At 48.5% G+C, this 65,923-nt stretch overlaps 2 protein-coding genes and 1 pseudogene across 2 annotated transcripts; 2 read left to right on the top strand and 1 right to left on the bottom strand.

The window, feature by feature from the left end:
- Nucleotides 1–17,384: 17,384 nt before the first annotated feature.
- Nucleotides 17,385–17,493, top strand: LOC123806241 (annotated as a pseudogene).
- A 5,725-nt stretch (nt 17,494–23,218) lies between these two features.
- LOC123806008 lies at nt 23,219–31,100 on the bottom strand. The gene is made up of 5 exons (XM_045818964.1): nt 30,962–31,100; nt 29,724–29,797; nt 25,166–25,333; nt 24,368–24,499; nt 23,219–23,476 (listed from the first exon to the last, which is right to left on the bottom strand). The coding sequence occupies exons 2-5, from the start codon at nt 29,794–29,796 to the stop codon at nt 23,340–23,342; spliced, it is 510 nt and encodes a 169-aa protein (XP_045674920.1). The 5' UTR covers nt 29,797; nt 30,962–31,100; the 3' UTR covers nt 23,219–23,339.
- Nucleotides 31,101–31,179: 79 nt separating this feature from the next.
- On the top strand, nt 31,180–48,030 carry EMC8 (ER membrane protein complex subunit 8). Its single transcript, XM_045818963.1, has 5 exons — nt 31,180–31,674; nt 39,364–39,440; nt 45,791–45,860; nt 46,927–47,021; nt 47,564–48,030. The coding sequence occupies exons 1-5, from the start codon at nt 31,444–31,446 to the stop codon at nt 47,721–47,723; spliced, it is 633 nt and encodes a 210-aa protein (XP_045674919.1). The 5' UTR covers nt 31,180–31,443; the 3' UTR covers nt 47,724–48,030.
- Nucleotides 48,031–65,923: the final 17,893 nt, after the last annotated feature.

Here is a 65,923-nt window from a genome sequence, read left to right on the forward strand (position 1 = left end):
AGGAAAACACCATCAGTCAGAGGAGCCAGCCCCTTCCAGACAAGCCGGTGCTGAGGCGGAGCAGAGACCAGCACCCAGGGAGGAGACATTCCCCAGTCGGGTCTGGAGGACAGTCCAGGACCATTGGCTTCGTGCCTGCTTCTCTGGCACTCACTCACTAGGGGACGGGGGGTCGGGGGTCACACGAGGAAGTTGGAGTGGAGGGGATTAGCCTGCCATGCGTAGAGCTGTGTGCCTGTGATTTTAAAAGAGCGAGTGGTTGGAGGAAGAGAGGAAAGAGAGAGAGAAAACTATCTGAGAACCCTTGTCTAGAATCCATCATTGGACAGCCCCCACCCCCAGTTCCATCTCAGACTTTGGAAAATTCACTAAACCTCTGTCTCGGAATCTTCCATCTGCCCGCCACCCACATCTACTTTCCACCCTTTCCTTCCTACACCCTGGAAGGCTGACTGTGAGGCCCACAGCAGGGCTCCCCGGCTCCCAAGGTTGGCCAGTGGGGAGTCCAGGGGTAGTCTAGAGGGAGGAAGGAGCGGGCTGTTGGGCATCTACCTCCAGCCCCTCCTTACGTGTCTGTGTCCCTTCATGGAAAATCACTGTTCCCCTCAGCACGACCTGCTTAAAATAACTCTCCAGTTCCAGAAATTTCTTTTTTCCCTCATCCCTTCTGGCCTGGGGTAGGGACAGCTCCTCTGCTCCCAGCCCAGGGTTCTAAACTCTTCCTCTAGGTGCTGCTCCCCTGCACATCTTTGAAATGGTCTCTTGTGCACAAAGGACCCTTGCACGGTCCTACTTGGAGAGCACCATCGTTGCATGGGGCCTCCGAAATAAACTCACAGAGTTTGGTGTCCTCCTCTGTAAATATGGGTGGTCGTGGTCAGAATTAAGTAGATAAAAGACATGAAAAAGCTTCAGCTGCTATATGTGCTGCAGACACAGGTTCACCAAAACAGGTGGGAGAAAAGGCATTTTGTTGCCTGTAAATTCAGCTGAGTCGAAGGCAGCTGGCAGCACCTGGCAGTAGGACCTGCCACCCCAAAGGAAGGAGAGGAGAGGAGAGGCCTCCTGATCACCCCTGGTCAGGCCGCAGGGAGACCCGTGTCCACCTCCGGCATCACACCGCACAGCAGACTGAGCTCTGAGCCAGGGAGCTGGCGAGGGGCCCAGAGGCAGGGAGGCGAGTTGGGAGAACCACGGCCTGTACCCAGACAAGGGAAGCTCCACGGGGACCTGAGGGCGTTGTCTGGGTTCTCCGACCTGCTTGGGTGGTGGGGTCAGGGCTCCACGGCTGCTTTGGCAGCACCGGGACCCTTGGATGGGTGGGTGGAGGCGGCAAGGAGGCGGATTTGGGTTCCAAAGGAGGAAGAAATAGCCAGTGATCCGTGGTGCTAAAACAGAACGCCCCCCACAAGGGGAGAGGGCTTCTGCACAAGGGCATTCACTGCGGCGTTGTTGGGGGACGGCGAGCGAAGAACCACTGACGGAACTGTCACGTCACAGGACCACAGGCTCTGCTTCGGAAGAGCACGGTGTCCTGGGCCTGCCGTGGGACAAGCTCTGTCACAGATGGCTGAGGGGCACAATCAACGCACAAAAAGGAGTGTGTAGCTGAGGATAAAAATAAATAATATCAGAAGAGTTTGGCTTTGAATAAAATAGAAACCCATGAGTGCACATTGATATCAGCAAATGCATACATGAGGAGAAAAGAAAGCTCTTCTAGCAGAATGGCCACTACTGTATGGAACATTGGAATTTTAAAAAATCACCATTTGATCTCCTAATTGCAATCATTAATTAAAACAAGAAATGTTCATGGATGCTAAAATTAGTGAAAGAGGAATGAAAAACAGGGTTTTATGTAGTCTCAGAGTATGTCTCCCCCAGAAACATTAACTACGAAAGGGGAAAGTGACGACAAACGGAGTAGACAATGTCTTGATCCCGTGATCACAGTTTAGGCCACTGGGTTGGGCCCAGCTCCATCACGCACCTCCCTGCCCCCACCCCAGTGGGACGCACGGAGACCTCAGCATCATTTCTGTGACGTTCCAGCCAAAATGCACAATTTGCCTCCTATCGTGAGGCAACATCAGACTAATTCAGACTGAGAGGCATCGGACCAAAGATTCGTCTGTCTGCAGTACTCAAACAGGTCAAGGCTGTGGACGCCCAGAAGAGACTGCAGAGCTGACCCGGGCTGAACCTGCTCACTGCCCCTTTGCAACGTGCCCTAGAGAACACGTGACTGAGACATCCGGGCCCAATCCACCTGGCATCTTAAATGGGGTCTCTGCGTGAATGGGGTGCATGGGAATTCTTTGAAGTATTCAGAAGTTCCTGTACATTGGAAATGATTTAAAATGAACAGTATAATCAATGTAAGGGAGACAAACCACAAAGAAGCAAAACCAGGAGCTCTGGAGCGGACTTCAGTGCCTCCTGCTGTGAAACCATAGGGAGGACACAGCACCATCTGAAGTGTTCCTGCCGATGGTCCCCAGTAGGGCCCAGCCCCGGGCACAGAGAACGCATTGGAAAACATGTGGAGTCAGCATGTGAGACACTGGGTAGGACCACGGTGAAGTTTCTTCAACAAATAAATGGCAAGAAAGAAAGAAGAGGGCAGAGGAGATGGAAGAGACAGATCGATCTCTTTCGGATCCTGACTCCAGCAAGCCTTGAAGAGGAGTTCACGAGAAAACCAGAGAAACCTGAACACTGTCTGGACATGGACGGCATACAGGAATACTGCCCAGTTGTCGGGATGGCTTCACGATGTTGCCATGATACATTTTTCAAGTCCTCATCTGTAAGTGTATTTATGGATAAAACCAGATGATCTCGAACTTGCTTAACAATGCCAGGGTCCAACAACCTAAATGTCCATCAAAAAATGAATAGATAAACAAAATGTGTCCCACACATACAATGGAATATTACTTAGCCATAAAAAAAAGAAATTCTAACATGTGCTACACCGTGGATGTATCTTGGAGACATCGTGATAAGCAAAAGAAGCCAGACACAAAAGGTTGAGTATCTCATTTATGTGAGGCACCTCGGTAGTCACATCCAATGAGACACAAAGTAGCAGAGAAGTGTCCAGTGTCTGGGAAGGGAGGACGGGCAGTGCGTGTTTAATGGGTATGGAGTTTAGGTTTGGAATGACGAAAAATTTCTGGACATGATGGTGGTGATGATTGCAGAATAATATGAATGCACCGAGTGCCACTGAATGGAACACTTAAAAATGGCTACAGTGATAATGTTTATGTTATGTATATTCAACGGCAATTTAAATAGCCAAAACTAAAGTCCAGGGCAGGTGAGCCACATGCCTATAATTGTTGAAACTGAATGATGAGAACATGGATTCTTTATACTACTCACTCTACTGTTATGTATATATGAATTTTTTCCATACTAAAGTGTTTTCTTAAAAACTTACAACTACCCTGGCTGATGTAGCTCAGTGGATTGAGCGCAGGCCTGCAAAGCAGAGTCCCAGGTTCGATTCCCAGTCAGGGCCCATGCCTGGGTTGCAGGCCAGTCCCCAGTAGGGGGCATATGAGAAGCACCCACACATTGATGTTTCTTTCCCTCTCTTTCTCTCTCTCTTCCCTTCTCTCTAAAAATAAATAAAACCTTAAAAAAAAACGAAAAACTTACAACTAAAACAACAGTCCTGACACCCAGAGCTGATGAGGACACATATGAAAACCACGGCAGCATGGAAAATGCTCATGAGGTTACTCTGGGTAAAGAGCTGGCTTCCCAATTAAGTCTATACTATGTTTATGCCACATGCAAATGTACGCATTAGGGAAAAGTGACTGGAAGGAAATATACCAAAATTACAATAGCTAGAGTTCGGATGGTGAAATAATGGGTAAGTTGTGTTTTCTGTTTTTAAAGTTTCCCTAATAGAGTTACTTATATAGTTTTTAGAAATAAATTTACATATATGCCAAGGCAATCATAGGAGAGTGGATGTTAAGAGCAAGATATGCTGAGTGATAAGAAAATATCCTTCTAGAGAGTTTCAGGGGCTTCCTGGGAGAGGATTTACAAGCAAGCTGCAAGCCCAGAGCAGGGAGGCAACGCCTTCTGCCCACCCATCTGACCATCGGGTTCAAAGGTGGACCTCCCAGCACGCGGGCTCCTCAGTGGTGGGCAAAGGTTGGGCTGCAGCCCCCAGCCAAGTGTGGGACTACAGCAGCCAACACCAGACTCCTAGGCGCCCACCTCGCATGAAGGGGCCTCGAGTCCAGGACAGGGGGCGCTTCCTGTGCCAACGCCCGTGGTTGTCCGGCCCCAATCTGGGCTAGGAGTTGTGCAACCCACCATACTTTTCCTGTTCCCCTTTTCCCCTGAGCTCGCGGCCTCTGCAGCATCGGCTGGAGCCCTGTGGGTTCACCACAGGGAAGAGTAAGCTCCCTGCACAGCTGACCTCCCCCCAGGGCTGTTTCCATGTCTCTGATTGTTTTTCCCTCCTGGGGTTGCTAAACAGCCTATGAAGAAACCCCTTTCTTTTGCTTTTTTATTTTGGGGAAGGAGTCTAGTGCTGTTTGTGAAGAGGCTTTGACAGTCCAGCCAAGGCAGTGGGACAAGCCCCAGTGCACCCCAAGAACAAGATGGACGCAGCTTCCCCAATCTCTCCAATCCCCACCAGAAATGGTGTCCGAATGAGTCTGGAGGTTACACCATAATGATGTTATTATTATATGTTATTATTATTATATTATTATATCATTATTACAATGTTATTATTCTTACCATCACTAATGTTTACCAAGGCTTCCTGTGCACCGGAGTGGGGAGCAAGCCCACCCTATGCTCCCACAGCCCTCCCAAGGTGCCCCCCCACCAAGCTGTGGCCTCGGGGGTTTAGATGAGGAAACAGCAGAGTCACAGGGAGCTGACACTGTTGACCCCCACTCAGGCAGGAGGGTGTCAACTAGAACAAGGGCTGGACCACTCCCTGCCCCAGTCACTCAGGGGTCTCAGAGGTCAATCTGAGGGCTGTAGGTCCAGGAGGCTCAGGAGTCCTTGGGAAAAGTCAAGAATCACTCCCAAAGTCACACCTTTTGGAAGGAAACTGTGAGGGGCTGGGAAGACATTTGTGGGTGAGAAAGTCACTTCTTTGGGGAATTGGGAATTGAGGGGGTGATTGAGAAGGAAGGGGTCCCAGTTAATATTTTGTCTCTCAAGTCAGATGACGGCTCTGTGGGATTCACTGTATCACCCTGTACACAATTTCTGTGTGCCTGAAATATTTCATAACCTTAATTAGAGCAAAACAAACACCCAGCCACACAGACCTCTTCCCTAACACTGAGTGAGTACTCTGAAAAATATTGGCCAATATTCTGGTGGTTGGTTTTTGCACTGAGGACACTGGGCTTCGCCGTGTAACCCAAGACACAACCTCAAGATTCAAGCTCCCAGAAGACAATGCAAAAGCAAAGCCAGGCTCTCCCCGACCAGGCAGCTGCAGCTCTGACGAGGGCCACTCCGCCGCCCCCTCGGCTCCCAGGCCACCTGACCTCCTTTGTAAGAAGACCCTGCGGAGCCTATCAGCAGCAATCCAGACTCAGAGGTATCAGCTGTGTTTCTCAAGCCCAAGGAAAGAAAACTGGAGGATGCTCAGACATCTGAAACAAACATTAGCTTTTCTGATTCCCAGACCTGCAGGGATCTTTACTATGTAAACATTTGAAAGATCTGTTCTCTGCGAATGGGCAAAATACATAATTCACTCACAACGTAAATAGCTCAGTGTTCAACTGCTCCAGACACTGGCTATATTTTATTATTTGAAAAATCTCGTGTGAAAGGTTTCATGGCCAGTGACCAATGCTCAGTCTCCACGGGCGTAAGTCTGGCAACAACAGGCTGTGTGCGGAGCAAGTGCAGGGACAGCCTGGACTCGGGGCAGGGACGCGGTGCCTGCAGGCCTGCCCCCTGGCTCCTTTCTGTGCCCGTGGCGCTGGGGCGGGGCTGCACTCAAGGTGTTGTTTTCTAGGACTGCTTCAAGTTGAAAACCTTTACGGGGTAGCAGGCTGTTGCTGACACCTGCACAGCTCCCCCCCAAACCTGAGCTTATCATCTGTGTCTTAGGGGGAGGACAGACAAGGTCCATGGTTAAAAGGTTCCCCAGGGGCCCTGGCCAGTGTGGTTTGGTTAATTGGAATATCGCCCTGTGCACCAAAAGGTTGTGGGTTCAGTCCCCCGGTCAGGGCACGCATGGAAGGCAGCCAGTCAATGTTCCTGTCTCACACTGATGCTTCCCTCTGTATATCCCTTCCTCTCTCTCTAAAAGCGATAAAAAATGTCCTTAAGTGAGGATTTGAAAAATAAATTTTACAACTTTTTTTTAATTTTTAAAAAGTTTCCTCCAGGGTCCTAGGCCTGAAGTGTTTTGAAGTCAGGGGTCTTCAGCCACCAGTAACAGGAACCCACCTGTGCTAACCAAGCACAGGGAAGAGGAGTTTGTGGACCCATGTAACCGGGAAGTCCTCGGGGGGTCCAGCATGCGGGGGTCCGGGGGCTTGAATAAAACTGTCAGTGTTCAGTGAATGTGTACCTGTGTGTACACACCTGTGCATGTGTTTGCATGTGCACATGCATGGCCCTGTGTGTGTGCACATGCATTGTGTTGGTGCACACGTGTGCATGTGTCTGACCTTTGCGTGCACATTGTACATGCATGTGTGCACGTGTGCCTCCAAGCCCAGGCTTCACAGAGAATTCGTGGGGATGCCTGGACCAGACGGTGGTGTGGAGTTTTTTGGGTCTGTTTCAGAGTCTGGTCAAGAACGAAAGGCCACGGAAACAGAGGGACCCTTGTGCTCTTCCAGATCCCCACCCGCCCAGCCCAGCGGCAGCCTCTTCCCCAGAGTGGCACGACCCCACGGGCCCAAGTTGTATCTGTTTCCACAGGTAAGGGCATCCGTGAGGACGGCACACTGCTGCCCGGTCTGACATCTATCCATCACAGTTTCATACTGGCCATGTCCTTAGCACCTTACTCCTCCCACTCGCCGGGCGGTCCCAAGATCTTCCCATTGGACCTGCTGTGTCCAGATTAACTGCTGTATGTGATTCCATGGTGTGACCACACTATAATCCATTTCTCCGTTCCTCTCTTGATAAACAGTTGCGTTGTTCACAGTTTTTTGCTTTATTTAATTTTTATTATATTTTTTCCCATTACCATTTAGTTCCCTTATGCCCCGCTCCCCATAGCAATCCCCACTGTTGCCCATGTCCGTTGAGTCCTTTTTCCTTTTTGCTGATCCCTCCACCCCCTCACCTCCACCCCCACTAGCTGTCATCTGCTCTCCATCTATGAGTCTGTCCCCATTTTCCTTGTTAGTTCAGTTTGTTCATTAGATTACACATATGAGTGAAATCATATGATATTTGTCTTTCTCTGGCTTATTTCACTTAGTATAATGTTCTCCCGGCCCATCCATGCTGTCACAAAGAGTAAAATTTTCTTCTTTTTTATGGCCAAGTAGAATTCCATTATGCAAATATCCATAGCTGTTTTATCCACTCATCTATTGATGGACACTCAGGCTGCCTCCATATCTTGGAGATTGTAAATAAGGCTGCAATGAATATAGGAGTGCTTATGTTCTTTCAAATTAGTGTTTTGGGTTCCTTCAGATATATTCCCAGAAGTGGAACCACTGGGTTAAAAGGCAGATCCATTTTTAATATTTTGAAGTATCTCCATACTGCTTTCCACAGTGGCTGCACCAGTCTGTATTCCCACCAACAGTGCAGAAGTGTTCCCCTCTCTCCACATCTTCGCCAGCACTTGTTGTTTTTTCTATTTCTAAACAATGTCATGGTGCATACCTTCAGATGCTGTAGGGACCCGCACACCCAGCTTTGCCCAGCATGGCAGATGGCTCCCCAGGGTGGCCCCACCAACCTAATCGCCCCTTGGCAGTGTCTGAGGGTATTTTCTCCCGCCCCAGCATGGCAGGAAGGGAACTTTGCCGCGACTGATGTGAGAGGAGAGGAAGGAGCCCTGATCAGAGCGGGAGACAAGGGCTCGGGATTCTGCGCTGCCACGTGCTCTGACGAGCCTGGGGAGAAGAGACACACACACACAGCTGTCTCATCCAATCTCAGGGCCTGGGAGGCTCCAGCGCGGACTTGCTAGAACAGTGCAGCCTGGGATTCTCGGTACCTAGCAGGTCCCTGAAGGAGGTCCATGAAGGAGGTCCCTGAGCCTATGAGCTCCATCGCCTGCCAAAGTCTGTGTGCTGGGTTCTCACAGAGGGTGGTGACTTCAAGCCTTTGAACTTGCGTTTTTCAGTTGGGCTCTTTCAGTTACTGTTTTTTTTTTAAAGTCCAACTTAAACTGACTCGAGCAGATAAAAGAGGAAAAGGATTTATTGGCTCACCTGGGCAAAAGCTCTAAGACTAGCTGGGCTCAAGTCAGGCTGAGTCCAGGTGCTCACGTCCCACCAGGGAGCACAAGTCTCTCCACACCTCTGGCAGCACTCTCCTTCGTTGGCTTCATTGTTGGGGGACTCACTCCACCCAGGTCCCCCTGTGAGTTCAGACTCACACCCTCACTGCTCCACGCACGTGCAGTGGAAAGGGGTACTCCCCCAGTCTCTGCCGGAGTCCTAGAATCCCGTAGACCAAGGCAGCTCATGTGCCCATCCTCTGGCAGAGGGCTGGGAGGGATGCCCCAAGAGGGCTCAGAGTCATGGGGGGAGGCAGCGGTGGCAGAGGCAAGAAACCTCCCCTGCACTCCGAACAAGGCTACCTCCTTAAGCAAGTTCAAGCTCAGGTGCTCTGGTCATTTATTGGAACCAGTCATGGCAAGGACCTGGCAAGCCTGGTGCCATATGTGGAGATAACCCGAGGGCAGCAGTGCCATCTGTTTGGGGTCAAACTGTGTCCCCCAGAGAGATATGTTGAAGTTACTGAAGTCTAACCCCTAGTACCTGTGGTGACCTTCTTTGGAAATAGGGTCTTTGCAGATATCATTAGTTAAAATGAGGGCATGCTGGAGTAGGGTGGGACTAAATCAAATGCCAAGTTCCTTAAGAGAAAGGAGAAGGAGCTTATACAGACACTGGAAAGGCCATGAGAAGACAGAGACCCAGGCTGTAGTGATGCAGTGACACAGCCGCAAGCCCAAGAATGCCTGGAGCCCCTGGGAAAAGCAGGGAAGGGTCCTCCCCTAGAGCCCCCAAAGGGAGAATGGCCTGCCCACACCTTGATTACATACCTCTGGTCTCCAGAACTGAAAGAGAAAAAATCCTTGTTGTTTTAAGCAGCCCCCCGCCCCCAGTTTGGGGTGATTTGCTGTGATAGCCACAGGACTCATACACCACCCAACCCTGAGAGCCGGCTGTGGCCTAACAGTGAACCCAGCCCACCTCCTCGCCTTCCCCAGAACAGTGGCTCCCCCAGACTCAAGGATCCCAACCTGGTGTTTTCCAACTTGGCCTCAGAGATGTTTGAGGAAGTGGTGGCCCTAATGGCTGGGAAAGTCCTCTCGGGCAGCCTTGTGACTCTGCTTTGCAGGTGACCCCAGCAGGCTACTGATCTAATGCAAAACCCCAGAAGCTCCCTCTCCCTCCCTGCACGGCCACAGCTTATGTGGCAACACCTGAGCAGCCCCAGGAGCGTAGGTGGCCACTGACCAGAAGTTCCAAACACGAAAGTGCTGCCTAAATCCCCTGCTGGTCACACCTCCGGGACACCTGTGGTCAACTCCAGCTGGCGTGCTTTGGTATCTGGATGCTGAATTGTCTCAGTACCCAAGAGAGAAGCTAAATCAAAGCCACCCCTGACCAAGCCGGCCTCAAGCGCTCGTGCCCACTGAGCTCAAGTCCTACCTGATGGCTATGCGAGGAGCCTCAGGCCACCACGGTTCCAAGTGGAATGCCCAGGCTCTGGAGTTGAACGGACAGGGGTTTAGACCCCGACTCTCGGTGTGCAGCCTTTGGAAGTTGTTGAACCTCTCTCAGTGTGCCCATCGGGAACAGGTAACTACACTTCCTACTGCCTAGGATTACAGTGAGCGGTGCCTGAGACGGTACACAACATAAACGCTGGCATGATTAAAAGGTGAGAGCACTCATTCAGTAAATAGTTATTAAGTACATAACATGTGCCAGGCAAGATCCTAGAAGCGAGGGTCACAGTTGGAAACAAAACAGACACAGGTGTTCCGGAGCTTATGAATGTGGAGAAGGTGAAGATGACAATAACGATGGTGACAGTGACAATAAAGATGAAGCCAAGGCTTTTCTCTAGACCACCAGATCCTCAGGAGTAGGAGACGTCGCTCCCATTTCCTGTCCCCAGTGTCTAGCACAGGGCTTTGCACATAGTAGGTACTCAAAAGATGTGTGTTGTTAATGGACTTATTCTTCCGTTGCTCTGAGCAGAGGAGAAGGACCCCTCCAAGAGTAGGTCAAGCTGGCCCCCATGCGACACTTTCTGAAGCCGTGTGTTTTATCTTTAAAATTGACTTGAGCTTTTCATTCCCTCCGATGGTACATCCATGTTTGTTTTATTCATAAACAACAAGAATTTTTTCCCAAAAGTTTGAGTGAAAATGATGCCCCACGAAAACATGCCGTTTATTCCTGTGGCTTTGGAGACGCTAACTACACACACCCACTCACACGCACACCAGCCCCCTACCCCTGGCCACCCCCACAGACTTCTGGGGGTCCACAGAACCCGGGGCCAGAAGCACAAACTCTGCCCTGGTGGTGCTGGGACTGGGGGAGCAGGAGGGGCCAGGGCCATGGAAGACAGCTCCAGCACCCTTTGTGGCCTGGAGGGCAGGGAGACAGAGCCCGTGCCCCGTGACTTTATGCTGGGAGCCAGGGGCAAACTGAAAAGACCCTGAAGAGGTCTCCGAAAACAGTTTTCCTCTTAAAACCAGGTGCTGCCAGCATGAGAGCCACATCATCGACCTGGGCAGACTTGGGATTACGAAGCGGCAGCATCAGTTCTGAGAGCCCACGAGCATAAAGTCATGCGTCCACTGGGCGTTTAGGGAACTGTGACTGTGTCTGGCCAGAGTCTTAGGGTTTGCTCAGGAATCCTGCCAGCTCCCCAGTGACAGACGGAGGAAACAGGCAGGAAGAGGGGAAGCACTAGCCAGGGTCCCTCCGACTTGATTCCAAGTCAGCTTCCCCCACTCATACCGCCCTGCCCTCTGAGCGGCCCTGGCTCCTGCACGTCTGTTTCCCATTTCCAAAGCGAGTCTCTGATGTTCTCTCTCAGAGGGTGTTCAGCTCTGTTACATAACATTCACCTTCAGAAAGCTCAGAAGCACAGAAGTGGAAAGCAGTTCATGGATAATTTGGTAATGACACACGTTTGTAAGTAAATTAGAGCTTACTGAGCAAATAAAAATGCTTCCCTCTTGATCCCTGAGGATAGATGGGGGTCCCGTCCTTCCCACAGCAGAAGTTTAGCGTCCATGAAGGAATGGACAAAGGGGGACAGGCAGCCTCATTCCCCGCCCCCCCGCCCCCACACATACCAGGAGGTAGATCTGCGGCCCAGTCATGTTGCTCTGAGCTTCCCAAGCCACAGAAGGTGCCTTTACCTCTGAGGCATACAGTGCTGAAATGCCTGCAAAAGCATCTTCCTGGGGGGTCAACTGTACCTGTAATTTGTGGAAATAATTACGTCTATATCCAAACAAACACAGCATTGTAATGGAATGAAGTACAGACACCCATGGGCTTTCACCATCACACACAAGGCTTTTAAAGGAATGTCACACGCAGGGAAGAGCCACTAATCCAGACTGCACAAAATCTCCTAATTCTTCAGTAGGCGAGTTTGATAAAAGGAAACAATTTTTTCTAGTGGGCCCAAGGACAAGCATGGGGCCTGAATGCCACCTCGTGTTCACTTGGGGTATGACAGCCTACTCCAGGCAGCCTTAGCGAAGATATCAGTTGCAAATACAGGCGGGTGGGGGCTTTCCTGCCTGGGAGGTGGAGGGGACCTCCCCACCTCTCCCAGCGGGCCTGTTTCAACAGCTGGGACCCCCCATTACTGAGCTTGTTTGCGTGAGCCGGAGCATCCCCCGCCTGGCCTCAAAAGCACCTGTTAGCTGGTTAACCCCAGATTCACTCCAAGGAGATTCTGACCCAGGAGTCTGTGATCAGAGCTGAGGTCTGTGTTTTCCCCAGTTCCCCACACACCCTGGGAATGAACGCGGTGGTTGTAACCTGCGCTTGAAACACCTGGGGCAGAGTTCAAACCTTACAGAGGCACCTGGAATAAGACCCAGGCCTCAGCACCTTTAAATAGTTGCCCAGGTGACCTTCATGTACAGGCTGAACTGAGAAACACTGGGATGGAGCCTTTCGTCGTCATGAATGTCCCACTACAGTGCCAGCTCCCTTGGCAGGGATGCGGGGCTCTTAATAAGGCTCCTCAGTCAGGTGACCAGCCCTTCCAGTCACTGGGGACCAAGGTGTTCCGGGATGTGTAGGTGGCTGCTTGGACTTGTCCTGTGCTTGGGGCTTTTTGTCTTGCTCTGCTGGGCTGTGTCGGGTCACCCTACATGCACTGAGTGAGAAAGGTGAAGGGATTAAGAAACACACATTGACGGTAACAAACAGTCACAGGGATGTGAAGTACACACAGGGGACACAGTCAGTACCACTGTGATGACCGTGTGGTGCCGGGTGGGCACTAGACGTGGGGGAGGACCCACCTACATCAGCTGTGTAGATGTCGAACCACCACGCAATGCACCTGAAACTAACATAATGTTAAATGTCAACTGTAATTAAATACTCCTGCTTTTTTAAATAAATTACAGAAATACTGCAGTTAGAGCTATTTTCTGCCACAGTAATGGGCAGAATCAGTCAGCTAAATTGCAACACTGGGAATGCAGGGCTTGAGTCCTAGAAACTGGGAATGTCCTGGGAAAACCAAGACAAATTGGTCGCCCTTGTCCTCGGACCTGCCTCAGACTAGAGATCATTGGGGCTGGGTCTCAGTTGGGTGCACTTTGACTGTAGCAGCCCAAACATCCACCAGATTCTTAAAGGTGTCTGTAATCCCCCGAGGACGACAGTGCTGCTTTACACGCTTCTCCACGGTGCAGGTCCTGGTGGTGCCCAGGACTGAGTCTGTCACTTGCACATACAGCCACTGTTAGGAGAGGACAGGGATGCCTAACACGCATCCCAGGACGAGGTGCTGCCTGCAGGGCACAGCCAGGCAAACAGTTCAGTGAATGACTGGTCAGTGGGAAAGCAGTGGGCATCTGAGTTTAGCTGGTTATGTTGTTGACTTTGGTTTGGTTTGGTGGGGGGAGGTCACTGTTAGGGCAAAAGATAAGGAAGTCCTTTGAAAAGCCCCTTAGGATTTGGGCATGTTTGTTTACTCAATAAACATTTACTGAGCACCTAACTACGTGCCAGGAGTTATACCAGGTATCCAAGCAAAAACCGCAACACAGCAGGCACTGACTGGGCCCTGGCACAGGCCAGCGGGGATTCAAACCCCAGCTCTGCCCTAATTGGCTAGTAGACCTTGGATAAGTCACTTAACCTCCCAGTGCCCCTTCCTTTAACCTGTAAATTGGGGAGAATGACCTCACAGCTCAAACAGGGAAATAATGCATATAGGGCAGTAAACCAGGACTGGGACCCAGGCAGCCTGAGTTGGTGACAGCCCACTTAACCCCTGGCCAGCCTACTTCAAAAATAAAGTCCTGCGCACTTTGACTTAAAGTGCTGTGGTGTCAGGAACTACCTGCAGCTGGCTCTCTGGAAAATCTCTCCAGACTTCTAAGCCTGCCTCACACCCTTGTGTACTGTTTTGTTTTCAGGACCTGTGCCCAGTCCAAGCCCATGCAAAGCATCCCTAGTGGAGAAATAAAGTTTCCAGCCGGCAGGCCTGGCACCTGCAGCAGGATGTCCCCAGGGGCCTGATGATCCTGCAGGGCAGAGAAAAGGCAGCCAGAGAGGAAATCGCAGGGAATGCCCAGTGAGTGACAGGTTTGACTAGAGCTGCCCTGGGAGTCCCTTGCCTGCATGTGGAACACTGCTATGAGTAGAGACCCATGAAGACAAGGGTATGGGAACAAATGTGCCATTCATGCCTCACCCTGTGGGCTGGAGGAAGCTCCAGGGGAAAGCTCGCTCTGCCCTGGTACCGTTTTCTGGATGCCCCTCTCTACACACAGGAAGGGTTGAGTCTCCGTGCACCCTCTGCTGTTCAGAACTGAGAACGTGGCCCACTGAAATACCAGGTCTAACGCTCCAGGATGCAGGTCCAGTGCACAATTTAAGATGCCTCCCAACTGAAGAGAACCCTTTGAAAGGCACCGAGCCCCTCCTCTGGGGCAGAAACTGTGGCTCATGGGTGATGAGGACAGGAGCACAAATGGGCAAAGGACCTGAATGGACACTTTTCCAAAGAAGATATACTAAAGGTCAACAGGTACCTGAAAAGATGTTTGACATTACTAGTTGTTGGGGAAATACAAGGTAATGCCACAGTGAGATACCACCTCACACCTGTGAGAGTGGCCATTATTAAAAAGACCAGGGGCGTGGAGAAAAGGGAACCCTTGGGCACTGTTGGTGGGAATGGAAATTGGTCCAGCCACAATAGCAAAGAGTATAGAGGATCCTCAAAAAATGAAAAATAGAACTACCATATTGCGGATCAAGTCAGTACTGACCATGTCAGTGTCTGAGAGTTGCAGAAAGAGCACTGGTGACCCCTCACACCTAGGGACCCAAGTGTTGAAGTGAAATCAGACACCATAAGATGTCTACTGGAATTCCTGTAAAGTCCTCTGTGTGCTTTCCTCTTAAAACAGACATTCAAAAGATAGCACCACCTACACCTCCTAACCTAAGAACAGCTTTTTCCCCTTCAATACCAATATCAAAGATAAATTCAAAATAAGTGTTTTATTTATTCAATTGTTCTTTTCAGAAAGAAATTAACCATGCCTTCCTTTCAGAGATCAAGCACTGTGTAACACCTCATGGGCCCAGGGATCCCTCGGGCTCCGAACAGCCCCACCGGGCAGCGTCTGAGCTGCACGGGGGTCCTGCAGACACTCCCCAACACCCCCAGCCTGCACTGCTCTCCGCCTGCACCCCACTCCTCACAGACACATGCTGAGGGTGATCCTGCATGCATGGAACCTACTGAAGACTGGATATGGCTGCTGTCACAGAAAGAACTGTCCCTGCTAGGGTGAGCACCAGCCAGACCCACAGGAAGTAAACAGGACACCGACAGGAAGCAGACAGGAAACAGAAACAGAGAGGACACAGGAAGCACACAGGAAGAGCTCTTTCCCTCCAGCCTTCCAGGCCACCTAAGGGCTCCTAGTGACAGAGGCCAAGCCAGCTGGCCAAGCTGAAATTTGGTTTGCAGCATCCCGGCACCAGCATCCGTCAGCCGCTATGGAAGGGTAGGTTTGAAGCTGAGAGACAACGGCTTATCTGGCACCTGGCTCAGGTGGTGAGCACACGGACCATCTCTCAGGCTACTCAAACCACACTCATTGCTCTACATGTTCGTGCACCTCCACATATCAAAAGAAGCCTACGTCCCCACCAAATGAGACACAAACACCCTTTGTGAGAAGGAAGATGTCCTCAACCACTCCCCACTATGAGGACTCAGCAACTCCCACTGTCACTGCAGATTTACCCCAGGCTGTGTGGGTCACTGCTCACATTCAGTCTCAGTCTCACCTGAACATCTGCTGCCTAAAGGCTGCAGTGTAAAACCAACCCCCAACAAGCTTGTGTAAAATAATAAGGGGAGGGAGCCCAAAATAAAAAACAGACAGTACATACATGGGTGCACACACACCGTAAGCAGGAAGAAGAGACACAGAGACTGCAAGTCCTCGTTTCTGAGACTGTTCGTGAAGCTGCAGTTAACACTCCTAACCTCCTCCCCCCCTGCCCACCCGCATTCTCTTTGCCTTTATCTGGGTCTCGGTGGGTTGAGGTCCTTCACCCCCTAGGGATGACCAGAATCTTTATTCACAGTATCTGAATCCTTGGTGGGCCTGCTTTTTCGTTGTTATTGTAAACTATTGTTTTACAATAGTAACTCTTACTGCTGCACTTGGAAGCTCTAAGAGGCGCCCAAGAGAGCCCCCGGGCTCTAGACCTAGCCTTCCTTGCCCCACTGTGTAGCACAGACCCGATTTCCCCCGGTGAGCAAGACCCCTCATGCAACAGAGCAGAGAAGCCCTCTCTGCCTGTGCACAGTCTCGGTTCCCCGTTCATTAGGCCCACTGCCGTGTCTCCTGGTGGAATAGATCAGTGACCCCTCGGGAGTCAGACCTGCAGACCTGCAGACCAGCAGAGAGAACGCTCAAACAGGGCAGCGAGAACCCTGCCAGTGCGCATTGGTCAGGTGTGATGGCAAAAGCAGCCGCTCCCATTCCCGCCCCTCGATCCCTGACCTGTGTGTTCAGCGTAAGGAAAAGAAAGAACCATATATTGGTCTCTTATCAAAAGCAGAGTTTTAATATAGAAGTTCCTCAAAAAATTAGAGCTGTCATATGATCCAGCAATCCCTCTTCTGGGTATATACCCAAAAAATCTGACAACACTTATTTGTAAAGACATATGTGTCCCTAGGTTCATTGCAGCATTACTCACAATGGCCAAGACAGTTGTTCCAATGGAAAGAAGGTCAGTGTCCTTCAACAAGTGATTGGATAAAGCAGATGTGATACATATGTACAATGGAACACCACTTGGTCATAAAAAATGATGAAATAAAACATTTGCAACAACATGGCTGGGTCTTGAGAGTGAAATAAGGCAGATGGGAAAGGACAAGAACTATATGATCTCACTCATCGATGGGATATAAAACAAAGCAACAAGCAAACGAACGAACAAACACACAAGAGACACAGACAACAGTGTGGTGGTCACCAGAGGGGAAGGGGTGGGGGACTAGAAAGGGGTGAAGGGGTCAAATATGCGGTGATGAAAGGAGATGAGACTCTGGGTGGTGAGCACACAGTACAATACACAGGTGATATATTATAGAATTTGTACACCTGGTACTTATATAATGTTATCAACCAATGTTGCCCTAATACATTTAACTTTTTTTAAAAAGCATACTTTTGGCCCTGGCCAGGTAGCCTGGTTCATTGGAGCATTATCCCGTACACCAAAAGATTGGGGGTTCGATTCCCAGTCTGGGCACACACCTAGGTGGTGGGTTTGATTCCCAAATGGAGTGTGTATGGGAAGCAACCAATTGATGTTTGTCTCTCACATCTTTCCCTCCCCACCCCCCTACTTCCACTCTTTCTAAAATCAATAAACATTTTGTTTTTAAAAAGCATGCTTTTGTATGAAAAAGAAGAAGGTTAGCACTCTCCTGGACAAGAACAGAAGAGGCCCATGGGCCTCACAACATGCAAACCATTAAGGCATTCCTACTTCACAGCTTTTTCCACTTCTACTTATAGCCCCAAAGAAGGGCAAGCCAGGGCTTACACGGACATCTGCCACGCCCTCTTCCAACCATGTTTTTTGACAAGGTCTGAACATGGAAAGAGGGCATTCAGGGAATCCATCTTCCTGGAAGAGAGCGTGGCATACAAAGGGGGGCGGTAATTTTTCTGGGGATTGCTTTTAATAATTTCCTTGCTAATATTAATCATGGTCTTACTTTGTACCCTGATTCCCATAAGAACAGGCCATGAAAAGAAAGAGGCTCGAAAAGAGTCAATGATTGATTTTGAGGGAAATTCTGAAGGGACAACTAGTTCTCCCTAGACTATTGAATTATGCCCAAATTGTTTTAAACAAGGAGTTTATAAACCTGAGTAAGAAACTATCCCCGATTGTTTCCATAAAAGAATTCATAAATCAGTTACAATAGGTTGAATTGTTGGCGGACTTTCCCACGCCTGTTCCTTACCCATAGATACAAAGTCTTTCAAGAAAATGTGAAAAAACTATATAGACCCTTACCCACAGCCCAGGGATACCCCTGGGTAGCATATCAGATTATTGGCAAATTATGGTATCCCCCAAAAGGAGCTAATGGTCTCCAGAGGGTTCCAGATCTCCCATTGCCTTATACAGGAGCATATAATGAGGGTGGCATTAGAATGATCAATAAGGATAAAGTTCAAGTGCCTTATAATAGTCTAAATTTCATGGAAAGGCTAGCTCGAAGCAGACCTCCCTGGTGTTTATTAACTAAGAAATAAAAAGAGTTTACTGTAGCTGAATTTCCTGTTTATCTCTCCTTACCTGTTTGTTTTGGAGATTAAAAGGTGGTGGGATTGTTAGATATCTGTATCTCAGGTTTATTGATTTGCATAATTCCAATGAAGTTGTACAAAATTTCTTGACCAAAGAATAAAATCCCCTCTAATGAAATAGCCCCTGGGTGTCTAAAAGTTGTTGGAGTAACAGCCCCACCTTTACCTTGAATAGGAATATATATCAAATAGAATTAGACAGGCAAAGAAATAAGAAAAGCTGGTTAACTATTATAAATTAAGTACGTAGAAACAGTTACCAGGGAGTTTGAGTCCATGGTACATAGAGAAATATTTTAGACAGAAAAGGTAAATAGGTAAGTTAGACATCACAAAGGCCTTATAATAAATTTCCTATAACCTCTATTCAATTTAGCATATCCTTTTGCCCCATGACAAATTCTGAAAACTTTAATAAACAATAAGACATTCAAACTCTGTACGTACAGCTATTTCTGATTGTCTGATTTATGGCTCTCCTGGTTAAAATAATCTTTGTTTAATATAACTGAATCTATGGGAATTTTTGTATTTTTCCTGGTTACCTTTGTATTAATTTTTTTCTGCTTTACCTAATCGCAAATGTCAATCACTGCTAAAAATGAAAGTATAAAAACCTGCTTGTACTTGCAATAAATGGAACAGAGCATCACTGTCCTCTGGGGCGTGTTGTCGTCTGTCTCCCATCGCCGACGCCTTACCCAGCTTTCAGGAACCCCTGGACCCAGCTGCGGTTGGACCGAGGCAGACATCTGTACACCCGTGTTCAGGGCAACATTATTCACAATAGCCAAAAGGTGGGACCACCCAGATGTCCATCAGCGGATGAACAGATACCCAAAATGGGGTATATACATTCAATGGAATGTTATTCAGCCTTAAAGGAGGAAAACTCTAACACATGGTACTGCATGAACGAACCTTCAGGTCATTATGCTGACAGCAATCAGCCATGCATGAAGGTCACGTATGGTACAATCCCACTGACATGAGGCAGGTAGAGCAGTCAGATTCACAGACACTGAGTAGAAGAGTAGTTACCAGAGGCTGGGGGCCGAGGGAGATGGGGAGTTGTTTTAGTCTGGGACGACGAGAAAGTTCTGGAGGTGGACAGCAGTGATGGCTGCACCACAGTGTGAACATGCTGAATCCCACCGGGCTATACAGGTAAAGTGGTTAAAATTGTAGATTGTAAGTCATGTATATTCTACCACAATAAAAAAAAAAAAACCTTATTTTTTTTAAAAAGCATCCCAGCTCTTGAGAGTGCTATGGTTCAACTGCCCATGAGTGTTCAGAGGGGCCCTCCAATGAGGCCCGATGCTTCCAGGTGAAGGGGTATGCGGTAAAACCAGTAAGGGCCATGGGTGTGCACCCTCTGCTGCGTGAACAAGCCCATGTGGTGCCGTGCTGGGGCTCAGCACTGGTCTCAGCTGTGGGTCAGCCTTTGGGAAAGGAAGTCCATGTTGTGGGGCCCGTGCATAACCTGCCACTGTGGCGGCCTCATCCACGGACCCACCGCACAAACGGCAAGGTGCCCTGGGGAGAGCCCAGCCGACCACCACAATTTCTGTTGACTGCCTTCCTGTTTCTCTGCATGTCTCATAACCTGAAGATTTAAACATGTTGGGTGGGTGATAATCCATTACAGTATCTTCACTGAAGCTCAAATTCTTTCCTGAACTTCTAGAAGGAGGTATAGTTCTTCAGTGTGGGTCCATCCCAGAGGTCAGCCCAGGAGGGTCAATGTCAAGACTAAGAGTGCCCCAGCCCCTCTAGACCTTACCGAGGGTCTGAGCATGCGCCTGCTGTTGGCTTGGGCAACCCCTCCCAGCTTCATCAGAGGTTCCTGCTGTGCTTTCCCCAGTGAAAACCTCAGCTGCCACGGGGTCTTATTCTCAGCTCCATCGGCTGACCCCTGCTTCTCTTTCTCTGGCACTGATGCAGCTACCGAGCCCAGCTTCTGGGCATGATCAATTTGTCTCCGCCCACTTGTACTTTGGGAGTCTCAGGGGCAGTCATAGGAAGAGCTTCTCACCTAATTTTCTGACAGATACCGTCAAAAGGCATTTTGGTTTTACAATCTAGTTAGTGTTTATATGCGGGGACTCACAGAAATTCAGAAAGCATGCCACCACAGCCTTCATATTCCCAGAATCCAATCATCCTTGCTTTTAACACCCCCCAATTGGCCAGCATCATCTTTACTGTTGTATTTTTTCTTTTTTTATAGTTAATCAGATTTTTTAAAAGTTTTTCTTAATTTTTTATAAGATTTTATTTATTTTTAGAGAGGGGAGGGAGAGAGAAAGAGAAACATCAATGTGCGGTTGCTGGGGGGCATGGCCTGCAACCCAGGTATGTGCCCTGACTGGGAATCGAACCTGCAATGCCTGGTTTACAGCCCACACTCAATCCACTGAGCTATGCCAGCCAGGGCTTTACTGTTGTATTTAACCAGTGCCTGAGTGGATTTGACTTCATTCCTTCCAATTCCCTTGCTCACGCTTCCTTCTTGTACCTCATTCCTCCCTCCTGAGTTCAGTTTTCTTCTTCCCAGACCATGTCCTTCAGCAATTCTCTCAGTGGAGGCCTATTAGTAATATAATAAATGCTCTTAATCTTTGCCTGTAAATATCTTTATTTTTATCCCTGCTCTTCCTTAAGAATTTAGCTGACTCTATTCTTCTAGATGAAATTGTTACATGGCCTTCCGGCTTCTAGGGTTCCATTTCAGAAATCTATTATTTGTCCCTTTGCTGGCAATTTTAAAATTCTATAGGGTATAGTTGTCAGCTGGTGACAAGGTGAGCATTGAGAGGGAAAAATAACACAGAGTAGAAAGGGATAGCGCATTTTAAATGGGAAGGAGCTCACCAAGAATTAACTGTGAGCAGCAGCCACGCAGGGGCTCTGCAATGACCTCAGACAGAGATGTAGCTCCTGGGCTGGTCAGGGACCCCCACTGAGGAACCCCCACTCAATGCCCACTCCTGGAGGCTACTCCTATGGCCTTCTTGGTATTTCTAACTTCATTCCACAAAGAGCCGTAACACTCTCCTTGAACACCCTGGGAGGGGGCAGTCTAGGGGCTAAATGAGCATGCACCCTAGTCCACCGCACACACAGAGAGCTCAGCCCACCCTCACTCCCGTGGCTCTGGAGGCCCCACACTCAGGCATCTGCTCTTCCTGCTCCCAGTCCCACACCCTTCCCCTCTCTCAGTGCTCCATCCCAGGACCCACTGATTCTAATTTCTTGAACAAGCTCTGCCTCTCTCAGGGACTTTGTTTGCGTCCTTTGAGTTTGGAACTTTCTCCACCGGCCACCCCGGCCTCCAAACAAGTGTTGGCATGAGTGGCTCCTTCTCATTCAAGTCTTGGTTCATCGGTATGTCACCTCCTCGGTGCAGCCTCCCCCAACCAAGCTCCAACTGTTCCCATGCCCACCCATCACCCTTCCCTCAGCGTGAGGATGAGGGCCCAAAGGGTCATGTTTGCCATGATGACATGTAGATGATGAATAAAAGGTCAACTAGACCCCCAGCTTAAAGGATTAAATCTAACTTTAACTCCACTGCCTCCCAAACTCCCACTAAAATTTTTTTTCTTAAATTTTTAAAGGCCCACACTCACAAGGACAGAGAACAGATGACAGAAGTCACACTTTGGAATCTGAAATTGATATCCAAGTGGCAATTCTCCTCTTAAGTCAAGACTGCAGGCTCCTACTAGGTAAGGGGATGGCCAGGGAGAGCCTGATTACTCCATGGAAAGCCCCAGCTCAGGAAGACTCCGTGTGGTGCTGTTCTAGAGTAGAAGCAGCTGGGACTCAGAGGGACCTTCAAACACCATCTCCACCACCTACTCACTTCCACTCAGGCAGAGCCCTCGGCCTCTAGCCCATTCAGTTCCAACACGTAACCCAGGACAGCTGCCCCTTCTCTAGGGGTTGCTGGGATGGTGGCACTAGAATAAAATGGTGGTAGGCACAACAATGCTCCCTTAAGAGCCAGGTGATGGGACAGGGGTGACCTCGGGCCAGGTCAGGCGCCTCAACTGCACACCACAGGAACCCACTCTGGAAAGGAGCTAAAAATAGCATCGCCCAGTGGGAGCCTCCCAGGAAGTCAGCTGGCCCTTTGAGAACAAGGGATCGAGGGCATTTCTAAAGCAGCTGGAAGACACTACAATCACGGGCTATATTTAACCTGCTCTTAACTTTAAACTGGTAACTAGCTAAGGCCCTCCTAGGATATCCCCTTAATCAAGCTCTAGGGGCAAAGTTCCCTTCCACCTTAAAGCTGGGCTTCTCCAGGGCCACATCCTACCCCGCCTCACTCCCACAACACCGCAGGGAGACACTTCTCTGCAGCTCTCGCCATGCAGCTTGTCCCAGGATTTGTTCCGCTTCTCCCTGCGGGTCCCCAGGGACCAGCACAGGGAACTGGGGTTAGAACAGGGCAGGAGAGCCCTACAGGAAGCTTGCCAAGGGCCAGGAGGTATTGTTCCTTAATCACTGCCTCACCTGGTACTGGCTTTGTTGTAGCTTTTCGGATCAAAGGCTGAAAGCAGCCAGGAAACTGAGCAAACCATAAGTAGGCTGAGGGAAATGAGCCTACCATTGAGACGTCCCACCCTTCCCAGGCTCATGGCCCACCCACTCCAACCAAATTGGTAACTGCGGGAGGAGGCTGTTTCAGAAGAAAAGTGGCTATGGTGACTTCTGTTGGTCTGGCTACTACATCAGAAGACTGTAATTTTAGTTTGTATATGATGTCCCCACATGCAATTTATTTTTGTCATTTATATCCGAAATATTACTTCAGACACTTAGGAGAAACCTCTTGTGTTACCAGTAACAGACACTTTCCTTTAGTAATCATCAAGGAATCAATCACAAGGATTTCAAGTAAACTGCTTGTTTATTAGCATTGGGACTGCAACGTAAGAGTTTCCAGTAAATATGCTGAACTGCAATGAAATGACAGAACAAGGTGAGGTTCAGACACGTGAATGGCAGGTTCTTATTTCTTCCACTCATTCTTGTCGTAGTCCCACTTGGCAGAGAAGCCCTGGATCGGGCTGACCTTCATGTCGAGCATCCTCTTGGTCTGCTTGGCCACCCAGTCGTCTTCAAAGGTGTGCGGGATGGGGCCATACACTACAGTCCAAAACAACTTCATGAGGCAACACTGTCGTGACTGGTTGTTTCTAAGGCAATGTGCTATGTGTATTAGGGCCACACAACACACTGGCAAGCAAATCAGTGAAGTCACCTGCCACTCAACACCCATGCCCACGCAGATGCCAGTGGTTTTTGATTCTGGACACTGACAACTCCTGGTAGTTTCAAATTATTCCTTTGTTTGTAAGTGAGCAATTAAATACTTTAACTCAAATCAGAACATCTTCTCTGTAGGACACAGATAATAGGGTCTACAGGGCAGCACAGAGCGTAAACAGAGCCAACGGTGACTTGGGAGATCAGAGAAATGGGCACAGCTCTGTTAACCCACGTCCACAGTCAAACCACAAGGACAGGACTGCGCCTACTCAGAATGGGAAAATGCTTCTGCCTGGGCAGGAAGAGCCCAGGAGAGGCAGCACTAGAATGAGCAGGCAACCCCCACCCTAAGCAAGAACTAGTAGGTCCTAAGACCCAGAATTCTAGTTACTGACATGCAATCCCTAAACACCTGAAACAGCCCTTTATGAGTAAGTTTCTTCTCTTTGATCAAACATTCACAACATCATCTGCTAAATGGTAAGCAGATAAACATTACTGAAAATGTGGCGTGCTGTAGGTAGTTCACTACCAAGCAGGTACAGCTCACCCCAAGTAAGGTTCTGGCTTGTACTACTTCGGTTCACACAAGCCAGTTTCACAAACCTGATCGACAACCCTGGGATGAACCCTTTTCTGTGAAGGCTCCCCCATAGCCTGCTCCTGGGCCCTTAAAGTCAAAGCTGTGCTGGCTAACTCCAGGTCTTGTGTTGCCAGGGGCTTTTACCTGAACCACTCCAGGCACGGCTCTTCTCTCCCCCTACTCACCATAGCGCTTTTCCCAGATCAGAATGAGAGCAGTGAAGCCGATGAAAAACATGGCGGCACCCACAACTGTCTTCCACTCATTCGTGCTCCTGTTCATTTCTGCAAAGCTCTCGTTGAACTTAATGCGATACACTGAGAGCAGAAAGAATGGCCATTTGCAGGCGTAATGAGCTGCAGGGACCAACCACTCCCTCGTCCACCATGCTTTACCACTTATCCCCACTACACAGCAAGACATAAACATGGAGAAATACAACAGAAAGGCCTGAGGCTGTAACACGCTCATGCATGTGCACACACAAGCTCTCACACACAAACACACAAGGGATGAAGAAAAAAATGCATGGAGTTTGCTTTGGGTAAATAAAAAAATAAATTAAAAAACTGAAATTCTCCCATAGATTACAGTGTAAGGAGCAATTTAATCCCACTATTTTCATTCCCCTTGCCTACCTGACAATGCCTTGTTGACCTTCCATCAATAATTGACAGTAAACCCAGCCCCACCCAGCAGAGGCACGTAGACACCGCATCCACATGCCACACACTCGAATGACACACGCTCAGCTGCTCTGCGTCCCTGTTCATGCCTCTCCCTGGGGGCTGGGGCCCCAGGAGCACACAGGAGCCTGGGCAGAGTTCCAGCCAGCCAGCAAAGCACCAAAATTGCACCCTGGGCAGCCCCACAGAAACACACCACACCGAGCCCCCAGGGCAGGCTGGTCTCTGGTCAGCACCCCAGCCCTCATCATAAAAATCCCCTCCACACTGTGTGCCTGACTTCCCTTCGATACCCACATTCAACTTTTTCTTCAATCGACAGACTGGTCCAGGGGTTCTTCTCCTTCTCTTTCAAGGCCTTCTGGCTAGCAGAGAGGTTCTTGACGTGGGCCACATCAGGTAAGGGGTAGTCACGCCGATCGACATAACTCGGGAGAGCAAAGTCCTCACTCTTCACAACACCCCCTAAAAGGCATGGTGGAGAATATTTCAAATTCACAAAGGTTTAGAGTCACAAACATGGTGGTACTTCTAAAAACCTAAAAAAGCACGTGTGCACACTCTGAGTTTTCTCATCCCAGGGGCTGCAGCTACTGTTTCAAACAGCTGAAGGACTACCATGTGGATCAGGAGGTAAGCCTGTCCTGTGTGGCCCAGACAGCAGAATGAGAATGGCAGGCAGACAGTTAACAGTAGCAGTTTTCATCACAGCAAAACAGAAACCTACCAGGAGCAACTGCCCAGAGGCAGCACTTCTTGCAACCAACAGTGTTCATGCAGAGGTCATCTAAGGCTCTCAGGGTTCCCTGCCCTGGACGGAGACCTAACTAAATGAAGGCCCTTCTGCAAGTGACTCAAACTAATGAGGAAGAACAAAAATATAAAACTCAAAAAGAAGTAAGTGTTCAAAGTTGAGAAACAAAGATATATGAAAAGATGGTTACTGCATTACTTTTTATTATAGCCAAACAACAACAAAAACCCTGTGTCCAACAAAGGATGGAGTTAGCTAGCTCCTTAGAAACATGTATCATGGAGCCATTCACTCAGCTGTTCAACAAATGTTTACTGACCACCTGCTATATGCTAAGCATGGTTCTAGACAGCTGAGATCATCAGTGAACAAAGCAAAGATTCCCACTTACTGGCAACTACCTGCTAAAAGTGGGAAGCAAACGTGACAATCACAGAGCATGTTAGGAAATGAGCACTCTGGGAAAGAGCACGTAGAGGAAGGAGTCGGAGGGATACACGTATGGCAGGGACAACTTACACAGTAGAAAGCACAGCCAAGTGTTCAAAATGGAGAAACAATCGTGTGCTCACCAAGTCACAGAGCAATATATCAGAGTTGTTTTGTTTTTCTTTTTGAAAGTGTAAATTGTGTATATATACTCACATTTATAAACTAAAGAGAGAAAACTCCTGGCAAAGTAAACTGAAGTTGTTATAAGCAGAAGAGGAGAGGATGAAATGGGAATTTCTGCTCAAATAGGCAGAAATTCTAGTTCCTTCAAATGAACTGTATCTACTCAAGCAGATGAATAATTTATTCACTATACAAATGAAGTGTATTACTCAAGTAAATGAGCATGTATTACTCAAGTAAAGAAGGAAAAAATTCAGACAGCAGAAAAGAAAGGACTATTTTAGTGAAATCCTTCAAAAATTCTTTCCTTCCATTAGCTTAGTCCCAATGGTTAAAATCTCCCAAATCCTGTTAACAGTGAAGTAAAACATTCAGCCTAATGCAAAATATAATTTCTCTAGATACTTACCTTTGCCATGCAAATAACTACCAATTAAATATTTATACTTGACCTTAACCTAAAAGGATCTCATATAGAAATGGCTAGAATTACTTTGCAATTTTAGATTTCTAAGATTCTATTAAAATGAGTGAACTAAAAATAATGATTGTACATTAGCACTCAGCTTACACATGAATTATTAAAAATATGCCTAGTGAAGCCCTGACCAGTAGGGCTCAGTTGGTTGGGTGTCATCCCATAGAGCAGAAGATCATGGGTTCAATTCCCGGTCAGGGCACACACCCAGGTTGCAGGTTCGGTCCCCACTGAGGACACGTATGAGAAGGCAACCAACTGATATATCTCTTTCTCTCTCCTTCCCCTCTCTCCCTCCCTCCCACTCAAAAACAGCAATGAAAAAAATGCCCTCCATGTAGGATAAAGAAGAGACAGAAACAGCACGCTGTGTTACACTGGCAGCAGCCTCATACACCCCCTGCTCACCCCTCTCTTGATTACGTCACTTTGTCTTGTGCTGGATTTAATCTCACGTTGCTTTGTCCAGAGATGTGCTACACAGGCCTGTAGCCTAGGAGCCACAGGCTATACCATACAGCCTCGGTGCATGGTAGGCTATCCCACCTAGTTTTGTAAAGTCAGACACATTTGCCAGAATGTGTCCCAGTAGTTAAGGAGGGCATTACTGTAAATGCTCATAACCGTGAAGCACTCTAAGCATAAAACTACATTTTCTAGAATAAGATCAACCAATTTGTGATCTCAGGGCTGCTAGAGGTTCTTCAGCATTTTGGGCCTGGTCCCCCAACAAATGGAGTGGAGTGAGGAGCAAAGGTCAACATACCCCACATTCCTTTTTAAAAAGAGAGAAACCACCAAGATTTTGCATTCTAGTGAAAGCTTTGTCATTTCTGTCTTCAGTCTGGATGGAACTCTGACTGAGCCTCTATTGAGAAAACCTGCTGATTCTGAGCTCCCCTCACAATCAGATCTGTCACAGAGAAAATGCCCAAATCTACAACAGCAGCTACCAATAGCACTCCGTACTGTGCTACTATTTCATGTGAACAACAAACAGTTCATGTATCAAGCATACATTCAGAAGTTAAAAATTAAAGACAACTTATCTAATGGACTGTTGTCTTTTCCATCTGCCTACTGTGTGCTAGAGATGCAGCAATGAGTAAGACAGGCAAGGTCCCTGGCCTCACAAAGCTCGAGCTCCAGAGGCTGAGACAGACAACACTCAAATATGCACACAAACCCACAGAGCATCAGCGCTCTGAGGAGAAACAAAGCAAGGTGATGCAGAATGGAGCATCTTTAGGACAGGTGGTCAGGGAGGCGATTCTAAAATAACATTTCTACTGCAGGAGATGCTGAGAGAGAAGCAATCATCCACAACTTGGGAGCTGAGGCTGGAGGGACCAGCCCAATGTGCGTTCATGAGGGACAAAACACCGCACCAATGGAGGCCGGGCCTCAAGCAACGGGCAGAGCTGGCTGAGCTGTGTGCTTGAGTACGACGATGTGATGAGATCAGAAGGGCCAGCCTCAGATCTTGCTCTAGGCATGACTAGGCCCTGGAGGGTTTCAAGAAGGGGCTGATTTGATGTTACTTCTTCACCAAAAATGATACCTAACAGTGAGTCACGGCCACCACCACTACAAGAAAGTAGAAGCTGGCTTCTTATAAAAGAGCAGAATGATGAAAGGGACATCAAGGAACCTGGGGGCTGATGGCCATGCTGTGTGTTCTGACTGGAGCCGTCATTACACTGTGAGTTTATCCAAATCCATAGAACATTACACCTAGGAAAGGTAATTTTACTTTCCATAAATTACACCTCAAACAAACTAAACACTATCAGAAAACCAAACTGGAAACAAAATGTGATCTCTGTCATACGTGACCTCCTAAACTTTTAATGAAGGTGTTTCTTTCAGTATGTATGAAACAATAAATTTTTCTTTATTACTTACTTGTTTAAATAAGACATTTCAACAACACTCTGACTACAATGATCTGTTTTACAGTCTGTATCCATAGCGTTATCATGGGCAATAATATAGAGTATTTAAGATAATAGTATCACTAATTAAAAAACACAATTTCAAAGACAAATTCACATATAAAGCAGTTAACAGAAATTACTGATTATGGAGCCCCTAGATACATAAACCTTGCTCTCCAAGTTCATCATCCACCACTTAAGCCTTGCACTTGACCCCTCAGTAACATACCCTGCCATGCTTTGTGTTTTGTCCTTTTGCTTACTTTCCCTCTGCCTGGAATGCCATTTCCCTCTTGAATGTGAGGTTTAACGTGCTCACATTCAAGCAAAGCAAAGCCTCTCCCCCAGAAGCTTCCCCTGCACCCCAAGCCAGGCTAAGTGCTTCTCCTTAGGGGCCATCTGTTGCTGAGCCATTTTCTTCATGTACCTGTCCCTCTCCGGATTGGAAACCTTCTTGTGGAAAGACTCCATATTTCATATTGTTTTTATTCTCAGCATTTAACAGTGTCTGGTACAAAGAAGATGCTAGATAAGTGAAAAACTACAATTGCTTGCCAAGCACTGAACTAAGCTCTTTATATGTATTTCAGGTAAGAAAACAGATTCCTAAACTTAAGTACCTAGTCCAAAACTAAAATGAGGTTAAACCCAGCTCAGGTTAGGAAGCTCAGGCTCTTTCCCTTCCACTGTCCCAGTAATGTAAACAGTACTAAAGGTAAATGGTTGGGAGTTTTCTGGGAGGAGAAGAACATCATTAAAATCAGGTATAGTGGAGAAGAGTTCTTGAAAGGGGTGGAACCTGAACTTAAAAAAAAATGGGAGAGAAAGGGAAAAGGAGAAAATATTAATATAAGCAGAGATCCAGGACTAGACTTCAGTGGTTCATAAATAGTCTTTAATCTAGAATTAAGTGTCCCCTGTTAAAATATTTATCCCTCCCCTAAAATCCCTCAGCAGCTGGATCAGAATCTTAGCCATCTGTGTTTGACACTCCAGCACAGGGCCTTGCACATAGCAGGAGCAAAATGAAATTAGCTCAGCCTACCTAAAAGTTAAAAAAAGGCTACTTACCGTGTGCTCGTACACACACCGAGGTGGAAATTGCTCGCTTGCCAATTAGGCTAAACACTCTGGTAGTCAACATCCTGAAAGACAGAAGTGTACACCTTCTCTATGAATGACGGCAAATACCTGTTAGGAACAATTCTTCTTTTTGCCCCAGCGTTATCTTCAAAGTCAATGCAATTCTGTTGTGTTCTCCCCAGCATACACGATTCGTTCGTTCCTGACTCTGAATTCACAAAATAGCCTAGAATAAGGTTTTTCTGAGTAGTTAGCAAGTCTTTATGGAGATTCACTATAAAACCAAGTGCCATAATATAGACACACTTCAGACAATTAGTAGAAAATGGGCTTCTTTAAAAAACAAAGAGAAAAAAATTTAATGAGGAGACTGAAAAAGCTAGAAATGGTAAAGCACTGTGGCGCCATGAGGGACTCCACTGTTTTGAGGGAAAAGGCTCAAGGAATTGTGGAATGCGCTTTCAACTTAGTATTTAGGAAGGGCAAATCAGGGAAAAATACCACCCTGGTCCAATTCCAATCCCTGCAGACAACGGGTGACCTGGGTGACCCACGCCTCATCTGGGCCCTTCCTGATTCAGGCCCATCTCCCCTACCTACCACTCCTCTAAAATTGCACATCTGCGGGGACTGGTGACAACGAATAGGATCCCCAACACCTTCAGAAAACACCCCAACTGGGGCAGAATAAACAGAAACATGACGTCAGAGCTGAACGCTCCACCGTCTCTCGTCTTCTCCCCCAGCCTGGCCCGCTCGTGGGCGGCCGCTGGGCGCCTTCCCGGGGGATAAGCGGAGCGCCTCTACCCGAGCCCAGTCAAACCCTGGGAGGTCGCGTAGACGCGGTTGGGAAGGGTTAGAGCTCAGGCTGCAACACAGGCCTCAGAGCCGCTCCCGGAAGGTCAGCAGAACGACCTGCCCCTTTTGCCCGCGCCCGAGCCCCCGGCTAGCGGGCGCTCCAAGGTCAGAGCTCAAGCCTTGCCGGCGGGCAGGGCAAAACGGGAACAGCCGGGCCGGACGTTTCTGCGCCGCACATCGGCCGCGAATCTGCCGGCCCCGAGCCCGGAACCCCCACGGACCGGCCTCAATGTCAACGGGTCCGAAGGCCAAACGCCGCTTCCTGCTACTCCCAGGCCGCCGGGCCTCCGGCACTCAGGCCCAAGGGCCTCCAGCCCCCGACCCTCCCTGGCCTCCCAAGGCCGCAGGCTGGCCGCCGCTCGCCTCACCTGCCGCCGCCGCCGCCCAGCCGCAGCCCGCTGTGCCTGCCGCGACCGCCCTCTACACCCTGTCAGCTCGCGACCGGAAGAGAGAGAGGCCGCGCCGCGCAGCACCACGGGATCGCGGAGGACTCCACCTCGCGCCCCGCCGCGATGGAGGTCACTGGAGAGGAAGGAGGGGAGGGCCGCGAACGTCGTAAAACGCCGGGCTGGGCTGCTTTCCGGCGGGCGCTGAGGGACCGCTTTCCTGCGGCGCCCGGCGAGTTGCGAGAGGAGTGTGAGGCGCGCGTGTGGAGTTCCTCGAGCCGGAGTCGGTGTTGAAGGAACCAGTCCAAAGCAGAGGTGGGCCTGTGGGTGCCTCCTCCAAGTTGCGGGGCCGTACCAAGCAGCTTCCGCCTTGTCCCACTTCTCCGCTTAGGCGCCGCGCGGCCAGGCAGCGAGTCTAGGCCTCGGCCGGCGCCCGGGGCCTCCGGGGCCCTCCCGGGCTCAGCATGCCCGGGGTGAAGCTGACCACGCAGGCCTACTGCAAGATGGTGCTTCATGGAGCAAAGTACCCCCACTGCGCTGTCAATGGACTGCTGGTGGCCGAGAAGCAGAAGCCGCGCAAGGACCACCTGCCCCTGAGCGGCCCGGGCGCCCACCACACTCTCTTCGTGGACTGTATTCCACTGTTCCACGGCACCCTGGCCCTCGCCCCCATGCTGGAGGTGGCCCTTACCCTGGTAAGCGTGGGAACGGCGCCTGGCCGCCCCTCGGAGATTGGCTTGCGATCGGCTTCCACGCAGTCCTAGCTGGAAGCTGACAGGTGTCCGGCGGGAGCCTAGAACCCCCCCTCCGAGGTCGCCGGGACAGTGAACGGGATGACCCGCGAGAGCGCATGGATCTTTGCCCGGCACTTAGGGAGCGCCCCGCAGATTGGCAGCTCGTAATAGCAGCGGCCCAGGGACCCACCTTAACCATCATGGGTGTTTTTAAAGGCACTTTTAGGCGACGAATAATCCATTAACTGCCTCAAACCAGTAGCCTTTATAAAAACAAGCTACCGTTAACTGGGTAATGATCGGAAGGCGTTTACAATTGGGATTTTGAATTGCGGGAAGTTTTGATGCGTTGAAACCTAAATGCTGGAATTTGGTTCGTGAGCACCTTCACTGAGCCGGTTCCTTATCGGATGTGAGTGTAGGCGCTGTGGTCCTTTTGGTGGTGGCACTTCGGGATCCCAGATTTGGGACACATCTGGAGAGGTAGCGTTGACATCACAAGCACTGCTCTCCTTCCTTGAGTTGTGTGAATCATGTGTAAGGAGAATTTATCTGTTCCCATTAGTGACTTTTCTAGCACGCTGCAGTGATTTTAAAAGCTTAGGACTTTGTGAAATCAAAAAGCGGAAACAGTCGTGCCTTCTATCCACCACACTTTTATGTGTGTACTTGGCAGTGACTGCTTTATTGAAGCACAGTGGGGAAGACTTAGGTCACCAATAAGCTGGATGGTAATTGAATTCTAGGCAGTAGTTTTTGAGATAGTGATCAATTAAGGGGAAAAGACCACCTGTAAATTCCAGGGAGTTGTTAAAAACTTAGAAATAAACTAGCCTCAGACCTGCCTCAGCACCTGAGTTGAGGTATGGTGTGTAACTACAAACATTTAAGTATAAGCTATAACTAAAAACATTTAATTCATTTGAAAAGTAGTTAAGTTTGAGAAGGTGTAGGTAGGAGTCCTATTTTTATATGTCCCACTAAGTAAAATGAATCCATTTCATAATTGACCTGATTATGACATCCATGTAAATTCTTGGTATGCAGGAAGTACCTTTGGGCAAATAGTCCTTGTCCAAGGTTACTCGGCCCACGTTTCAGTGCCTGTTAAGTTGAGTCATTGTGTGAATTTCTTCATATCCTCTCTGGACAGGAGATAGATAAAAAGTAGGTGATATTTATAAAATCAACCGCTGTAGCTTCTGAAGAAATGTGCCATCAGTACCAAAACATCACTGGGGTGTCTTTCCAACCAACTGTCTTAATTATTCTGTTATCAAGGGAATTGCAGGCTGATTGGATGTGTGGTGCATTCACTTGCAGGGAACTAGACTTACCAGTAGCATTAATGCAGGATTATTTCTTTCTCCACTAGTGCCAGGCCTGTGATGGAGAGCTGTATCTGTGGATCAAACACAGTACCTGCTTAGCCGTTGAATGTGTACCAAGCAGACAAGCACAGTACCAAAGAATAAGTGTCCTATGTGGGGTTAAGCAGAAAATAGTGAGGGATCCATGAGAAAAGTCAGCTCACCCAGGCTTACAGAGTTAGGAAAGCCATGCTGCCCAGAGAAAGGGACATGCAAATACTGGCCCTGTGGGCCAGCGATAGTAATCCAGGGCATAGACAGAGAACATTCAAGGCAGAGGGACCAGCACGTGCAGAGACCAAGAGAAAACTGGGGGTGGAGGAAGAGCTAGAGTGTAAAGGGGCCAGGGATAGAGAAGTGAGCAGTGGACAGATGCCACTGTCGAGGACCTTGCAGATCACACAATGGAGTTTGTTTGGGCACTGTCGTGAGGACAAAGAAAAGCCACTGGAAGAGAGTTGCTTGGTCAGACTTGTGTCTTGGAATGATGGTTCTGGCCTGCAGCCAAGAGAATGTTAGAGACAGAAGTGCAAGCAGGATGAGAGGCAGAGGGGTGGCCTAAACTGAGAGCATTGTGAATGCAGAGAAGGATCAGGGAAGCCAGGAGGAAGAATCCACAGGACTTAGTGACTAATCAAATGTGGACATAGGGAAAAGGAAGCAAGATGGAATCCTCGGTTTCTGAGTTACGCATTGGGAGGACAGTGGTGCCTTTATTGAGGAAAAGTGAAGACAACCTAGTGTTGAAAGTTGAAATGCATCTGGAACTCAGAAAATGAATGGCCTGGAGATACAGATTGGGAACCACTAGCTTCTCAATGATCTTTGAAGCCATGAGAGCAGGACATATTGGCCAGAACTGTGTGGAATGAGGAGAGAGCCATGAGCAAAGCCTGAGGAACTATAGCTTTTTCAGAATGGGAGGAAGAGGAGGAGTCTGCAGGGTAACTGAGTGAGTAGCCAGAGGTAGGAGGAAAAGGAGTGTTGCTTTAAGTCCATATGCAATCCTGTCAGCAATACATACATAAAGACAAACTTGAACTGCACTTGGAATTGTAAAAATATTACTGATTCTTCTCATTCTTAAGTAAGCTTTACAAAGGTAACGAATTATGTTCCTATTGCAAGATAGGAGTGCAATACTTGAGAGAATTAAATACACTAACTAAAAACAACCGCATTTGAGTCACCTTTACCTGAATTTTCCCCATGGAGCAGGGCTGCTTCCCAAACCGCTTACCTGGGAAGGGAAGATGCCCAGAGGAGACCTTGGCTTGTAGATGGACCCACTGACACCAGCTAGTCGAGGGTAAAGGGCACTGCTGAGGCCCTGTTCTGATTTTTCTCACCCTGGGTCATCACAATCATTCCAGACTCTCAGCTTCCCCTTCATTGTTTGAGCCTCCCATCCAGCAAACGTAAGTCCAAACTAGAGCCTCTGCAATTACTTCTTTTCAGCAACTTTCTGAGTAAAGTTACAAAGGAAAATTTGCAGTCTGAGTCCATCCAAAAATTTTGTATTACAGTCATGGTATTTAAGTTTATATCATTCAGGTTTTGACTTAGCAACTTATAACCTGAAGGCAATGAAAGATTTCAGTGCAAGAAACCATAGTATATCAGTGTATCAGCTGTGGAAGATATGATTTTAATACAGCCCATAAGTCCATGAAACTGTGTAAATGAGGCCTTATTCTCATGGTTTTTTTTTTTTTTTCTATTTAGGGAGTTTCTTATTGTAATTATTTTTGACAAGTGGGAAAGGCAGACTTGATATGCAGCCCATCAAAGGGAAATGTTAGATTCCTTTGAAAGACTTTTTTTTTTAAGATTTTATTTATTTACTTCTTAGAGAGCAGGGAAGGGAGAAAGAGAGGAAGAGAAAGATCAGTGTGTGAGAGATACATCAATTGGTTGCCTTTCACATGCCCCCAACCAGGGAACCTGGCCTGCATCCCACACATGTGCCCTGACTGGGAATCGAACCTGTGACCTTTTGGTTCACAGACCAGCACTAAATCCACTGAGCCACACCAGCCAGAGCCCTTTGAAGGGCTTTTCATTATAATTTTCCATTTTTAAAAAATCCTTGCATTTCTGGGTGCTTTTTATTTATTTATTTATTTTTAAGTACTTATGCCTGTTATCTTACTTATCATTATAACCCTTTGACGTAGGTAGTGGCGGAATTATTTCTGATAGCAAAAACCAATTAGCATAAACCTGCTGTTTCTCTAAGCCTTTTATGTCCTTTCCCCTCTTTGATTTCCTAGTACAGTGGAACAGCTTTTGGTTACATTCTGCTCAGATGACTTTCTTATTTACCAGTCAGCCTAGTCATCATGATTTTGGTCCAGAGTTCTGTCTGCTGCCCCCCTGTGCACTTTCTCTGTGCTCATTTGCAGGGCTGCTCTCCTCCAGCCCATTCCTAAGCCCACTCTTCCCTTCTGTCCCTTGTTTATCTCCAGGACATTCATGTGCTAGCCTGGGGGAGAGAGAGATGGCTGCTCTGGGTCTTCCTTTCAGTTCCTCCCCTTGACTTTCTTCTCTGTTTCCATCCCATTTACCTCCAGAGCTCTTTTGTGGATCCAGCTCCCTTCCATTCCATAGAAAACAGCACCCCACTTGAGAAGGAGCTTTTCTTCTCAGTGAAATGAACAACCCCTCTGCTTTCAGCCTCCAAGGCCTGCTTATTGCCATAGACAACCTCAACTTGTGAGTGGCAAGCCCTCCTCAGGATGGCTCTCTTATCAGTTCCCTGCCCTGCCTGCATTATGGCTATTGTATAGTCACGTGAGGTGGGTAGTAGCGCTTTGAAAATTGCGAGGTGTCTAACTTATGCAATATTAGCAAGTTTGCTGAGAGAAGCTACTTTCTTTGTGCTGTGTCGCATTGGGAATGAATGGGTTAGGCCCAGCACTTTTTGTAGTTCTAGTGTCTGGACTGGAATGAGCCAAAAAACTCACTGAACATACAGGCTGGCAGCTTATCACAAAGTAAAAGTGTCCTTCTTTCTCTCTGAAAAGTAAAAGAAACTGCATGAATAAATGCAGATTTGGGACTCTTGTATGCAGTTTTACTAAGTTGACATCAGATGTCAGAGGGTTAGTATGAACTTTTGATTTTCATTTTGATTGTTCACAGAATGTGTGAGAGGAGTAGGGAATCATTACAGCAAGGCAAAGGGAAATGGGCTCAGTGAGAACAGGGGTCAGACAGCAGCTTCTCCAGTCTTCCGCCTGCCCTGCCCTGCCCTGCCCTGCCCTGCCCTGCCCTGCCCTGCCTGACTTGAGAGGAACGAGTTCCTGTTCCCGAACAAGCTACTGCTTAAACCCACTAGGATTTTTATCAGTGAGCTGTTGGGCTTAGTGGATGTTCTGAAGGTCGTGCCTGCCCCATTCCCACCCCAGCCCCATCCCCATTGGTCATCTTCCACACACTGACTTTCACTTTGTACCAGGTCACTCTCACCTGATAATATCTGGTACCATTCTCAAGGCTATCCCAAGAAAACTCTTCCCTTCTTATTAAAACGTCTGTGCCCTACCTCTGGGGGCTCTGATGCTGGCAGGAAGCCGGAGTCCATTCTGAATTCCTCACTTTCATGTTCTCTATTCCTCAATTGATAGCCAGCTGTGTCTATATCTGGACAGCTATGGGCAGGCTACGCATGCCCATCATAGGCCACCTTACAGTTAACTTGGTTATTCTTGTTTAAATCATTCATTCATAAGTTTCCAAAACCAAGCCAGAGCTTTGTGACCTGATTCACTTTTAGGGTATCCACTTCAGAGAGTTCTGCTAGAAGTTCAGGGTCATGCAAGACATTATTTTTATGCTGGAATTTGATTAGGCCTTTGAAATTTTTCATACAGGAATTTGCTCTTACCAGGTAAAGTGCAAGTGAGGATGTGTAGTGTGTTTGCTGAGAAATCCTATGCCCCTCCTTCAGCCCAGGAAAGGGATCTAGGAGCTGCTTGGACTGCTCACTGTTGTATCCTTATAGTAAATATAGCAGTGATCAGCCCAAAAAAATAGCCCCCCAAAATGTTCATTTCCTAATCCCTGGAACCCATGAATATGTTACCTTACATAGCAAAAGGGACTTGGCAGATGAGATTAAATTAAGGGTTTTGAGATGGGGAGATTATCCTGGATTACCTAATAGACCCAGTGTAAGGTCTTTGTAAGAGAGAAGCAGAGCCCTGACCGAGGTGGCTCAGTGGTTGGGACGTCGTCCTGCAAAGCAAAAGGTTACCAGTTCAGTTCCCCATCAGGGCATGTGCCTAGGTTGGAAACCAGGTCCCTGGTTGGGAGCGTGTGAGAGGCACCTAATCAATGTTCCATTCCTTCTCTTTGTCCTTCCCTTCCCCTGTCTCTGAAAATAAATAAATCTTTCTCTAAAAAAGAGAGAAGCAGAAGTTCACTCAGAGTTAAAGATGTGATGACAGAAGCAGAGGTCACAGTGATGCAGCCACTAGCTAAGGAATATGGGTGACCTCCAGATGCTGGAAAAGGCAAGGATAGGATTCTCCCCTAGAACTTCCAGAAGGAATCAGTCCTGCTGACCCATTGTAGACTTCTGACCTATAACACAATAAATTTGTGCCATGTTAAGCCACTAAGTTTGTATAACTTGTTACAAGGGCAGTAGGAAACTAAGATAGTAACCAAACTTGGGACACATCTCTAGTTCTGAGTCAGATATAAGGACAACCCATATACCAGAGGGCAGGGAGAGGAACGCCAAGTGGGCAGAGATGAGGGTCACCTTGAGTGAGGACACACTCTGGAGGCTGGTCTTTGATTACATACAAAGGCTGGGAGCACCACACTAAAGGGCAGACTAATCTCTGAGTGTAGTAAATGGGACCAAAGATCACATTTTAAAGCTAGGCTGTACCTCTTGGTACTACATGGAGGTAAGTTTAAAAATTAAAGAAATGGCTGCTATAAGCAGCAATAGAAAGTTTCTAGAACCTGTTCCTTTAAGAGGTGACAGAAACAAAATGTCAGTAATTTTGGAGTCATTTGCAGCAAAGTTACAGTGAAAGAGCCATTATAAATATTCTGGAGACATAGCCCTAATCTTTTGGGTGGATGACCAAAACATCTAATTGGTTCAACATCTAATTGGAGCCTTGGTTTTGACCCAATATGGTAATTTGTGAGCTCTTAGAAGGCCAGAATTATTCTAATCCTTATGAAAGCCAGGGAACCTTGAACTGTAACCATCTTCTAATGTCAGCTTTTAGTCATAAAGGAGACTGTCTGAGGTCCAAACCAGAATTCAAGACAAAACCATAAAGCTATATTAAACAAAAAGAGAAATACATTTTTAACCAGTTAATTCACTGTGAAAAAATCGAGGATCAATTTTTTCCCTCTTCTGCAGACTGAGAATAGAATTTATTGCAGTGTATTATTAAAACTCCATTATGGCAACACAGTTAAGATGACCTTTTGTTTTTAACAATGGCATTAGACCTGCAGGAAGCTGAATCTGATGAGAAAGGGGTGGCATTATAAAACGGACAGAAAAAAACTTCCAAAGTCAGCCACCGTGCTCCCATTTAAAGCATGTCACAGGAAGTTGAACGTGAGTGCGTGGGGGCATTCCTGTCTGTATTTGCCCACCTGTGTGTGTGCCTGTTTATTCTGCATCCCAGTGTGAAGGGCTTTTCATGGTATGTTGGCTAGAAATACTGAAGTGTAGTATAAAAGGGTTTATTTTCAAAAGAGGCTTAGATTCCCATCCGGGCTCTGCTGCGTGGCTCTTCAGACTTTGAACCTCTGAGCTTTAGTCTGCTTATCTGTGAAGGATTGATTTAAATGATCTTAAGTAAGTATTTTTCAAGCCCCAGAATGCCTTAGTTCTTCATATTATAAGAAGATGGGTAAACATGGTCTCCCTTTCCCCACCTCCCCTCAGCGCTGCACCTGTTTAATATGTCTCAACATTGGGGACTTCTGCAGGGACTTGGCAAGGAGGTCACTCCTCATGCCTAGCCCCACCCCTTCTGGCAATTACAGAGTCCTCATCTATGGGAAGACACACCCCCCCCCACAGTGAGGGTGAGGGGACCATGGAAAGTAAGTTGGTGTGACCTTTTTTCTGTGAACATCTATGTCATTATTGTAGCCCTTCTTCTGGGGAGAAGGATACAGGTTTATATGGTGTGTTGTCTCAGTATTTGGGAGGGAGGGGTCTCCTGTGTTTATTAAGACTTGATATTTAAGGGAAAATCATTTATCTTTCCAATTTTTGTTCCTCTTTCAGATTGATTCATGGTGCAAAGATAATAGCTATGTGATTGCTGGTTATTATCAAGCTAATGAACGAGTAAAGGATGCCAGGTATGTCTGTGCAGAAGCCCTGGTCTGAAAGGAGGGTCACGCGGCGCACAGAGACGTCTCTGGTGTGCCTTCTGACCTTCTGTGGGCTCGAGATGTGGAGTCTGAGAGAACAAAACCCTTCCCCACCCTCTGTGCTTGTTTATAGTATTTGAGGGGAACTGTGGGGTGGATAATTCCAAACAACAGAAAGTCTAAACATTTATATTAACTTTCGGATTCTGTTTTGTGTCTTCTTTATTTTGCTTAAAGAAAATTCATGCAATGAAAGCAATGGTCATGGGCCTCCAACTTCTGTCCCCACTGAGCTCATCTGCCTCGCTTCCCATTCCCAAACTACGAATGATGTAGGCCAGAGCATTAGGAGAAAATGCCACTCTCTTTTGGCTTAAATAAAACAACTTTTAGGTTTGGTGCTGTAAAGGGTCTGATACTATGATGAAAATGTGGTATGTGCTGCTTCCTTCATATTGGCTCCTGGTTCCTTTCTGATTAATGAGTAAAGCAGAGAGAACTCTGCTTTATTTCTGCCTAGGTCTCGGTCCCAACAGAAAAACAGACAACATGCTAAAGTTAGGATAATTTGAGGAGGGCTTAATAGGCAGATTATTTCCAAAGGTGTAGGAGGTATGTAAGAGACCTCATGAGAGAGCAGTGCAGTAACCTAAAGCTGGTGACGAAAGCCGGTAGATACATAAACTGCCAGCTACAGAAACAGCCACAGGGATGTAAAATACAGCAGAGGGGATGTACTCAGTACTTTTGTACATGTGGTGTCAGCTGGGTAGTTGACTTATGGGCTGATCACTTCATAAGTTACCTATACTTTTCAGACTATAAGATCCACCTTTTTTAACCACATTTTTTGCTTCAAAAAATTTTTCCGTTTTCCTCTAAAACCTAGGTGTGTCTTATGGTGCGGACCCCAAACGCACCTAGGTTTTAGAGGAGGAAAATGGGGGGGGGGGGATTTTGAGGCAAAAAAATGTGGTTTAAAAAAAAGTCTTATAGTCCAAAAAACATGGTGTATAAATGTCCAATTACTGTGTTATACACCTAAATCTAATATAATACTGTATGTCAATGGGAATAAAAAATACAGTTTTTGAAGAAAATAGAAGTCATCCTCAAGAGAAGCAAATTCCCTTTGGTGGAGGGACGTGGCCAGTAGCCAGCCTGATGTGACCTCACAAAGAGGCCGAGAGGAATCACACCCTGACCTCCCTCTGACCTTCCTCAGCCAGGAGCAGAAGGGAAGCCAGGACGGAGTGTGGGCGGTGTGTGATGGAAGGCACTGACACACTGGCCTCACACTGACTGACTCCGGGGTCCAGGTGTTAGGGGATTCAGTGAAGGACCTCAGACCTACACTGCTGGAATTCTGTCCACCTGGCCCAGCATAGGCAAGAGGTTGGACTCAGTCGCAGTTTTGGAAATAATCCAATAAGCTGGTAACCAAGTATTGCTATCGCTGATGAGACACAAAAGCACTTCAGGGATTAAAAACCCTGTTACCCTCGGAGGACTGGGTCCAGTAGGGACTCTGAGGGAGGCGGAGTAACAAGTGAAACACTGGGCTTGAAACAACCCCTGTTGAAGCCTCTGCTGGGACGACAGCACACAGGCGCTCTCTGAGCCCAGTTCCCTGGCTCTGCCTTGGGATTTCATCTACCCTCCCATGTGCTGGTGCTGTGTGCTGGGTTGGGAGTAAGCCTGGCATCCCTAACACTGCCCCTGGCCTGGGGCTTCCCTGGCGTTGCTCTGTCTAATCCTCACAAGGATGCTCAGGTAAAGAAACTCCAATCAGAGGTGGACCCTGCACAGAGGTCACACAGCTTGTGAGCTCAGGAGCTAGGACATGCCAACTTCCTTCTTCAGTACTGTTTACTTGTACCTAAAAATTTCTCCTCTCTTCAGCCAGACCTAGTGTGCTCTTTTAGAAATACCAGGTAATTAACAGTGTCTACAGCATAAGCTTTGGAGCAAGGTAGACTTGGTTTCAAATCCCAGGTGACTTACTGATTCACCTCCTTGGCCTCAGTGGTCCTATCTGTAAAATGGAGGTAGAAGTTTGTACCATAGAGTGGTCGTGAGGATAGAGTGAAGCAACAATCAGCATTTTAGCTTTGTGCTTGGTTCAGAGTAGGAGCTGGTACAGTTACTAGTCCTATGAATACTTTTTTCAGAGAAGAACCATTCATTGTTTTAACATTAAAAAAGAAATAGAAGGTGTTTATAACTATTTTACTCATTTCCTAAACTTGAGGATTTTGCATCCTTTCATTTTATCATCTCATAATTACTGGTGTTTTGCATCATAATTAGCATTTAGTTTTGGTAAATTTCAGTACCAGGCACTGTGCCCTGGCTTGAGGTAGATACTCAATAAAAAGCTTTTATTTTTTTTAAGACTTTATTTATTTTTAGAAAGAGGGAAAGGGAGGGAGAAAGAGAGGGAGAGAAACATCAATCCATTGCCTCTTGCATACCCCTAACTGGGGACCTGGCCCGCATCTCAGGCATCTGTCTTGACTGGGAATTGAACTGGCAGCCTTTCAGTTCACAGGCCAGCATTCAATCCACCAAGCCACACCAGCCAGGAATAAAAAGCTTTTATATACAAATTGTAAAAATGTGAGATCTCAGGAGTAAATGCATAGCTTTGTGCCGGTTGGGAAGAGGCTTAGCAAAGTGATCTCGACTCTTTGCAGGAACAGGGGTTGAAATGGCCTGGCAGAAAACAAAATACTGATTTTAATATCATAATGCAAGTTTTACATTAGGAATGAGGTAGGTCAGTATCTGAGACTAAGTGCAAAATACAGGAAAAGTAAACAAAATTGGCAGTTCTTTCAAATACTTTGGCAGTTATTAACTTTTTTCAAAAGAATAAATTTTAAATTTGAATTCTTGAGCATCTGAAATGGTAGGGGTTTTTTTTAAATTTGTAAACCTATCTTTATTGTATTTTTTCCATTACCATTTAGTTCCCTTATACCCCCCTCTGCACAGTAGTCCACACACTGTTGTCCATGTCCGTGAGTCCTTTTTCCTTTTTGCTCAATCCCTCCATCCCCTAACCTCCCCCCACGACTAGCTGTCATCTGCTCTCCATCTATGAATCTGCCCCCATTTTCCTTGTTAGTTCAGTTTGTTCATTAGATTCCACGTATGAGTGAAATCAGAGAAAGACAAGTATTTCTCTGACTGGCTTATTTCACTTAGCATAATGCTTTCCAGGTCCATCCATACTGTCACAAAGGGTAAATCTTTCTTCTTTCTTACAGCTGAGTAGAATTCCACCGTGTAAATGTCCCATGGTTGTTTTATCCACTCATCTACTGATGGACACTTAGACTGCTTCCATAGCTTGGCGATTGTGAATAACATTGCAATGAACATGGGGTGCTTATGTTCTTTCAATAGTAGCTCTTTTTTTTATTATTATTATTATTTTTTTTTAGACAGAGGGGAAGAGAGGGAGAGAACATCAGTGTGTGGTTGCTGCTCACACGCCCCCCCACCAGGGACCTGGCCTACAGCCCAGGCATGTGCCCTGACTGGGAATCAAACCAGCAGCCCTTTGGTTCTCAGGCCAGCTCTCAATCCACTGAACCACACCAGCCAGGGCATTGTTCTTATTTTTAATGAATGCTTCTTGATTCCTCTTCCCAATAAAAGTCATCTACTTCTATGATAATTATAAATGTTAGGATAATGGTTTTGTAAGTCTCTTCATGGCATATACTTACAAGTCCCTAGAGCACTTAGCAAATGCCAAATTCTTTTCCCTTTGCACCTGAGGTAGAAGTGAGTCAGGACCACTGAAGATGCAGAGCAATCAGGGTGTCTCTTTTCCACAGTTAGTGGATGAGTGTGCAGCCCTATACCTGCTCCTCTCCACATCCCATCTGAGCTGTGGGGACTTGGCACTTGCGTACAGTGCAGCACTGTGTTTACTTTGAGAGCTTTCGTGCCGGCCTCATAAACAGGAATTTCTGGGCCCCCTTTCTCTTTTAAACTTTTTTTTTCTTTTTTAATTTTTAGAGAGCAGAGGAAGGGAGGGAGAAAGAGAGAAACATCTATGTGTGAGAGAAATATGGACCAATTGCCTCTCACGTGCCCCCCAACTGGGGACCTGGTCCACAAGCCAGGCATGTGCCCCAACCTGGAATTGAACCAGCGACCCTTCACTTCGCAGGCCTAGTCTCAATCCACTGAGCCACACCAGCCAGGGCTTAAACTATTTTTTATTGTTTTAATTTTTCTTAACATAATACTTACAATCAACATATCACTATGAATTCTCAATTTTGAACATGGAAATAGAATAATTAGCCAAAATAATTTATTTTTATAAAACATTATTAATCTGCTTTTTCCAGTTCAGTCACAAGGGAAGGTTTGTAATTGTATAGTATGTTTCTTTAAATAAACTCAAAATAACTAATGTAGTTTTATGGTCATTAAAATATATGGCTCAGACCCTGCCTCAAAAAGCTGAGACTCAGCCCCAGCTGGTATGGCTCAATGGATTGAGTGCCGGCCTGCAAACCAAAGGGTTGCCGGTTCAATTCCCAGTCAGAGCTCGTGCCTGGGTTGCAAGTTCATGCAGTAGGGGACGCACAAGAAGCAACCACACATTGATGTTCTCTCCCTCTCTTACTCCCTCCCTTCCCCTTTTCTAAAAATAAATAAATAAAATCTTTTTAAAAAGCTGATAATAATTGTGCAGAGGAAGTAAGATGCCAAAAAAGACAACTGCATGCCGAATATTAAGTGTCAAAGCCTTTACAAGTAAAATAATGTTTTGAGAAGGGACAAATAGACCTCAACTGAGGTATCTTGGCAATACCTCCGCAAAAGGGTGGCATGTTCTAGGCATTAAAGATGGGAAGGAATTCAAGTAGAAATTGGTATAGAAGGGCATTCAAACAGGACAATATAAGTGAGGGAGCTTGATACATAGACAGTTCTACTAAATAAGTAACTAAGTAGTAATTTAATGAAATTAAAGACACAGAGCTTTGTTGCTGTGGATAGGAGTGGTAACTAGGTTCATGGTGAGAAAGACCTGGATTTGCCAGTCTGAAAAAGGTGGGCTGTTATCTTACAAGCACAGGCGAGCAGCAGGGTGTGTGTAGGTAAATGTTTTAGGAGAATTCATCTAAAGAGGGTTTACAGGATGTATCATATAAGAAGAGCCTAGAAATTGAGACCAGTTAGGAAGCAATTTTAGAAACCTCTTGGCTGTGGTGATAGCCTGAACAAAATGGATGACAGATTGAAGGAGGCAGAGGCAAGGGAAGAATCGACAGTGGCTGGTGAGTGAAGGAAAGGTGACTTCAATCAGAGAAATTAGAAATAGGCCAGCCCACCTGGACGTGGTGGATTCCAGCTGGGGGTCTTGGAAGGGTGGCGGGTGTTCGGTAGGTTTCGAGGGTGCTGGCCCATAGAGGCAAGGGGGAAGAACCCAATGCACGGTTGTGTAAGAAAACAGAGCAAGAGGGACATCATGACTTACTACAGAAGCTTAAGAAATGTGGTTAAAGGGAGGAGAGAGGTTACACAGTGGCTAGAGGAAATCTGTTACGTAATTTTTTTATCCTAAAAAGGAAAAGACTTATTCAAATTGGACAGCAGAGCTGTCAGATTTGACAGAAAAAATACATTATAAATAAGGCCCTGAGGAGGAGTTCAGAGTGAATGGGCCCGTGGGTGTCAGGATGCCTTTTCCTGAAATAGGATAGAAAGATGACTTTGTTCATGGGGGGTGGTAGCCAGGGAAGATGTCGGAGCTGGGAAGTTGTCATTTAAGTAGGAAGTTGTCATTTATCAAGGTTGGATAGGACTGGGATAGAGCCAGCAATTGAAGGGTGACAAGCATGGAAAAGATTTGAAATGGCTTAGGAATTTGGGGGGGAAAAATTTTTTTAAAAAGTGAAAGACTCAATTGCCAGCAGCTAAGACGTGGACAGAGTCACTTTGGGAGCTTGCAAATGGAAAAGACGGGCCAAGGAGGCCTCTAGCCTGGAGCTTGACACTAGCCTGGAGCATTCGGCAGCAGTTCATCTAAGTGCTTTGGATAGTGCTCTCCAGTGGGTTCCAGGAAGCCTTTCTGTTTCGAAGATGCTTTCACAGGATCCCCTTCACAAGGGCTTGCCGGAGGGATGAGATAGGACCCACTTTGCACTGTGCTCCCCATTGCGGTTACAGCATTCCCTGTGCCCAGTGCAAGTCATTGCAGGTGGACTGCTGGTCTTTTTATTGTTGCCTGTTTACTATGCTGTAGGTAGACAGTGTTGAGTGGCATTAACCAGTATGTGGTAAACTCACTGGTTCTTCTTTTGCAGTCCAAATCAGGTTGCAGAAAAGGTGGCCTCCAGAATTGCTGAGGGCTTCAGCGATACTGCTCTCATCATGGTAAGTATCTTTTAATTGCCCGTTGTGTTTTCTCTTTACAGGATGGCTACTGAGCATTTTCTTGCTAACACAGAGCTTTGCTGTGTAACCGGTTTTCGTTTCTGCAGATATTCAGACCACTGCCACCTTTTGCAGTCACAGCACACAGGTCTCCAAAAGGGGGGAGTCATTCCAGTTCAGTGGTTCTCAAAGAGGGGTCCCTACACTGGCAGTGTGAGCACCAGCTGGGAACTTGTTAGGGACTCAGGTAGATAGGTAGCTGACATACAAGAGGGGACCTCCCCCTCTCCACACCGCAAAAAATGGAATTATCTTGTGGAAGTGAATTGTTTTTGAAGACTCTTTCAATTCATTTGCCCATTTCATGATGGGAGATTTATCAGCACACCTGCCTACACTGTGTGCTGAGTGTTCAGCAGTTTTTGACCAAAAAAATGGCATGACCCCCATGCCCCATCCTCCTCTTCAAGGAGGCTCTCACACTCTGAGCATCTTTTTTTTGTTTGTTTGTTTCCCGGGATGAAAAAGTCCTCAAAGGGAAACATTTTGCCGATATGGAAGAGGTAAAACAAAAAATGGCAGAAGCACTAAAAAGCATCAAAATTGACAAGTTTAAAAACTGTTTTGAGTAGTGGAAAAAAGTCTCAATTGGTGTATTGCATCAAATGGAGAGTACTTTGAAGGTAACTGAAGTTTAAACATGTAAGAATAAATACACAATTTTTTAAAAATCAGTTCTGTTTTTTTTTGGGGGGGGTTTTAGTCCCCCCTCATAAAAGCCTGTTAAATAATCTCAATTCAGACAATTCTGCAGGGAGGGAAGATGCAGTGTTTGAAAGCTCCACTTTCGTGAACAAAACAAATGGCATTTACCCTGCATAACACACAGTTTACCGTAGTAGGCCACAGTGTGCACTTCGCACATCACATTTCCAGTGTCTGTACCCTCTTGGGCAAGGCTTCTGCTGTGGGCCACAAAGAGGTGCCTAACAACCTTTCTAGAAAGGTGCTGGCTCTTGACTTTTATTAGCTCTGTTCACAATTGTGTCCTTTGTCTTGTGTGCAGGTGGACAACACTAAGTTTACGATGGACTGTGTAGTACCCACGATCCATGTGTACGAACACCATGAAAACAAATGGCGGTGCAGAGACCCACACTAGTGAGTGCCATGTCCTCAGAACGACCTATGTGCAGGCTGTGCCGGGGCCTGCTGCGCATACCCAGGTCCCACGGAAAGCTGATCCCAGCTTCCTATGTTTTTCAGTTAGCCTGTTCTCCAGAGGCGTGTACAGCCCTCATACAGAAGTCATGCATGTTCCTGGGCCCCTGGGGAACTGAGGCCAGTAGGGCTTCAGCACCATAGAGAGAACCTGAGTATTACTCAGGGCCTTCCCAAACCCCAGGAGGGCACCTCTCCATAAGCCAAAGCCTCTTTCCAGGCATTTGGTTGGTTTATTTGTAATCACTCCAGAAGTGTCAGTCATCTACCTCCAGCTTTTTCAGCATTTCATCTGGAGGGTGTCTTATTTTATCCACATTTTGTATTGTTAATATATATCTTTATGCGTTTAAAATGTACGTGTTTGCTAGTATTCATTGTCTTCCTTTATACCACTCTGTGGGGCTGGTTTTCTGTGTACTCTGTTGAAAAGCCAAACCTTGTTTCATTAAGAGGTTGATCTCTCCTGTTTCACCTCATAGTGATTACTGTGAAGACTGGCCAGAGGCCCAGAGGATCTCAGCGTCACTCCTGGATAGCAGGTCCTATGAAACACTCGTCGACTTCGATAACCACCTAGACGACATCCGGAATGACTGGACGAATCCAGAGATCAACAAAGCTGTTCTGCATCTGTGTTAGGGAGGGATTTCAGTGACTAGCCTCTGGGCATTTCCACTAGGCTAAAGAAGAAAAGCTATTTTTAAATGTAAATAAAATATCTCATGGCCTGTGTGGAAAGCTGACAGTTTTCAGAAGTGGCGTGTGCCTTGAAAGAGGGCAGAATGTCCCAAAAGTCATCTTTTTAACGCAGAGTCTCCGGAAGAGGTACAGACTGCCCAGCCTGACCGTCCTGTGGAGTTCTTCCCAGCTGTATGTTGCCATAATCCTCCCTGTCAGAGCTGTTTCTGCTTGTCCAAAATCGTTGCTATTAAACAGTTTTAACTAATCTTTTATAATCTGGAAAGGATGCTTTTTAAGACTTATGAATTATCTTTGAAAAAGAAAAGCCCATATCTTATATCTGAATGAGAACGTGTGTGAGTTTTCGTCCTGTTTGAGTTAGTATGACCCAGTCCTGGGATTGGGCAGGCGCATAGTGTGCTGGTGCCCAGCCAACGCCTGAGCGCCTGCGTGTTGCTGTTCAGCGGTCAGGAGGCTGCAGCTCTGAACGCTGCTGCCCCGCATGGTGTGGAGAGCACCGCTGCAGCTCTGCACAGTGGGAATAAAGCCACTGTTGCCTGAGAAACCTTCAGCACTCAGGGTGAAAACAAACAGCATTGGGAATGGGAGTGCAGTGTAATGCTTCTCCATCAACCAGAAGGCTTGTGACCTGTGGAATCAAGGAAACCTGGAATAGTACTAAGATTATTTTTAAAAGGCAAGAATCAGACCTAACTCTAACTTGCATGATTATCTAAATAATTCTTATTCATTATTTGTTTTGTATTTGAAGTAACAGGAGCAAAACAAAACTTAGGACACCCCCTCCCCACCAAGTTTTACAGAGTTTGTCTGTAATGTTTATACATAGAACTTCCTGTGGCTAAACTTTTTAACCCAGTCATAGGAAGTTGTTGGGGAAATTTGATGCTACCATTGCATTTTTTATGTGAATTATTCTGTGCAGACTTCAAAGAATCCTATCTTTCCTGCTATCTGATGACATGAAGGAAATTTGTAACAGCTAGCATGATCTATTGAAAGGGTTTGTGACCCAGCATTCATTTTCTGTTGACAAGTAGGAAAATTTTTTCAGACATTGCCTATAGTAGATGTGCTTTATTTGACCCACCAGATTCTCTCTTCCCCTTTTTTCAAACACTTCTTACCCCTAATTTTGGAAGCTGGCATTACTTTGTGTGGGAGCACAAACCAAGGGGTGGTGGGTCAGGGGCACGCTTCGTCTGTCCCCGGTGCTCGCCTCGGGGCCCAGGACCTCAGGCAGCCTCGTTCCAGATGGGTTTGTGTTTGTTTCAAAAAGGAAAAGGAACCACCGCCAGTGTTTACCATAGAGCAGGCTGTGTTTTCCTGGGATTCAGATGAGTGTGCTACGTCCAGTTCAAGGTCAGAGCTATTGGAATCAAGGTGTGCCTAAAGCTAGTTGGGGAGGCATTTTAAAGACAGTCTAAAAACCACGGTGGTTCTCCTTCATTCTCACCTCTGGAACAGCTGCAGGGGGTTCTCATACCAGCTTCCCCGGAGCCTGTGCCATCTTCCAGTTTGGGCTATAGCCTAGATCCTGGTCCTCTCTTGGCTGAGCCAGGCTTAGATTTTCAGAAGGCATATTAAATCTTCGGAAGGAAAGAACACATTTGTGGAAAAAAACATTTGTAAGATACAGTACCTGCCTCGGTATCCTTGTAGAGATGGGAAAAGCCTCTGCCGAGCCCCCCGCTCCTGTGCTGGGCCCCCTCCCTCTGGTCAGTCTAAGCCTTGCTGTTGGCCCCTGCGCCTCCAGACCCTCCCAGGATAGAAGTGAGAGCCTATCAGACAGAGTACGAAATGTGTTCATACTCTGCCTTCATATAGGAGAGACTGAAAGGAGCAACACAGAGCACATTTGTACATCGAGGAAATCTTTGACGGTCACAGTGTTGTTCATCTGAAGGGCTTAGAGAGGAGAGAGGGCGTGTGTGTGGGGGGCGGATAACCCCGCGGAGCCATCTGTATGCTCAATATCAGTCTGGGGAAAATGTATCTCTCGCATGACATCCATCCATTCAGAGGTGAGTACAGTAGGACAAAAGTATTTTTCGGTTCTATCATGGTGGATATAAGAACTGAGGATACTAAACATGGAAAAGTAAGCAGTAACTTCATAAATAAAAAGCAACATGCTTGCTAAGGAGAAGTTGATTTTGCTGGTTCTGATGAAGTTAGGTTAATATAGAAAACAACTTAGAAACCTTGAGTAACTTAAATTTTCAAATTCATTTTTCTGGGATCTGCTGTTTGTCAGCCTGACCAGAGTAAAAAGTTCTTGTGTAATTAGCTTTGATTTAATAGCTTATTTTTCTGATTGATGTACTTGGAAAACCTGTTGTTCTTACACATAGTCATTCTCACCTCTCGTGTCCTACCTTTTTTGTTTGGCCTTCAAAAGAAAAATATTTGCCTCTAAAACTGCCCCTTTTGAGGATTATTGCCGTCTTAACACAGTGGTTGCTGTATGACATCACGGTAATGGAAAATAGCCATGGGCATTCATCTCTATGCCCTGTGGACATTTTTAGCAATTTCAGTGAGGAGAGCTGAATTTAAAAATAGACTTCCGCTCACTAATTGACATTTGTAAAGGCTCTCCATCAACTCGCTGTCTCTTAAGCACTGGATTTTTTCTTCAGTTCAATAGAAAGCCTGGCACAGATGGTGGTTTGTGCCCCCCACCCCCACCTCCGTGAGCTCTCCGGTGGGTGACAGGTTAGTCTGACTTCACTTCCACACACCTCAGAATCCAGAGGGTAAATGTGTTTGTTTCACAGTGTTGACGGTTACACCTTAAATTGCTTAAGATATTCTTGTGTGGGACGCAAAATCTTGAGTTTATTACTCAAGATTGAGTAATAAATCTCAAGAGATTGAGATTGAGTTTATTACTTCCTAGAAATAAATGACCATTCTAAGGAGCCTTTTCTTCCTTAAGGATTAACTTCTTGGGGTGGACATTTCCTCACTACAATCTGGAGGTTTTTCTTTAGTGTGTGAGATGTAGCCCACCTTTAGAACTGTCAAGAACTGTGTTCTGGTCTTTGCTGTTGGAATATGACAAGTGCCAGCAGAATATCCACTGGAACTGGACCGGAGGAAACTTTTGGCTTGAATTGTGTTGTGTTGTAAAGCAGAATAGCATCCTATATTTAGCGCCATCTGAAACATTCCAGATACCATCGATAAATCTGTAAATAATTGAATTTCAGAATGTTCATGAAGTTCTGTGGGCAAGAGTCCTGCCCCTGGCAGGGGACAGTTCTAAGCAGTTGGAGTGTCTGCCCCAAAACAGGAAACTCTGAGTGTGCCAGGGGCCCTGGGTGTGCCCCAGGCACTGAGGATTCACTAAAGCCTGTATTTCCTGCCCTCTGGGTCTCCTCGTTACTAAGGAAGAGCTGGTCATTTCTCAGGATTGGATGCTCTCAAAAAAGAGACCCTTCCTGCCCTGACCAGGTGGCTCAGTTAGCTGGAGCTTTGTCCTGCACACCAAGAAGTTTTCAGGTTTGATCCCAAGTCAGGGCAACTGATTGATATTTCTCTCCCTCTCTCTCTCTCTCTCTCTCTCTCTCTCTCTCTCTCTCTCACACACACACACACACACACACACACACACACACATCAATAAATATGTTCTTGGGTGAGAATTTTTTTTTATTTTATTTTTTAGAGAGGGGAAGGGAGGGAAAAAGAGAGGTAGAGAAACATTGATCAGTTACCTCTCATTTATATGCCCCCCAACTGAGGACCTGGCCTGAAACCCAAACATATGCCTCCAGTGGGAATCAAACCAGTGACCTTTCATTTTGAAATACTCAACCCACTGAGCCACAGCAGCCAGGGCATAATATATATTTTCACAGAGACTTTCTGTTGCCCCCAGCAGAACCTCGTTTTTTCCTTGATAATTCCAAATGCGGCAGTGGTGTGTACTATCAGCTAGTAGGAGAGGTGTGTGGTAGTGAGTAGTCAGTGCCAGGTGTGAACCCCAGCTTGGCCACTTTTTGGTTCTGTGGTTGCGAGCAAGTTACCCCTCCAGTCTTGTCTGAAGAGTGAGGGTGATGACCCCTGCTTGCAGTGATACCCTGAAGGCCGGAGGGAGGAATACCTGTGCTAGCACTTAGCAGAATGTGTTAGGGCCGCACTGAGAAAAATTCTTAATGTGTTAACAATTCTAGAACACACTCTGGGTCAGACTGATAAGTGCTTATTCACAGTAAACACTCAGTGACCATCTACTGAATGAATAAACGAGTGAATAAAGACATTGTTCTCCGAAGATAACCGCAGCTCACATGTCTGACTCCTTTACACTGCCTTCCCAGCCTGCGGTGGTGGAGAAGGAGTGAAGAAGCAGGGTGGAGTCGCTGTAGTCAAGCTGCTAAACTACTTAAGCAGGCTGAGGCAGAGAAAGCGAATGCTTCCTTTAACTAGCCTGGGAACCTAAAAAATCTTCTGAACACCGCAGTTGTGCCTGAAGATATAGATATATAGGTCCTTATAGATAACCCTCTGATTGCCCCTGAAGGACTTAGGGAAGAGTAGTTACAGTCTAGAACATAAATCATCTAGAGCAGGGTCCCCAACACACGCACCCGCGCCCACCAGCTATGGACTGACACTGCTCCGTGGCCTGTTAGGGTCCCAGCCATGTGGCAGGAGGTGAGCAGCGAAGCTTCACACACATTACCGCCTGAGCTCCGCCTCCTGTGACACCCCCACCCACCCCATCCGTGGCAAAACTGTCTTCCATGAAACGAGTCCCTGGTGCCAGAAAGGTTGGGGACCACCTTCCTGGAGGTGAGGTTGGAGCTGGAGGATCATTGTCTTGGACCAATCCAGAGGCTAGGAATGCAGGACTGTTCTGAAGAACATACATTTTACTGTAAGAACTCTCGGTTTTTCTTCTTCAGAGCACTCTGGGCATTGCCTAGCTATGTTTGTGGTTTGCACACCCTGAGAACCCTGAATAAACCTTTACCACTTGTTTCTAGCCGGTGCCTTCTGATGTTTATGCCCACGGTGGGAGGGCCGACACGAGTGTTGCTGCAGGTAATGAACGTTCTTCTGTGTGCTTTCTCGTGTACACACGTGCACAGTTCTCTGGTTGTATGGAGACGTGACCCTCTGGGCGGGCTGTTTGTTCAGTTTTTAGGATGTGCTGTCAGGGGAACACCCAACCCACAGTGTTTGAGAGCTCCAATTTCTCACGGCTTCCCCCAGCGCTTCGTTATCGGTCTTTTCAATTTTAGAGGCTTTGGTGATATGAAATGGTATCTTGTGGGTTATTGGCCTAAATATGAAAAGTAAAACGATAGAGTTTCCAAAAAATAACAGAATGTATTCATGACTTTGGGCTTGGCAAAGGGTTAGTTTGTTTGTTTATTTATTTTTAATCCTCACCTGAGGATATTTTTTTTCATTGCCTTTCTAGAGAGAGAGGAAGGGAGAGAGAGACATGGACGTGAGAGAGAGACATCGATTGGTTTCCTCCCGCGTGTGCCCGGGCCAGGGATCATACACACCTGGACCAGGAATCAAGCCCAAGATGTAGGTATATTCCCTGATCAGGAATCGAACTCACAACCCTTCAGTTACAGAATGACACTCCAGCTGACTGAACCACACTGGCCAGACCTTGGCAAAGATTTCTAAACAGGACACAAAGAAATAATAAATTGTGCTGCCTTAAAATCACAAACTGTTATTCCTTAAAACACGATTAGGACAATGAAAAGGGAAGCCAGAGCCAGAAAGAAGATATAAATTTATAAGACAATCATCCAACAAAAGAATTCTATGCAAATATGTATCCCAATATATTTAAAATTATAGGTCCGTTTTTTAAAAAAGAAAAAGATAATTGATCTACCACTTCCCAAAAGATACCCAAGTGGCCAATAAGCATATGAAAATGTGCTCAACCAATGTCATCAAGGAGAAGCACACTGAAAACAGGATAGTCCATTTTTTAACGGGAAGAAAATGTCACGAAACAGAGTCCTCTGCATGTACACAGTCCAAACGTCCTGGACACCCCAGGGAAGTCTCCCGTACTGTGACTCAGTGTCGGAATGCACCCGTAGAAAGAGCAGCCTTCGCAGCTCACAATATGGGGATGGAGTACTTTTGAGGCTCAGCTTTAATACTTGGCCTAGGCAAAGAGGGATACCAATTCTGGGTCTGAGGATCTCAGCTGTGGTCCCTCCTGGCCTGCCTAGGACCCTTCCTCTGCAGGACTCAGGGAGACTGCTATGGCCGCCTCTACCGCCCTGGCCTCCCACCTGGTCCGGCCCGGCAGCTCAGAGCTAGACCTTCTCGAGCGGCATTGTTCTGCTAATCACCTATAATTTCTGGAATTTACTCAGCAGCCTGCCTTCTGAGGATCTCAAAAGCCATTTGTAGATCCTGCTGATAAAATGGCTGCCCCAAGGTCAGGTAAGCTCTCTGCCAAATTACTTCTGGGCTAAGAGGCAGTTTTCAAAACTCTGCAGAGACCCAGGGTGCCTTTATAGCAGGCTCCGCGCAGCTGGAGCCCCGGGACGAAGGCACTGTTCATCTAAGCATTATGGGATTATCCGGGTTGGCTGGTACTCTCCATAACAGGAGTATGTGGTTATCGATGCGGGCTGATGTACCCACGGATGTGGCCACACACCAGGCTGCACTTATATCTGGGCAGAGGGAAACTGAGGCAGGACTGGGCGAGTCCGGCAGGCCTGCAGCAGAAAACAGGAGTGCATTTCAGTTGGAAAACCAGTGAAGCAAACAGATGGGGAAAAGCCCAGGACCCAAAGGAAATGAAGACTCAGCTGAGTGTTCTTTCTGTTTTCTCCAAAAACAGAATTCTTCCTGGAACCCCAGCAAGGGGCTCCTTGGCTCCCTTCCTAAATGTGTTTCCCAGGCAGCCCACCACTGAGACAAGCCTTGTGTGGGCACAGCCTAGGTCACTCTTCTGGGGACCCCATCTCTTCCTGGGTCCTGCAGGAAGATTGGGGTGGGTGCTGGGAACTGGCTCCCGCACCCCCATCTCCGCAACCTCTAACCCAGCTGACCCACCGCCCTTCCATTAGCCCTTTGGATGCTGTGTTGGGGGAAGTAGAGACACAGAGAGGAGCAGCCCACAGGCCCTGCCCATAGGCTCTTCGTGTAATAAATACCAGAACAGATATGCAGGCAGGATGGAGCCCGTTTTAGGCAACGGTTGTCCCTGCTCATAGGAGGTTCCCTGGGGAAGATAGAAGTCTGGAGCAGAGAGAGGCATCGATCGGGTGGGACCTCCACCTGAGCAGTCAGGGAGATGGACAGAGCCAGGTGGGGAAGGTGCGTGGGGCAAGGAGAGGCAGGCCGAGACCACTGAAGTGTTTCCTATCTCTGGCCACTGTCTCTCCTGTGCTTGGGCCGGTTCCGTGTAGCTCTGCACCGACTGGTTCCGTGGGACTAAGGACTGGGTGGTGAACAGAGCCTGGCCGTCGGCGTGGGACCCCTCGGCCCAGGTGGTGGTCGGGCCTGGGGGCCAGTGTCACAGCCGACTCACCTCCTTTCAGTTTGCACTTCTGGTGCACCCAGAGCAGGCCGGCCCCTGCACCCCGAGTCTGGAATGGCGGAGGGGTGTGTGGGTGCCACCTGCACAGGCCCCTTGGGGCAGGGGCGGGGCATCGAGGAAGGGATGAAAATGTCTACAGTGAGTCAGGAAAAGCAAGCGGTCCTCTGTGCACACAGACGTCCCTCCTCTCTGCTGCTGATGCCCAAGCGGCTCCCTGTGGTGAGAGAGCACTGTGGCCTTTGAGAACACGCCCTCCCGCCCTCCCCCGAACCCATTTCCCACCTTGTCTGGTACCTCCTGTGACACTGCTCTTGCTGGTTCCAGCTTACTCAGCCTCCTGGGGGCCACCTGTCCCAGACACACCCCCAGCCCCACCCCAGAGGGCCAAGGTCGGCCTTCGACAGTGTTTAATGTACACCCATTCTCAGAATCACAGAACCCCTAAAGAAACCCCAAGAAGAAAAGGTCACTAAGGTCACTAAGATTGCTGCACAGCGGTGACAGGAGTGCCTTCACTGGACGGAGTGCAGTCCTCACACAGAGGCTCTCAGCGGGCAGCAAGGACTCCGAGCTCACATCCTCTCTGGCCTGATCCGAAACAGGCAGCAGGAGCCAAGGCCTCTGCTGCTCCCACGCGGGGACGGGCGTTTCTAGGCAGGGGACCGGGGTGGAGGGCTCTGCACCAGCCCACAACCCCCTGCGCCCAGCTCCACTTCTGTGCCTGCCAGGGTCCACGGCTGGCTTTAATTCCAAGAACATTCTTCACACTCCTGAGGGGGTCAGAGTTGAGCCTTTTAGTGATGCTTTCTTCCTTTTGAACCCCAAAAGGCTCCGGAGATAGGTGGCAGCCTGAGGAACGTGCTGGGAAAGGGGGCCCGCCTGCTCCCTGCCTTGACGGGCTTCATCTGGCCTTCCTGGAACGGTACGAGTGAGTGGGTTCGGGGGGTTTCAGAGGTCTGAGCAGACAGATGTCCTTGCCATGGCTGACTTGGTTCTTAGCAGCCTGCTGGAAATGCCGGTCTCTCTGGCCAGCTGGTCTCACCACCCTCCGCAGCTCTTGGCCTTGCAGCTCTCTGCCCAAACTGGATCCACGCCCTCACCTGTGGCTGCTTGTCTGGCTGTTTCAACATGAAATCCGCAGAGCGGGACCACCCTCCTGCTCTGGGGCTGCCTGTCTGCTGTCTCACGTGGGCTTCACGGAGCACAGCGCCCTGTCCCACCACCATTAGGGGGCACCTCATCCTGCTGCAGGGGACAGGGGTCTGCTTCTCCTCCCCAGACCTCCCCACCCCGCTCACAGAGCTGAGGCCACGGGCAGCCTGCTCACAAGGGGAATGTGCGTGAAATGACACTAGAGCCTGCAAGGCCTCGCTCCTCCCAGGGTCTCAGAGTCATGGAGTCAACCATCCCAGTGGACCAGGTGTGGTGACCACATGCCTGGCACACCCAAATTCGGGGAACTGACGGGCCTTGAAGCGGCTCCCCCCAGTCTGACTGCCAGAAGTTCCCCCTCTGCTCTATATAAACCATTTCCTGAAACTCCCCCACTAGACCCCCCCCCCCGTAAGAGTCCCAGGAGGGCCTTTCAGAAGTGGTCACGTCCTTCGTCTCCTTCTTCCTCCACAGTTGTGGCTTTGATTCCTCTTGCCACGTGGGTTTCTACCCTCCACGTGGGCTCCAGTTGGCCTGTTCCTCTCTCCTCAAGGCCAGAACTGGGGGTATCAGCCAGGGATTAACGGCACAGAGTAAGCTTCAAAAGCCACGGGGGCCATTGGAAGGCCTGAGCTTAAAGGTAATTTCCCTTCCCTGCAAAGGGCAGGCATTTAGTCCAAATGGGCAGAGTCAGGCCAGCAGGGGACAGGGAGCAGCCACAGCCCAGATGGCCACCCCAGAAGAGCGAGCGACTGTCCCCAGCCTGAGATGCCAGATGGCCACTGGTTTCTTCTCCTAGAGGTAAGAGGGGGTCGCTGGGAGCCTCGCAGGGCTTCCTCACGGGGCCCGGAGGGGAAGCAGCCCGGTCCTGGGCTGCCCTCAGAGGCCCGGCGGGGGCCTCTCTCTGTGTCCCCGCTGTGTGACCACCCGTCGGTCCGCAACATCACCTTCTCTGCACCCAGCCGAATGGCAAGCACTTTTCTCTCCTTCTTCTCCTGAATTTTTAAAACTGTGCATTTTCTTATAGCAGAAGCCATATACACTCCTGGGATATTTTTTTAATATAAAGATTACAGCAGATTATACTGGAGAAAGAGGGGGCAGAGCTGCTCCCCCCCACCATCCACCCCCCACCCCCCACCCCACTGAACCACAGTTCAGTGTGAATCGCTCCAATTTAAATTAAATGAGATATTGAAATTCAATGGCATGTACAAAAGAAAGTTCATTTTCTTCTCACCGTTGGCTGCCAGTGCCCGGGGGAACGTGGTATTCATCTGTTGCACAATTCATTTGCTTGGAGAGTGGAGCCCGCTGCCAAGGAGAGAATTTCTGAGCATTCGGTTTTGTCTCTAGGCTGCGAGGGAGCCGTGACCCCTTCACCCCCGCGCTGAGGCTGCCAGGCCTTTCCGGGGAGGTGAACTGCTCTCTGGGGTCCCAGGGAAACTGGAAGGCGGGTCTAAGGTTCAGAACTCCCCCTTCTGCGTGCACCCCCCACCCCGTTGAATATTTTTCCAGCTGGGAGATTAAAAATGAGGCTGTTGGAGGCCAAGTCCTCAGCAGCATTTAATAAGGTGATCAGACCTGGTGTGCGTGGGAGCCCCCTAAAGTCCGTGGGTGGTGCTTTGGTCTTCCAGACAGGCTCGTCCCCGCTGAGGAGGGGCCCAGTGCCCAGCTGTCTGCAGCCGGGGGGGCACTGCCTGCGTCTCCCAGGATTAACACAGGCCCCGAGCACTGGGGGGCCACTTGGCACCTGTGGACTTGGAAAATGATGTTCCATCTCCAGAGAAGGACAGAGACAGAGCACTGACTAGAGGCAGCACACAGACAGGGGTCAGAGTGCCAATCACGAGCCTGGCTGGCTGAGCCAAGGTCCCAGGTCCACAACTTACTAACTGGTAATGCTGGGCAACGTCACCTCTCTGCCTCGGGGTCTTCATCTGTGACATGGGGATGAGGATGCCTCCCTGTTGTGTCCGTTGTCATTGAGAGTCAGTTCACTTGTCTCTGGGTCATGGTAAGCACTCAATAAACCTTCCGGACGGTTGGTGACTCAGGGCTTCCATTACCAGATGCTGGTCGTGGAAAAATAGCCAGATTTTTGCCCCATGTCAACTCAGTGACATAGTACCATTGTCCCAACTTTCAGATGTGAAAACTGAAGCACAGAAAGGGCAGGAGACTTACTCAAGGCCGCTCATTAATTCACATTTTTAATTCAGAGGAGTTGTAACTTTTTATTAGGAAATTGTTCGAGTACAGGGAAGTGCAAAGGATACCTTAACATGCACTTACAACATATTCGCTGAAGTTCCCAAGAGGTAGAACGCTGAGATAGTACCTGCTTTGTCCTCCTCGCCCATCCTACCTTCTCCTTCCTCCTTCCCAGAATCCAACGCTCACCTGCAGCTCTCTCAGAGAGCTCTGTGGTGTGTTACGCCCATTTATAAACTGCCCGGTCTTTCTCAAAATGTTCGGATTGATGTCATACCTTCCAGTTTTGCTTTTCTCCTGCTCTGCAAGCTTTTGAGTATGTGGATGCTGCAGATCCGGTTCTTTCACGTTGGCTGCTGTGTGGTTTTCCACTGAAGGATAAGGTCATGATAGTATGCCACAGATTGTCCATTCATTCTCCTGACAAACAGCATTTCCGAGTTCTAACTTTTACCCGAGGTGCCGCAGTGAACACCCTCCTGCCACTGCCTCATGGTCACAAGTGCACAGGTTCCTGGGAGACACAGATCCACGAGTGGAGTGGAGTGGCTGGGAGGCAGGGGATGAGCTTCCCCAGATGTTGTCCAGTTCCCCCCCAGGAGTGTCCCACTTCCACTTTATGGGCATAGAGAGTTCCCAGCTCTCCAGCCAGGACCAGCATCCCCTCGTGGTTAATTCAGTAAATGCCTGCCAGCACGTGCAGCCTGCCAGGCCCTGCTCGGGGTTACCAAGTGACAAAGCCGGGCCCAGGAGCCCTGTCTCCAGAGCCCGCGTGGGAGATGCTACAGACCTTCTCACTCTGGCCCCCTGTGGCACCTACCGAGCTGCGATTTACATAATTGGCTGTTTATATGTTTGCCCCCCTCCCATGCCAGGCAATGATCCCCTCCAGTAAGGGGTCTGGATGGTACTGTTTTTTGTATCTCTAGATCTACTCTGTCTGACATGGCAGCTGACAGCCACGTGTGGCTCCGGGCACTTGAAATGTGGCTTGTCTGATTCGAGATGCGCTCTCAGTGTAAAAAGCACACACTGCCCTTGGAAGACTGAGTATGAAAAGAAAGAATGTAACTGATCTTAGTAACAAGTTTTATATTGGCTACATGCTGAAATGATACCTTTTGGATTACATGAACTATGTTATTGAAATGAAATGTTTCTTTTTACTTTTTTAGTAAAGCTACCAGGAAATTATAAATGGCCCTTGTGACTCAGATCAGACTTGGGTTGGATGGTGCGACCCTCCACTTTGCCAGGCTGGCGCCGTGTGGCAGGCGTCCAGGGAAGGTTGAATGAATGAGCGAATGAATGACCCGATGCTTGCGAACAGGAGGACCCCTTGTGTCTGAGCCCCCTCTGGCTCCACCCCTGGCATTCACAGGCAGTGCAGAGAGGCTGGTCCCTTGCATAACAACCCTGACACCCTCCCCTTCCTCCCTTCTTCTGCCCCAGAGGGAGAGAGGAGTGTGCTGTGGGAGCCGATGGTGGCGGAGGGAAGGCATTGTCTGTCCGGCCAGCCTCCCCCTGAGCGGGGCGTCACGGAAAGCCCCACATACACCAGGGAAAAGATGTCCTTCGAGGTCTAGTGAGCACCCTCAGCCCCCTCCCAGCCCAGGCATGTGACCCCCCTCAACCCTGCTGGCACTCTCCCCGTATGTCCATCCAAAGCCCACGGGAGGCCAGGGCCACACTGTAGAGGGATGTGAGCCAGCCGCTCTGAGGAAGAACGCCAAGGGTGCTCACCCCCCACTGCCGGGCACAGTGCCCAGGCCCTGCTCCCCACGGCACTGGCTTTGATGCCTCGCAAAAGGTTAACTTTGAAGCTGCCAGCCAGGCCCCTGAGCCAGGCAAGGCTTGAAAAGAAGAGCTCTGAGGCCTCTAGCCCGCAGCCTCCTGCAGAGCGACCCCTGAGCAGATGGTCTGAATGGCCCGGGCATTGCCCTGTCTCCAAGGATGTGCAGAAACCTTACCCATTTGTAACCTTGGGAAGAAATGGATTTCACCGAAGGTTCCGGGTCACCGAATCTTACCCCTTGGGCACAGTGGTTAAACGCGCTTTAATGGTTTTTATGTGGGACGTTTGACCACAGCGTTTGTCCTTTCCTCTGTGACAAGTGCTGACCGTTAGTTACAAGGCTGGACCATTGCACGGTGACATCCTCGGGTGCTACTGAGCATCAAGGACTATCCCTTCATCCCTGAAATGACTCTCCTAAGCTGAGCTGGAAAAGCCAAGCTTATTCAGGTAGATTTAAAGTAAGGGCAAGGGTTTGAGCCAGGTCTTGCATCTGAGCCCTGGGTGGTCTTTGGCACAGGGCTTTGGGGTGTGGGCAGGCGAGGTCCCCAAACATGCTCTTGGATACATGGCATTACTGCCCTTATAAGAACACATTGGTTATATGAACAAGAGTGCCCGTCAAAAGCAACAGCTTCCCTGCAGATCACAAAGGATTGATCGTTTTGTCTTCAAGATGGTTCTTAGGTCTGCTCTTTCCCTGAATTTGGCACAATCTAAATACATTCAACAGAGCCAACTCACCCAAGGGCTTCAGGAGGCACAAAGATGGGAGCCATCCGCGATCACTCCTGTCCCCCGCTGCATCCCACTGCCTCCCCCCTGCCTCTCAGGAGCTCTCCCCACCCCCACCCCTGTCCTGCTGGCCTCCAAGTCTCCCTGCCTCAGGAGGTCCCACCCCCAGGGCCCTGCCGACATGAAGAATCCCACCCCAACCCACCATTACACACCGATGATTTTGAAACATTTTTAAAAATAATTCCTTTTTTTTAAGATGTTATTTATATCAGAGAGACAGAAAGAGAGCGACAGAAACATCGATAGATTGCATGTGCCCCAGGTGGGGACTGAACCCACAACCCAGGCATGTGCCCCGACTGGGAATGGAACCAGTGACCCCCCTCTGTTTGCAGGCTGGCGCTGATCCACTCAGCCACACCAGCCAGGGCTTAAAAAATAATTCTTATCATTTTTCATTTAAAATTACCTGGCTAGTAAGTCACTTCTTCAATTTAATGCTGGCTCTGAGTGCTCAGCAATCCTGCACACTCAGGAGAATGCTTGGGAAGGAAGCGAAACCACAACGCGCTTTCAAAGGTACCGGAACTTGTGTGAAGACTGAATTTAACGACAAATAACATGTCGATGTCTGAAGCAAAGTTTTGTTAGCTTCTGTTTTTCGGGTTTCGCTATATTTTAGAACCCATGGGTTTTTCGTTTTGTTTTGTTTTGTTTTTATAATTTAACTTTTGAGCGGGGTAATCCATTTTCCTGATTCAAGTTTCAAAAGGTACAAGGGGACCAGGCAAGAGAGGCCCCCAGGGCCTCTGCCCTAGCCTGCACGCCCTCCCCCCGGGCAGCCCGGTGTCTGGCGGGACCCTCCAGAGACACTTCATGCTTGTTTTTCTCCCTTTTCAGTGAAAGGATCGGACATTTGTGTACTCTCTGCACCTTATTTTATTTCTCACGTGGCGATCTTTCTGTATTAGGACATAAAGAGCTGTCATTCTTTCTTATGGCTGCAGAGCAGCCTTTTCTGTTTTTGTTTGTTGTTTTTCCTTCCGACTCTGAAACAATTTTATGGGCGCATGGAGAGGCCCCAGAGCCAGGCACCGTCTACCTCCTGGAGCAGCACCCATCCCCACCCCATCAGGTTGCCTTCCCCGGAGCAGAGTGGGGCCAGATTCCCTGCACGCCTCCTGATCCAGCCACTCCCCTGCTGAAAACCCCCAGTGACCAGCTGCAGCCATTGTCATAGAGACCGAACTCCTGAACACTGTCCCAGAAGCCCACCTGTCTGGCCGCCTCTGACCTCTGGCCGAGGCTCACACTCTCAGCTCCCCACTTTCTCGGCCCCTCACCAGGCTTCCTGCAAGCCCTCCAGGCAGGAAGACGGCCCTGCTCCACTCTCATCCTACCATCTTCTTCCAGGGATACCTTCTTGCCTCGTCCCTGAACTCTGCCATCTGCCTCTCCGCCCCTGAACTTGGCTTCTGCAACCCCCATGATGCTGCCCATCATATACGTCAGGGCCGTCTGCCCGCTGGCCTGCAGACCCCAGGAAGCGGGGTCTTGCCTGTCTGTTCCCCAGACTGCCGGCATCTGACAGAGTGCGGATGCTCAGGAAGGAATGGACGCACACGCCAGCCCTTCACCATCACACTGTATGATGGGGAACATGTGACTTGACTCTGACCCCACACACGCCCCTCACTCGTGGGGCCCCGGCTGCCCACTCTGCCTGTCAGTTTGACTCTCCTCACCCACGTCATCGGGGGTGCTTTCCAAGGCCCCTGGGCTGGGCTCCTTTCCCCATGGTTTCTCCACTTCCGTCCCCTTCAGTTCTCAGGTGGCTTCTGCTGTTAGTCTTCCTTCGCATCTTCCTACCTTCCTACCCTCAGGCTCCTCCTCCATAGAAGTTCTGCAGCTTCTCTTTCTATTGCAGCACCAAAAGCCCTCAGGCTGCTGGTGGGGTTCAACCACCCTAGTTCTCTCCGAACGCCCCAGAGCCTGAGAAGCCTCCCCTCCCAGCACCCCCCCCCCCACAGCAGGAGCTGCTCTAGCATCTTCTGGTCACCTGGTCACTCCAGTGCCCCGTGCGTCCCTGGAGGTGAGGGGTGGGGAGGTGTCCCTTCCTCTGCTCTTTGGAAGTGACTGCAAGGCAGATATTGTCATTTCACAGCTTAACTGAAGTATGACTCACATACCACGAAATTCACCTGTTTTGAGGCGAATCTCAATACTGTTTAGTGAATCTACAGATCCCTCTACCCATTTACGGTCCCTCCTCACGCCCAGCCCCAGCCCTCGGCAGCCACCAGCCTGCTCTCTGTCCCTACACGTGTGCCCACTCTGCCCATTTCTCAGACGCGGGGTCACGCAGCGTGCGCCCTCGTGTCTCGCTCCCCGCCCTGCGCACAGTGGCCCGGAGGTGCATCTTCCATCTCACGGCCGGGGATGGGTCCACGGTGTGCGGCCCGATCACGGCTTGTTTCTTGCTCACTCGCCAGCTGCAGGACGTCGGGGTCGTTTCCACCGTTCGGCTGCTGTGAATGCAGCTGTCAGGCACACTGCGTACAAGCCTCTGTATCCACACGTTCTTATTTCCCCTGGGCAGGCACCTAGACGTTTGTGTCACACACGCAGCCCTCGGGCCGGCTCCCGCCACATCCACACGCCACTGGCTTCCTTCGGCTCCAGCCACCCTCGCACCTGTGAAGTGGTATCTCACTGCGGTTTTAATCTGCATTTCCCTCAAGACCACGGACGCTGAGCTTTTTTGTGTGTGCTTCTTGACCATTTGTTTATCTTCTTTGGTGCAATGTCTATTCTCAACATTTTGATTTAATATTTTAATTTAATATTTTAATTTAAATTTAAGTTCTTCACTGGGTTACTCGCCTCCTTGGGATTGAATGCCGGGAGTTCCGAGTGCATCAGCCCCTGATCAGATGTGCGATCTGCAGGCGCGTTCTCCCAGCCTGCGGCGTGGCTTCTCATTTCCTTAATGGTGTCTTTTGAAGTTTTTAATTTTGCTGAAGTGGCCACGGATTCTTGTGACTTTCCGTCTGCTGGCAGATGCTGCTTTTTCTGCTGGGTGCCGGCCTGGTCTGGCTTTCTTGGGGCCATTTCTTCCGGTGGTGTCTCCCACACACGGTCAGCGCCTGACTGTGACCGGGCGGCGGGGGCAGCTCCCTGCTCTCGCCGGCTCTCCCCAGCTCGAAGGGGCAGCGCCATGCAGAAACCCATGCTCCGTCACCCGCTTACCCAAGACCAGTGGCAAGCGCTGGCACCACTTGAGGCCTCGGTCACCCCGCCTGTGATGGGGTGTAATAGTGCCCACCCCAAAAGGCCATGCAAAGTTAGTACCTAGAACAGGGCCTGGTACCTAATGAGCTCAGAACAAATGTGAGCTGGAGTTGTCTGATTCTTTCAAAATTACAGTGAATTTACCCCACTCTTGCTTGGGATCCTCCCAGCAGCCTCCTGAGCCGGTGCTCCTCACCCCACTTGAGGCGTGAAGACTGAGACTCAGGAAGTCTGAGCAGTTTGCTCAAGGTCCCACAGCCCCGCAGGAGGGCTGCCGAGGTGCCAGCCCGGGCCAGGGGACTCCAGCCCAACAGCTGCCCCCCGCCCCCAAGGCAAAGTGAGACATCTGCCACCCAGGAAGCTCAGGAAAATACCGTCCCTGACCCTTAGGGCCCCATGTCAACACTGCTTATTAAACCAGTTTGTGTCAGACACTGGGCCCAGGACAAGGGACACAGGGGACACGAAAATGAGACATTCATTGCTGCTGCCCCAAGCTGAACGCCTTGTCCCCCAGGGAAGACAGAGCTGCTACTACGCAGTGTGGTCTGTGCAGGTCAGAGGCCCGGGCTTTGTGGGGCATGGAGCAGGGGTCTGGACCCGGCCCTGGGTACAAGGAGGGGGCTTCTCAGCCACCCCCAGGACACGAAGCAAGGGTGTGGCTCTCAGGTGGCTCTGGAGCAGGCAGGCCCACAATGATTGGGGTGTCCTTGCTGTGTGGCCAGCTTGTCTGCACCCCCAACACCACACTCCTAAGGCCTGTGTTTCTTTTTTTTAATTTTTAAAATTTTAAAATAGATTTTATTTACTTTCAGAGCGAGGAGAAAGGAGGGAAACATCAATGTGTGGTTGCCTCTCGCACATCCCCCTCTGGGGACCTGGCCTGCAACCCAGGCACGTGCCCTGACTGGGAATCAAACTGGCCACCTCTGGGTTCGCAGGCCAGTGCTCAATCCACTGAGCCACACCAGCCAGGGCCTGAGTTTCTTTTTTAACTTTTCATCTAGGGCATCTTCAAACATATACAGAGAGAGGGAAGAGCACAACCAACCCCCATGTACCCATCACAAACTCCAGCAGTGACCGCTGAGGGCCATTCTCGTCCCTTCTCCCATCCACTGAGTACATCCCAGGAGTCACATCATTCCATTCCTGTGGCCCCCGTTTCCAAAATCCCGCAGTGCAAGTGTGGGCACACACACGTGCACAAAAGTCCCTCTGGAAAGCGAAGACCACCTTCCATTCAGTCAGTATCAGTGGGCCCTGGTGAACCTCCAGCCTTGCCCTTTTTCAGCCACACGTCGTTGGTCCAAGCCATTTCAACTTCTCTGAGCCTCAGTTTCCTCACCTGTAAAATGGGACGCAGTGCCTGCCGCTGACAAGCTGGCTGTGGAGACT

This window comes from Phyllostomus hastatus, unplaced genomic scaffold (assembly GCF_019186645.2).
Source record: "Phyllostomus hastatus isolate PE091 unplaced genomic scaffold, TTU_PhHast_1.1 phas_scaffold_345, whole genome shotgun sequence".
Taxonomy (NCBI): Eukaryota; Metazoa; Chordata; class Mammalia; order Chiroptera; family Phyllostomidae; genus Phyllostomus; species Phyllostomus hastatus.

Bases quoted from the DNA above. Each gene is read 5' to 3' on its own strand.
- LOC123806008 (XM_045818964.1), bottom strand. From the start codon at position 29,796: ATGTTGACTACCAGAGTGTTTAGCCTAATTGGCAAGCGAGCAATTTCC. The intron at 24,500-25,165 runs GTGGGTATCGAA...TTCTGCTCTCAG, and splicing joins GATTGAAGAAAAAGTTGAAT to TGTATCGCATTAAGTTCAAC. The intron at 23,477-24,367 runs GTGAGTAGGGGG...TTTGGACTGTAG, and splicing joins GATCTGGGAAAAGCGCTATG to TGTATGGCCCCATCCCGCAC.
- EMC8 (XM_045818963.1), top strand. From the start codon at position 31,444: ATGCCCGGGGTGAAGCTGACCACGCAGGCCTACTGCAAGATGGTGCTT. The intron at 31,675-39,363 runs GTAAGCGTGGGA...TTCCTCTTTCAG, and splicing joins TGGAGGTGGCCCTTACCCTG to ATTGATTCATGGTGCAAAGA. The intron at 39,441-45,790 runs GTATGTCTGTGC...CTTCTTTTGCAG, and splicing joins GAACGAGTAAAGGATGCCAG to TCCAAATCAGGTTGCAGAAA.